This window comes from Schistocerca cancellata, chromosome 2 (assembly GCF_023864275.1).
Source record: "Schistocerca cancellata isolate TAMUIC-IGC-003103 chromosome 2, iqSchCanc2.1, whole genome shotgun sequence".
Lineage (NCBI taxonomy): Eukaryota > Metazoa > Arthropoda > Insecta > Orthoptera > Acrididae > Schistocerca > Schistocerca cancellata.
The window spans coordinates 492,665,595-492,737,683 of record NC_064627.1 but is presented as its reverse complement, the minus strand read 5'-3'; the positions used below and the strand labels follow the sequence as shown (position 1 = coordinate 492,737,683).

Here is a 72,089-nt window from a genome sequence, read left to right as displayed (position 1 = left end):
ATTTTGGTCTTATGTCAAAGCGGTAGGTGGATCAAAACAAAATGTCCAGACACTCTGTGACCAAAATGGTACTGAAACAGAGGATGACAGACTAAAGGCCGAAATACTAAATGTCTTTTTCCAAAGCTGTTTCACAGAGGAAGACTGCACTGTAGTTCCTTCTCTAGATTGTCGCACAGATGACAAAATGGTAGATATCAAAATAGACGACAGAGGGATAGAGAAACAATTAAAATCGCTCAAAAGAGGATAGGCCGCTGGACCTGATGGGATACCAGTTCGATTTTACACAGAGTACGCGAAGGAACTAGCCCCCCTTCTTGCAGCGGTGTACCGTAGGTCTCTAGAAGAGCGTAGCGTTCCAAAGGATTGGAAAAGGGCACAGGTCATCCCCGTTTTCAAGAAGGGACGTCGAACAGATGTGCAGAACTATAGACCTATATCTCTAAAGTCGATCAGTTGTAGAATTTTGGAACACGTATTATGTTCGAGTATAATGACTTTTCTGGAGACTAGAAATCTACTCTGTGGGAATCAGCATGGGTTTCGAAAAAGACGGTCGTGCGAAACCCAGCTCACGCTATTCGTCCACGAGACTCAGAGGGCCATAGACACTGGTTCACAGGTAGATGCCGTGTTTCTTGACTTTCGAAAGGCATTCGATACAGTTCCCCACAGTCGTTTAATGGACAAAGTAAGAGCATATGAACTATCAGACCAATTGTGTGATTGGATTGAAGAGTTCCTAGATAACAGAACGCAGCATGTCATTCTCAATGGAGAGAAGTCTTCCGAAGTAAGAGTGATTTCAGGGGAGTGTCGTAGGACCGTTGCTATTCGCAATATACATAAATGACCTGGTGGATGACATCGGAAGTTCACTGAGGTTTTTTGCGGATGATGCTGTGGTATAACGAGAGGTTGTAACAATGGAAAATTGTACTGAAATGCAGGAGGATCTGCAGCGAATTGACGCATGGTGCAGGGAATGGCAATTTAATCTCAATGTAGACAAGTGTAATGTGCTGCGAATACATAGAAAGAAAGATCCCTTATCATTTAGCTACAATATAGCAGGTCAGCAACTGGAAGCAGTTAATGCCATAAATTATCTAGGAGTACGCATTAGGAGTGATTTAAAATGGAATGATCATATAAAGTTGATCGTCGGTAAAGCAGATGCTAGACTGAGATTCATTAGAAGAATCCTAAGGAAATGCAATCCGAAAACAAAGGAAGTAGGTTACAGTAGGCTTGTTCGCCCACTGCTTGAATACTGCTCAGCAGTGTGGGATCCGTACCAGATAAGGTTGATAGAAGAGATAGAGAAGATCCAACGGAGAGCAGTGCGCTTCGTTACAGGATCATTTAGTAATCGCGAAAGCGTTACGGAGATGATAGATAAACTCCAGTGGAAGACTCTGCAGGAGAGGCGCTCAGTAGCTCGGTACGGGCTTTTGTTGAAGTTTCGAGAACATACCTTCACCGGAGAGTCAAGCTATATATTGCTGCCTCCTACGTATATCTCGCGAAGAGACCATGAGGATAAAATCAGAGAGATTAGAGCCCACACAGAGGCATACCGACAATCCTTCTTTCCACGAACAATACGAGACTGGAATAGAAGGGAGGACCGCTAGGGGTACTCAAGGTACCCTCCGCCACACACCGTAGATGTAGATGTAGAAAGGCGAGAGAAACCATACTCTTGCGCCTTATTCGGTGCCTATTATCGAACACAATTTCGAGCGTAATCTGTGGCAACACGAAGGAGCGCCTGTTCAACTCGCAAGTCTGTGGGGGAGTTACCTTGTAGATGCAGTGTGTCGGAAACAGTCGTCTGCGCAAAGTCTTGACTTGCACTCCGTATATATGTCATATCTTCAAACCTGACCCCCAAGATCCACATCGTAATCGTCTCTCCACAAAAAAGAGGTAAGATCGAGAGACGTTGAGCAATGGTCAGCACACTGGACCCGCTTTCGGGAGGACCTGGTTAAGCCCTTTCGTCGTTCCCTTAACTAACTTACGGCAGCTGTCGGCATGATACCGCTGAGAAGTCCATCACCGAATTCCTTACCCACACACCTCGTAGTCGACTTGGCCTTCAACTATAATCTTTCCTACGTCTTTCCATAGTGGATAAGACGCTTGACTCGTACCAAGGAGATGAGTTTGAATCTCTCTCCAACTGCCTTCACGTACGAAATCCTTGCAGGTGCTGTATCACGTAAGCTGAATGTCGGGATACACTGCCTGACTGAAAAAGTGAAGCACCCAAAAGGGAAAGACCAAACGAAATGAAATTTCACCTGTACAGAGGATACGTTTCAGTGATTACGACATTGAGTCAAACTTAGAAAGAACTTGACCATATGGGCTTCTCATCAGTATGACGTTGCTTTATAAAGTTGTTGTATCCTCTCCTGAGACAAGATGCCACACAACTGGATACAATGGATACTGGCACCGGGATGGAGGCGACATTCCAAGTGGTTCTACACGTAATCAATACAGTTGGTTCTACACGTAATCAATAGAGACAGATTTGGAGATTTTGCTGGCTACGGCAGTATCTCAACATCACGCAGACAGTTCTAAAGATACGTGCCATGTGTAAGCGAGCATTATCCTGTTGAAAAATGGCACTATGATACGGTTCCCTGAGAGGTAACATATGAGGACGTAGGATGTCCTGACATCCCGTTGTGCCGTCAGAGTTGTTTCAATCACTACCAGTCGTGACCTGAAGTCATACCGTTTGCCTCTCTACATGATGACGTCGGAAATAACACCGCTGTGGTTCTCCGAAACATTGGAAGAATGGGACCTCTCCCCAGGTCGCTGCCATTCTTGCCGAGGATGGTCATCCGGGGTAGCGAGAACGCGATGTATTGCTGAACAAAATGCGACGCCATTCGTCGGCAGTCCATGCTTCCCAGTCACGGGCCCATTCCAAACGTACCCGCCTGTGATCTGGCGTCAACGGCAGCATACACACGGGAGGGTATTTCCATAGTCTGGGTATTGCTAGGGGGAAAAAAATAAAAAAAAAGGTCCCGACCAATAGTCCAGGACCACACGAACGTTGCATTACTTATTCTCAGATGGAGATGTGAACGGGTTGCGACGTGTTTGGTGCACAATACGGTGATCCTCCTTTGTGGTGGTCAGACGTGGTCAACTGGAACTTTGACGACGAGTAAGCCTCTCCTCACAATCCCAAGCAGTCCAACGTTGAGTCACTGTCACATCTGATTGACCTACAGCTCTTAATATTGCAATATTCGACTACCAGGACAAACGGAGACCCAAAGTGATGCCCCTTTCAAAGTCGGTCACGCGCTGGTAACACTGACTCTCACGAATATGCAGCATCGCCCTGTCCTTCGTAGTGATCGCTCACCTGACGCTGTTCACGCCCTTGTATACTCTAGTAGGCTTTGTAACAATACTAGGAAACACAAACACGCTTTGTTGGCCGTTGTACTTGCCTCAGAGATTTGCTTCTCTAATCGTTTAATACCCGCAGGTGGCGTGTACTAAGCTGCAGTGACATCCGACGACTTTTCTTTGTCGTGTCGTAATTCTTTCAACACGGCGAGAGGGTAAATCCTGCCCCTTCATCGTCCAACTATACGAGTGCGCCGTCACTAATGACGACACATCGACGATTCGTTAAGCTCTACCCTTCCGTCTTTCCTTCATCCTTTCATACCTTAATTTTAAGCTGTTAGTTCTTAGCGCCCGTGGTCTAGGGGCAGTATCGTTAATTAGTAATCAAAACGTCCTCAGCCCCAGATTCGAACCCTGCCACTGCTTAAATTTTGAATAGGCCTAATTGTCATCAGCAATGGCGGCCGAAGACTTCAGGCATAATAAGTCAGCAGGTACTACTGCCAATGGCCGTGTCAAAGAAGGCGGAGGAGCGGACGAAGGCTCAGAGCACTTTCTTGTGCTTGGGGCGGGGCACAAACTTCCCTTGGGCGAAAGAATCAGCAATTATCAACGGCATGAGGATGCAGAAGGCAATGGAAACCACTGCATTAAAGACACAAAATGTGTACCCACAGGACATGGGGGAAAGTGTCGTGATGATCTCTCCATTGGCAAGTCTGAAGTTCAAGAGACAAGTCAGGAAGAATCAATGGGCAAGAAAGTGGGATACGGAATTACTAAGGAATGGAGTTCTCTGAGACTGTAGTCATTGCTGTAAGGAATAGCTCAGTGGGTGTTCAGTTGAAGAGGAATAGACAACTCTAAAAAGCGATCGAGCGAGGTAGCGCGATGATTAGCACACAGGACTCGGATTCTGAGGACGAGGGTTCAAACCCGTAATTTTCCCATATCGTTTAAGACAAATGCCGGGATGATTCCTTTCAAAAGGTACGGCCGCTTTCCTTCTCCATCCTTCCCTAATCCGAGCTTGTGCTCCATCTCTAATGACCTCGTTGTCGACGGAACGTTAAACAATAATCTCTTCCTCCTTTACTAAAAAAGGCAATCTCAGAAGTTGGAAAGAAAAGCGTATGTACAAAGAAGGTAACTGCGAAGAAACCATCAGAAACAGAAGAAATACTTCAGATGATTGCCGAAAGAAGGAAGTACAAAGATGTTCAAGCAAATTCAGGAATACAGAAATACAAGTCACTTAAGAATGAAATAAATACGATGTGCAGGGAAGTTAAGGCGAAATGACTGCAAGAAAAATGAGAAGAAATCGGAAAATAAATGATTGCCGGAAGGGCTGACTCAGCTTATAGAAAAATCAAAACAACCTTCAGTGAAATAAAAAGCAGGGGCGGAAACATTAAGAGTGCAATGAGAATTCCACTGTTAAATGCGCAGGAGAGAGCGAATAGGTCGAAAGAGTGCATTGAAGGCCTCTATAAGGTGAAAGACTTTTCTGGTGATGTGATGGAAGAAGAAACAGGAGTCGATTTAGAAGAGATAGCGGATACAGTATTAGAATCGGAATTTACGAACTTTGGATGACTTAATATGGAATAAGGCAGAAGGGATAGATAACATTCCATCACAATTTCTAAAATCATCGGGAGAAGTGGCAACAAGACGACTATTCACGTTGGTGTGTAGACTGTATGAGTGTGGTGATGTACCACGTGACTTTGGGATAAACATCATCCACCACACAATCACGAAGAGTGCAAGAGCCGACTACTGCGTGAATTATCGCACAACCAGCTTAACAACTCATGCATCCAAGTTGCTTATAAGAATAATATACAGAAGAATGAAAAAGAAAATTGATGATCCGTTAGATGACCATCAGTTTGGCTTTAGGAAAGGTAAAGGCACCAAGAGGCAGTTCTGACGTTGCAGTTGATAATGGAAACAAAATTGAAGAAAAATTAAGACACGTTCATAGGATCTGTTGACCTGGAAAAAGAGTTCGACAATGTAAAATGGTGCAAGATGTTTCAAATTCTGTGAAAAGTGGGGGTAAACTGTAGGGAAAGCCGGGTAATATACAATATGTACAAGAACCAAGAGCGAACAACACGAGTGGGAGACCAAGAACAAAGTGCTCGGATTAAAAAGGGTGTAAGACAGGGATATAGTCTTTCGCCCCTACTATTCAATCTGTACGTCGAAGAAGCAATGTAGGAAATCATAGAAAGATTCAAGCGCAGGATTAAAATTAAGGGTGAAAGGATATCAATGACATTGCTACCCTCCCTGAAAGTGGAAAAGAATTGCAGGATCTATTGAATGGAATGAACAGTCTAATCAGTACAACATATGGATTGAGACTAAATCAAAGAAAGACGAAAGTAACGAGAGGGAGAATAGCGAGAAACTTAATACCAAGAATAGTGATTATGAAGTAGATGACTTTAAGGGATTGTGCTACCTAGGTGCCAGAATAACCCACGAGGGAGACGGAGCAAGGAGGACATAAAAAGCAGACTAGCACTGGCAAAAAGGGCATTCCTGGCCAAGAGAAATCTACTAGTGTCAAACATAAGCCTTAATTCAGGGAGAAATTTCCGAGAATGAACATTTGGAGCACAGCATTGTATGGTAGTAAAACATGGACAGTGGGAAAGCGGGAAAAGAAGAGAATCGAAGCATTTGACATCTGGTACTACAGAAGGAAGTTGAAAATTAGATGGACAAGGTAAGGAATGTGGAAGTTCTTCGGAGAATCTCCGAGGAAAGGAATAATGGTTCAAATGGCTCTGAGCACTATGGGACTTAACATCTATGGTCATCAGTCCCCTAGAACTCAGAACTACTTAAACCTAACTAACCTAAGGACATCACACAACACCCAGTCATCACGAGGCAGAGAAAATCCCTGACCCCGCCGAGAATCGAACGCGGGAACCCGGGCGCGGGAAGCGAGAACGCTACCGCACGACCACGAGCTGCGGACAGGAAAGGAATACATGGAATACACTAACATGAATGAGGGACAGGATATGGCATGATGGAATAACTTGCATGGTACAGGAGAGAACCGTAGAAGATAAAAACTGTATTGGAATACAGAGATTGGAATACGTCCAGCAAACAATTGAGGATGTAGATTGCGAGCGCTGCTCTGAGATGAGGAGGCTGGCACAGGAGAGGAATTTGTGGCGATTCGCATAAAAAAAGAACCGTCTATTCCTTCTGGCATTAAAAAAACAAAAGAAAAAATACAACCATGAGATAGACGTTCTAAGACGAGGAGGACCGATCGTCAAGCTTAAATTAGTATTCTCTGTGTGAGTCTTGGTACTTTTATACGAATGTTATTGTAGCTCAATGCAAATGACAACAGCCGGAAGTAGAGGCTGTAGTCCATATTCGACAAGTTCTTTTTTTTTTTTGCGGTAAGGACTATGGGACCAAACTGCTGAGGTCATCGGTCCCTAGGCTTCCACACTACTTAATCTAACTTAAGCTAACGACAATACAACATACACATACACACACACACACACACACACACACACACACACACACACACACACACCCATGCCCGAGGGAAGACTCGAACCTCCGACGGGGAGGAGTCCTAGACCGCGCGGCTAAGTTCTTTCGCATGACAGACACGTAGGATTCTCTCAGGGTTTCTTGAAGCAGTCGAGTTGAAGCAATAGACCTAGTGAGCAAGTATGAACTTCAAGTGACGAATGGGTGTCCATTTGAAAGACTTCAACCAGATTTGCTTACGCAAACTTTAGGCATGTACAGGGTTTACAACAAAGGAGTCCCTGAGTTTGAAATTGAATAACATGATAATAAAGATGAATGGAAGAATGCAACAGACGGTATATTCATTGTGGAAGCTATAAACATTTTGTACATAAGTTTCGAAATAGTAGTTACAAAAGCGACTAACAAATGCCGCTGTACGCTGTACATATCGAATCAGTATTGAGCTTCTCAAAATGTCTACCACTCGCAGTACAAATGTTGCGCAAATGAAAAACGAAATTTGTCACCACATCTTGTGCTTCAGTGGAAATGGGCGCAGTTGCCAAACAGATCGACGATTCGAGTTCATTCACCGCAGTGAGATAGTTACAGTAGATAGAGGGGTTTTTTTTGCGACGAGTGATGCAGTTAGTCTCATCTTTCATTTTTCGAATCAGCAACTGTAGAAAGCAAACAGAACACGAGCAAGCACTCAAGAGCATTTAACTCTGATGGTCATGTTGTATAAATTATTGCAAAGATTGGGAAGACATCGTTTTTGTAGTACTCAGTACCCGCACAGACTAAAGCATGTTGCCGGCCGCGGTGGTCTAGCGGTTCTAGGCGCTCAGTCCGGAGCCGCGCGACTGCTACGGTCGCAGGTTCGAATCCCGCCTCGGGCATGGATGTGTGTGATGTTATTAGGTTAGTTAGGTTTAAGTAGTTCTAAGTTCTAGGGGACTGATGACCATAGATGTTAAGTCCCATAGTGCTCAGAGCCATTTTTGAACTAAAGCATGTTCGAAACTGTAGTTGCAAACAAACACATTTTAAATGTGTCAGGTTGACTGAGTAAGGTGGTCATGCCATTTTGGTTTTTGTATGTTATCGATGTTCACGTCAGAGACAGAGAAAGTTACTTTACTGTTAAACAATCTTTGGTCTTATCGTGGCACTGTCTTTACCACTGCGCAGTCGGATGCATTCCTAGCTGAAGTGTGGTAGGTGACGGACGTATTCAGTAATGCTATGTTGACTTGTGATTTTATCTGTTAGATGAAGGATACTGTACAGGACACCTACAATGAGTAAGATGAATACATTAGAAAACGAAGAGAATATAAATTTTGAATAATGTTATTATTTTTGAAGAGAAGAAGTTTGAGGTAAGACTGCAGCACTGCACAGCTAGGAATGATTATTGTCATCTACTTAACTTACTCAGAGCTGAGAGAAAGACCACCCCACTTCACTGACTCATGCATTAACATATTAATTGATTAAGCTATTTTAAAAAAATTCTCTGTTAACATTGTACCCTCTTTAAATGATTGTTAACTTTGTTAAACATAGTATTGTTCACACCAATGTTATATGTGAAGATCACACGAAGTTTTACTCTGTCTTTTTTGAACACATACGTCATTCTAAAATCGTTGTCTTGGAATATCACTTCATAGGAACAGTTACTCTCCCCACCCGTCTGTTTATCATCACGCATCGCACATGCAATAGTTTGAATATGCATTTAGAAAAAGAAATCTGCTTAGCCGCTGCCTGCTTGCTGTTTGCTGTTGTGCTTTCGAGAAATTTTCAACAATGTTGTCAAGACGCGAGGTAAGTGGAAATTTTGATTAGGACCAGATGATAATTTTACTTCAGTTGTGCATTTAATATAAATTCAAGTTGCATTCAGACCAGTTACAGTTCAGTTCAGATTAGGTTCTGTTTAGTCAAAGGTTAGTATACGAGCTTTGAGGTGCATAACAGTTTATGGGCACATAAACATACATAGTTTACAAAATACGTAGACTTTATAGAGTGGGAGGTAAAGTTGCTCTAAACTTCAGACTGACTGCAGACATGGTCAGTAACATGAGCCGTCAGACACAGATTTGCAGCGCTGTTTCACACGCAACGTGCCGGGAAGAGATTTGAGACTAAGAATACTGCAAAGTATCCGAAGTTTTTGAGAAAGTAAGGCAAATTGCTACTTTTCGAATCTGTACCTTAAGCAAATCTTATGAAATCATCCTTAAAACATTTATTGACTGGCAAATTTTCCTGACATTTTACTGAATACGTCATGAGAGAGATGTTTAGCATTTTGTCTCCGAATCAAGTAGGCATAGGCATGTTTCGTCGTCAGTTAACCCGATGAATATCGACTTTGTTCTAACCGAATTAAACAGTCAATCATTTCTTCCAGGAACTCAAACTTAATCTTTGTGTTTCAGGATTGAACGTTGTGGTAATTAGCAACTACAAAAATGTTGCTAATAGATCTTAGAAACGAAGTCATCTCAGTAGCGACTGTTGCTGAGTAGATGGACTATCATCTACAACTAATTTGCCCTTTAAATTCGTTTAACCAACAAAATAGCGTCGTTGTGGAAGACGAATCGCAAACGGCATGAGTAATCGCTCAGGGCACTGTTTTTCACTCAAAGCCACTCTAAACTCGCAAAAAATAATCGCAATGAAAGGATCTTCCCGGGTAAAATTCAAAAAGAAAATTAACTTTTATCATATCACCTGTCGAGTTTACAAAATGTTTCGACTTTTCTGATTCCCTCGCTTCTCAAAACATTTCAATTGATTTCCATCGAGTTGATGAATTTCGACGTAGCATATTACAAAGTTTGAAAACATAATATATTTAGTGATACAAAAAGATCATCGTAGTATACGTACAATAAAGATACACATTTTTCAAAGAAGTGTTGTAAATCTCAAAGAAATAAACGAAGAAATATTATGCTTTATCATCCTGTTGACGATGATGTCGTTAGAAACGACTGGGGAAGGAAATTGATCGTCTCTTTTTCAGAAGAAACCTCCCAAAAATTAACCTGAATGTTTTAGAGACACTACGGAAAACCTAAATCTTGAAGGCCGGGTGAGCATTTGAATCACCGTCTCCAGAATATGACGTCAGCGTTTTATCCTGTCAAAGAAGAAACGATCACTGATTTCGGTCAGTGAAACAGATGAGTTAGCAACAAGGCTGTGAGGGTAGTGGTTGGTGCAGAACATTCTCTTCGCTACTTCCATACTACGGAAATCTCTTGACAAGTATGTCAAGACGATGTGCCGTGGCAAGCTGTCCAAATGGGTGTTTCCGCTCCACGACAACTCCCCATCCCATTCTGCACAGGAAACACACAAATGCTGGTTCTTTAGGCTACCAAATTTTGCCTCCCTCCCGCGCTCCCCACCCTTATTTCTCCGCACCCAGTTACTTCTTCTTCTTTCTTCGGATGAGGAAACCATTGGGTGGTAGACGTATCCAGAATGACGACAAGGTGATTTTCAAGGTGGATTGTCTCCTGAGCAGCAAAAGTGTGGAGTTCTACAACCAAGGCCTCTGCCAATTGGGAAAATGAGTTGCACTGAAGGGTGAATATTGATTGGGGATTTGCAATTCACGACACAATCGTTTCCCGTCCCTGTCTAATGGTGGCTCCAGTGCGTCTCTTCAATCTCTGTTATCAGTGGGGATGCATATAAAACAAATGCAAGTAAAATAAATAATTACACTAACAATGAATATTAGGATATTTTAATTAGGTATGTTGAAAATTCTCTTATAGCACAGTATGTTCCGCTTAGTTTCCAATAATGGTACTTCAGAAACCATATTTATTACACATGAATGTATGTAGCTTGAAAACTTCTTTAATTTATGTTGTAACAAAAATTTTGATTTTTCAAAATTAATTAATGGTGGTGGGGTACTTTGTGAAATTTCAAATATTACAGATTTCGACTATGCAATTTTCAAGAAAGTTAATTACTCAATTCTTGTATGAGAAACATTTTTTGTATATCATCGTTTCGTAGATATTCCCTTCAAACATAATACACCAAGTTACGTTTCGGGGCGTGTTTTACTTCTTGAAAGTGAAATTTGGGCACAAGCCTAAAAATACGTACTGCATTATTTTGCTTCCTCTACACACCCGACAAATTTAAACAAGATCGTTTATTGACACCTGGGAATCTTCCTTTGTGAATGCCCCTTTAGCAAAGTAAGTGTTGTGAAGTATTTGTATTGCATATTTAAAGATTTTCTGATTGTATCTTCATTTGTACCCCTTTAAGGTTATTATTATTATTGGGAGGAGGGAAGAGTTCGCTGGCTCTGAGCACTATGGGACTTAACATCTGAGGTCATCAGTCCCCTAGAACTTAGAACTACTTAAACCTAAGTAACGTAAGGACATCACACACATCCATGCTCGAGGCAGGATTCGAACCTGCGACCGTAGCGGTCGCTCGGTTCCAGACTGAAGCGCCTAGAAGCGCTCGGTCACCCCGGCCGGCCGAGAAAAGAGTTGATTTTGCTTTTTATGTTATTATGTAAGGTGTCGTTAGGAAAACTGAACGCGAAGTGCCGGTTTCTTTTGTCTTACACATGACCGAGGGAGGTGACGCAGTGGTTAGCACACAGGACTCGCATTCGGGAGGACGACGGTTCAAACCCCCGTCCGGCCATCCAGATTTAGGTTTTCCGTGATTTTACTAAGTCGCTTCAGGTAAATTCCGGGATGGTTCCTCTGAAAGGGCTCGGCCGATTTTCTTCGCCATCCTTCCATAGTAGGTGCTGGTGCTCCGTCTCTGATGACCTCGTTGTCAATGGGACGTTAAACGCTAATCTCCTCCTCCTACACATGCTGTCTGGTAATTGTATTACATTCTTATTATTAATGAAATGAAATTCCAGTTTCTTAAGTGTCCACGCTTGCACAACACCAGCCGAAATCCACATTCGCGGAAAATCTGTACCATAGTGCGTCGAGACTAACGAAGCAAGTTCCATGTCACAGCTCGATCTTTTGGAGGAGGTAATTAAAACTTCGTGACTACCCTCAGAGTTCAAATGGTTCAAATGGCTCTGAGCACTATGGGACTTAACTTCTAAGGTCATCAGTCCCCTAGAACTGAGAACTACTTAAACCTAACCAAGCTAAGGACATCACATACATCCATGCCCGAGGCAGGATTCGAACCTGCGACCGTAGCGGCCGCGCGGTTCCAGACTGTAGCGCCTTTAACCGCTTGGCCACCACGGCCGGCTACCCTCAGAGTCTGGGATCTTCGGCACGCCACTTTGGAGCGTTTCCCGCTACAGGAGGCGTCTCGCACGGTCGCGGAGCCGCCGCAGCCGCAGGTGGGGAGACAGGCGCTGCCGGCGCCGGTGACCTGCCTGTCCGGCGTGGCGGTGGCGGTGCCGGCGGGCCGCCTGGGCAACCTGGCCGTGGAGTACGCCACCGCGTGGGCCGTCGCCAGGCAGCACGGCCTGCGGCTCGCCGTCGCCGAGGAGATGCGCCGCGGCCTGTCCGCCGCCTTCGACGGCCTCACCGCCGCGCCCCTGTCCGCGCTGCTGCGGCAGCCGCCCTGCCAGAGGTACAACCTCAGCGAGGAGCAGGTGCTCGGCAACGAGTGGTACCAGCTGCCGTCCCCGGCGCCGCCAGCCCAGATGGTGCAGTGGGCGCGCAGGCACCACCTGCCCGTCGTTCTCAGGTACCGCTGCCAGCATGCGAGCAAACACCCTTGCTAATTGCTGTTTTGTTTGTTTCGTTCACCAGTTTTTCTGGTAATTTTCTAGAATAATTGCCTATCGAAGTCGCGGTGTCAAAATGATACATATCGAACGTGCGATAGTAAATCGATCGTGCGAGTCTCGTGGCTGGCGTTATGTTTCAAGTGGTCACTACAGCAACGACAAAAGAAAAGCGTTACAAAAATACTTGTAATTTCAAAGGAGACGATTTGCTTTACCCGACGTCGTGACGTGGAAACACGTGGGCTCACGTCATAACGCGCGTGATATAAAAATCCAACACAGGGTTTTCTGCGCTTATGTTTATATTGAGCTGACGTGACGTGGGAATGCGTTGGATGATGCAATCTGACGCTACACGCCTTATGACGCGTGGGAAGAATATCTGAAGTTCTAGATTTTCGTCAGTCGTGGGAAGCCGTCAGAAGTGTGAAGTGGTTTCTCCTCTACCGTTTGCAGTTATTATTTGAAATGGAGGAGATGTTGATTGAATACGTTCGGTCAAATCCGGTGCTGTATGGCCCTACAAACCGGGAATATAGTAACCAGCCACAAAATCAGGTCAGGCAGCAAAGAGTTTGAGCAAATGGAAATTTGAAGATGAAATGGCTTTTTTGAATCCAGCTCTCGTAACAAGGAAATCTAGAGGAAATGCGGAAGACAGCCCCAATAATGAAGATTATGATGGAACACGAGAAGAAACTGGCTTATGTCCGATTGATGAAACCGACTCACAAGTGACCTCGTCAGAAAGTTCCCAATCCAATCCACCAAGAAAAGATCTACTGAAAAGTGCAGTCCCTACAATGGCGGAGGCCATCGACAATCCCACTGTTAATGTATCAGATTCTCCAACAACTTTTGCTCAACCTTCAGCGAAGCCCGCAAGGCTTTATGTTGAAAAAAAAAGTTTGTCGTCATCCGCCCAAGAAATGATTAAAATAATGAAAGACAACCAACGCTTGCGCTCCAAAGTACTTCTTCAAAGTGCACACGCTACATCAAGTGACAACGTGGACGATAAATGCGAACTTTTTTTCCTCAGCATAGTGAAAAATGTGAAAAAATTGCGTCCTGATGAGCAAATTAGAGTGAAGATGGAAGTGAGCAACATTGTTTTGGGGGCAGCGTTGCAAGCAGCACGTGGGAGCTCATTTCAGGTGAACCCTGGTTACCACAATACTCTTAATACAAACCCATCATCATTCTATCAGTCCTCCTCAACACCATCTCCTCAACGATCTGAACACAGCTTGGACTGCTCAACGGACTCAACGTTGTCCTACACTTGGCAAGAGAAACAGCAAGAAAGCTTTTCTAATTTGTAATTACCTTTCTGATGTATAATAAAACGCACTTTGTGAAAATAAAATCAATAAAAATTCCAAAATGTCTCTGTGATAATTTTTCTCCCTCCCAGATATATAATACAATAAAGTATTAGCACTTACCTCAAGCAAACTGCAAGTCGTATCTCCGCCGGAATGCTTTCCCTGAGTGGAGCGTTTTTCTATTATCGGACCAACCAAGCTCAGGAGGTGGTAGAATTCAGTTTTTGTCATTCTGCAATACCACTTAAGCCGCTCTTCATCTTCTATTAGTTGAGGCATTAAATTTTGGAACTCCCCGAATTTGTCTCGCCGCATTCTCTAGACGAGCAAATAGATGCAATACACAGAGCAGCCATTTCTTCTTCTTCTTCCAGCATGTCAACAACACGCAGTATATTCATGGTTGCAGGTTCAAAACAAACTGTCAGAAAATACAATGCAGACGAAGCAGTTGTTTCATGCTGCTATACGTCAGGCCAATGTGAACACAGCTTCATGTCTGACGTGGTCCCACGCTGCCTGACGTGACGTGGGAACACGTCACGTCAGAGTAGTCTGTGTTCACCTTTATCGTCATGTGACAGTCCATCTGATGTATATGCTACAGGGACAATTCCCTTTTTCCCATAGCCAGGGTAAACTCTACCAATATCACGCAAGAATATCGACAGAGTGTCGCATGCGTTGACTTTCCCCTGCAAACGCAAGTTGTGGAAGTATAGGTACTGGAACAAGTACAGTTCGTCCCTTTGTCCGGGACGCCTTTCTCTTTCTATGGAAGACTTAACAGATTTCCACAGGCGCTCAATATTCTGGGTGTGGACACTGGGGTCATCCGAAGAAACGAACTCCACAGAATGGAGTGGTCGATTTCACTTTTTGAAGGTCGTCCTTTCTGGTTCTTTCGTCTAGCTATATCGTCTAGCTATACGAGATTCGTCTACTTCCACAACTTTATTCGCCCCACCAATTGGCACACTATCATTTGTCACTACCACGTAACAGACTTCTCGGCAAAACCCGAAGTTGCCACACACGGTATTTGCAGATAATCCAGTTTCTGATGCTTGCAACGTGTACTCTTGAATCCAGCACGATGCAAGAATTACACTCGTCTGAATCGATAATTTCGAAGAGTCGAACCAGGTGCTTTTCCTGATACTAGTTCGTTTTCCGCAATTAAATTGCAGCGGTATTTCAGTATTGACAAAAAAATGGGTCAAATGGCTCTGAGCACTATGGGACTTAACTGCTGAGGTTATCAGTCCCCTCGAACTTAGAACTACTTAAACCTAACTAACCTAAGGACATCACACACAACCATGCCCGAGGCAGGATTCGAACCTGCGACCGTAGCGGTCGCGCGGTTCCAGACTGAAGCGCCTAGAACCGCTCGGTCACCTCGGCCGGCTCAGCATCGGCACTCCTCTTACGAAGTGTTACAGACTTTGCAGCACCACAGTCAACACAGTCCCTCCTTCCCTCGTCCGGCAGGAGTCCATATTTGCGGCAAAAAGTTAAACAACTCTCAATGCTGGATATATATGGAATTAGAGTTTTCCATGTCAGAGAATCCTCGGAAGAAACGTCAGGAATACAAGATATTACACTCGTAGCTGTCGACGGAAACCGTCTGGGGCTCCCAATCAAGTCACAAATAATTAGGGCGGGAATGCAATGTACACGAACTAAAGGAACGACGGAAAACAAATAAAAATGACGATAATAAATAATTGATCATAACGCCCGCCATGAGACTCGCACGATCGATTTACTATCGCACGTTCGATATGTATCGTTTGGACCCCGCGACTTCGACACACAATCATTCTTGGAAATTACCGTTTTTCTTACTGGTCGGAAGCGGCCCTCCACGAGCTCTCCTCCTACTCTTACCTCTTGACATAACAAGGACTGACACACTTCCATTTTAATTACACTTATAGAATTTGAAGGTCGGTGTCCTGACATACCCTGTGGTGACAACGTCTATGGGATATCTTGTAATATCGTGTTGGGGCTTCTTTCACCTAACGTAGTGTGGCAACTCGACGAGGTATGCACCCAACAAATCGTAGGAAGACCCCTGCAGGAATATTGAATCGTGCTGTCTCTTTAGCCGTCCGTGATAGCGAAACTGTCGCCGGTGCAGGATTTTGTGCATGAACTAACCTCTCGATTATAAAACGATGGGATTCATGTCGGGCGATCTAGGTGGTCAAATCATTTGCTCGAACTGCCCCGAACCGGTTGCGAACAACTATGGCCTGATTACGTGGCGCATTGTCGTCCATAAAAAATCCACCGTTGTTTGGTAAGGTGAAGCCCATGAATGGTACCAAATGCTCTCCAATTAGCCAAACATAACCATTTACAGTCAATGGTCGGTTCAGTTGAACCAGAGGACTCAGTCCATTATGGAGCCACCTCCAGCTTGCACATTACCTTGTTGAGAACTAGGGTCCATGGTTGAGTTCTGCGCCACATTCGAACCCTACCATCAGCTCTTAACAGCTGAAACTGATACTCATCTGACCAGTCCACGGTTTTCCTGTCGTCTAGGGTCCAACCGATATGGTCATGAGGTCAGGAGAGACGCTACAGGCAATAACGTGTTATTGGCAAAGGCACTCGCGTCGGTCGTCTGCTGCCATAGATCATTAACGCCAGACGTCGGCGCCCCATCCTCACTCATTGATTTCTGTAGTTTCTTCTGACAGTGATGCTTCTCTGTTAGCACCGACAACTCTACACAAATGCCACTGCTCTCAGTCGTTAAGTGAAGGCCGTCGGCCACTGCGTTGTCTGTGACAGTGCTTGAAATTTGGTATTCTCGGCACACTCTTGACACTGTGGATCTCTGAATATGAATTTCCTAACGATTTCCGAAATGATACGTCCCATGCACCTAGCTCCAACTACCATTCCGCGTTCAAAGTCTGTTAATTCTGCCGCGCGGGGTAGCCGTGTGATCTAAGGCGCCTGGCTGTGGTTCGCGCAGCTCCCCCCGTCAGAGGTTCGAGTCCTCCCTCGGACACGGGTGTATGTGTGTTGTTCCTAACGTAAGTTAGTTTAAGTAGTGTGTAAGCCTAGGGACCGATGACCTCAACAGTTTGGTCCCATAGAACTTAACACAAATTTCCAAAATTTTCTGTTAATTCCAATTGTTCGGCCAAAATCACGTCGGAAACCATTTCACATGAATCATCTGAGTACAAATGATAGCTTCACCAATGCGCTGTCATTTCATACCCTTTTACGCGAGACCGCCGCCATCTGTATATGAGCATATCGCTGTCCCATGACATATGCACTTTAGTGTAAATATCTGAACTAGAATTCTTCTATAAAAGATTTGAAGATTTCCTATAGCTTTAAAGTGTAACCCATTTAGAACTATCAGAGCCGCCCTTATTTCGGTGAATTGTGTAATAAGTGTTGTAATTGTGAAGTCAAAGGTTCGTTTCTTCCTAAATGCCACCCTACGCTCTGTAAAGAAGCATGGGACTTCATTTCCATTTTTCAATTTCATATTTGTTATGAAATGGATCATACCAATATTGACCTGTAGTATTGAAACATGTACTCTCACAAAAGAGAATCATCAAGGCTGTAAGCATCAGAGATGAAATTTCTTAGATCCACCATCGAGAAGACCAAGATGGACAAGTTAAGGAATGGGTAGGCGAGGAATGAAGCCGGAATAAGGACATCCCTATCAGATCGAATTGGCGCATCTAGACTTCGCTGGTACTGGCATGTGTTGAGACTGGAGCCAACTAGAACAGCCAAAATAAATTTGGAAAGACAGGTAGATGGGAAAAGACCTCAAGGAAGACCTCTAACCCGATGGATGGACTTGATTAAGGCTGATCTAGTGACCAGAGGATGGACAGTGGATGATGTTCTCCGTGAACAGGTGTATTTAGACAGGATTAAGTGGAAGAGTCTCATTACCAGTACCCGGGAAACTGGAACTGTTAAATGATGATGATTATGATTTATTGTGAAATGGAAACATTAATTAGCAAATAGCGAAACACGATGTCTGTCTAAAAATAACGTATTTTTGTTTTCTGCTACTAATTGCATTAAAACAAGTGTTCACAATAAATTAATATTTGGTAAAAAAATGCAAAACACATAATAGAAAATAAAATACTTTTTATTTATTTCTAGAAATCGAACAGTTATATACAGGGTATTAGGGCTATAAGTGCAGATATTGTGATCGTTGGTACCTTAATATACAGTATACCCATTTCAGCGTGTTAGTGATTCTTTCTCAGTGTCTAACAGTCTGCCTGCAAACAGGTTACATAATTTTCTATCGGATGTTTTATATGCGGTCCTAACTGCACCACTAAGTGGACGACGCCAGTCAATATACATTAACCATTTTGTGTCCACATGCCCACACTTCAACACCTGACCTGTGTTGTCCAGGAGAAAATAAGCTTTGATGGCTTGCTCTTGCCACGTGTACTTCGAGGTACTAACTAAGCTAAAAAGTAGTACTACCAACAACTATAATTTATTATTTGTCTGGAAATGAACTGAATACTGATGAAATGTAGTTCGCTACTCAGTCACCAATAAAAATGTCTGTACCTTACCCTTAATACCCTGCATATAAACGGCGTCCCAGGTGGAACAGTCAATTTCAGGGATATGACAGGAACGGTTATTCAAAGCAAAAAAGTCTAGTAAACGTGGGCTTTAAAATGAGTCCCTTAAGAACTGTCAGCACTATCATATCTTTGGTACTGCGCAACGAATCTATTCTACTGCAAGCTCTTTGCTTTCCATATTTTGGAAGGAGGTAGTCGGCAGCAAACCAACAAAAAAGCACTTGTTCAGTAGAAGAAATATGTTTCACAGTCTTCGAGATGAACTGCTTGTAGCGCTTAAGATATGGCCGGCCGCTGTGACCGAGCGGTTCTAGGCGCTTCAGTCCGGAACCACGCGGCTGCTACGGTCGCAGGTTCGAATCCTGCCTCAGGCATGGATGTGTGTGATGTCCTTAGGTTAGTTAGGTTTGAGTAGTTCTAAGTCTAGGGGACTGATGACTTCAGATGTTACGTCCCATAGTGCTTAGAGCCATTTTCCTTAGGATATGCATTTAAGGATGAAAGTATTTTTGGCATAATGTGTCACTGCCAAGTAACATAGCTCGATGAAACTTGGACCATACAGCAAAGAGCTGCTAGAGCATAACTGAACATAAAAACTGCATTGAGTCGAACAGAAATGACAGTTTTATTTAAACACAGGTAAGGTGGCAGCTTGAATGAATGTAATTTCGCACCTTACATGAGATTTTATATATCGTAACAAATAGATGGATATGTCACCTGACATACTTTGAGTGACCAGATTTGCCTATCAAAATGTACAGTATGTAATGCAGAAAGGTATGACACTAGACTCGACAGTATTAACGCAGCGAACCTAAATCCTACGTGTCAACGAGCAAAAGGTGAAAAAGTTGCTGGAAGGAATGCTTTAGTTTGGGACAGACTCAAGTTGCACAGCCACGACCCACATACTACAAAAGGCTTCTGGCATGGGAGACAACGAACGCACCAGATGATACATCGAAGGGAGCAGGTAACGGCCCAGCGCTGCCTGCGTCGGAGAAATTCTTTAGAAACTTGCGTTGAGAAATTTCCAGATGTATACAAAAAGACCGGAGACGCAGTTAAAAGAGAGTCGCATTTACTGATCACATGAAAGGTCCATGCTGCTCTCGTGATGTACACGTGTAACTTCTAGGCACCAGGAGCAGGCACAAAATGTCCGACTGGCTGAAATAAACTCGGAATGAGGAGAAGTGGCGAGAGCAAGGCGCATTTTAAAGGTACGCCCTTTACGATTGGTGTGGGTAGTTTCCACAAGATGAAAGGAACTCTCCCATGCTATGATGCGAAGCATGGAAGGACACAGGTGGGAGGGACAGTTTTTGCTAAGAAAGACAGAATAGCCCGCATCTCGTGGTCGTGCGGTAGCGTTCTCGCGTCCCACGCACGGGTTCCCGGGTTCGATTCCCGGCGGGGTCAGGGATTTTCTCTGCCTCGTGATGGCTGGGTGTTGTGTGCTGTCCTTAGGTTTGTTAGGTTTAAGTAGTTCTAAGTTCTAGGGGACTGATGACCATAGATGTTAACTCCCATAGTGCTCAGAGCCAAAGACAGAATACTGAAAACTTCAGGGACTCTCCTCTCAACCAGCGTCAAGTGTAGAACAGGGCGCATCACGATGTGTATGACGCCAAAAGAGGAATATTGTATGAACAGTGCGTTCACATTGTCTGAAATTCAGCTAGGAATTAGCTGAAGAGTCGTTGTGCGCCGATAGTGGAGAAACGAAACAGCCACGTAGTTAATTGTTCTTGCGAGAACTGAGAGGCTCCATCTATGCTCGTGTATATCGCCATATTTTGCAGACTATGGATGAGTGCATGTTTTCTCACCTAACGAGAAACATAGGGCAGTTTCAGCTGATAAAATCAGTAAAGATTTTGATTAGCTTTTTAAAGGATTTTCAGCCGACAACACGTAGCAGCCACAGGTAAATGCCGCTGGCAGAAGCGTAAAATTATTGGATCACCAGCTTGCGTCCACTGTGAACATGAGCAACCTTGTATAATCTTTTGCATATCTTGTCACAAAAACATAACCATTCTCTGTAGACTTGATTGTAATCCTAAATAGTATGAACATAGAACCGGAATCGGATGATTTGACGTAATATTGGCCAACTATTGTTGTGTTAAGTGTTATTTCTGCTAGTCAGGACGTAATATGTTACCTTGACAATTGTCCTGAAATTGTCATGTCACAATCTGAGTAAACCAGTGTGCTTCATTGACAACGATACAGAAATTAAACAAATTTTGTACAGATAAACACCGATGTGCTCTGTCGTAGAATAAGGGTTCACTCCTCACCCCAGTAATTTATTCTAGTGAGGCTAACGCACTCACAGGGTGTTTTTGCTGATGCCTGACGAATGTGATAAGGCGTGTCAGGTACAATAATTACACTGAAGTCACCGCTATTTATGGTGGTCCCCTGGTGAGCTTACTTAATAGGTGAACGCTGCACATACCCTCAAATGGCGAGAAGTGGCGATACGTAAGGTAACCAGTAACATTCTCAAACGTGTTCGTTTTCGTGGTCCAGCCTTATGGTGTGTGGGAAGGCAAAATGCTGCATGGGCATACTGGCATCCAGTTCTTTGAACACTGTACAATCACCAGTCAACGTTACTGTGAAACTCTACTCCTTCCCCATGTGAGTCTTTTCAGGGGTGCTTACGCCCCCTGACTTTATTACTATCGATGACAATTCGTGACCGCATCGAACAGTGCTTGTGGAGAAGCTCTTGGAACGTGAAGAATCCTACCAACGGACTGGTCTGCCTGTACCACCACCGACTTAAACCACTCAGTAAGCACGAAGCGTCACGTAGATGCTCAGCCAGCTCCAGTGGCAGACGCTGCAACAGAGGCGTTCTGCATCACGAGGTGGTCTACCGTTACAGTTCTGAGAGCATTCCTTGAAGAGTCAACCACTGTATTGCTTCCTCCTAAATATATCTCTCGCAAAGACCACGAAGATAAAATTAGACAGATTCGTGCTCATACGGAGGCTTACCAGCAATCGTTCTTGCCGCGAACCGTACACGACTGGAACAGGAGGTGGGGGGGGGGGGGGGGATTTGACACTAGCAAACAAAGTGTACTTCGCCGCACACCGAAAGGTGGCTTGCGGAGTACAGATGTAGCTGTAGGTAACTAGAGGTCTGGAATGCGTCTTTGTGGAGCTAAGGACGTAAAACGACAGCCAGTGAGCGACTTGCTTCCGAAAGTTTGTCCAGTAAATGAGCATGTTAGGATGTGTCTACCAGTGGTGTATTATCCGAATAAGCTGCTGCTTACTGTCTTTACGAATTAAAGGCATCATTGCACTTTTAGTGTCGTTAATTTAATAGCGCAACTGTACGTAGTACACATCACAGAAAACTGTCTTTTAATTTTACCAGGAATGGGCACGAATTTGAAGTTTGTCTAGCCTTGAGTATTCAGCTGCAACCGATATCGTCACCTGTTTTAATTTAAAAAAAAAAAGTCGTGTGACTAGGTCCTCCCGTCGGGTAGACCGTTCGCCTGGTGCAAGTCTTTCGATTTGACGCCACTTCGGCGACTTGCGCGTCGATGGTGATGAAATGATGATGATTAAGGCAACACAACACCCAGTCCCTGAGCGGAGAAAATCTCCGGCCCAGCCGGGAATCGAACCCGGGCCCTTATTTTTGTTTGTTTTTAAATCTCATTTTGTTCGTTTTCGTTCGTTCCATCTGCTCGGGGCGGATGTCGCCAGACACCCGTTTCAGCTCGTCGTTGATCCCTCAACTCAGTTTTTTTTTATTACAGAGGGCAGCTAACCCTCTGACCGAACACGCTCAGTTACCGTGCCGGCACCAATCAGCTACCGGGAGCGAATATCTGTTTTAACTACTAACTTCTCTCTTTAGCATAACAGGTGTTGGCTGGGGCAAGTTAGCTTGTTGGACACACACCTAGTCGCGGATGATGTTAATTCCACAACGATGCATTTCAGACCCATGGACATTTGAAAAAGTTTGCTCGTTTCGACGTTCCCTACTATGCTCCGACCTTATTATCAGCTTGTTTTTCTGCACCCTGTATGTCTGAGGTTTGATGCTATGAGTTTGGTGCAACAGATGTGCGAGAGAATGTGATGGACTGAGTGACTTTTCTTAATAGGCCGATAAAAGTCGGGTTCTGCCTTCGAAGAATTGTAGAATGCAGTGTTTGAGTGGGCAAGGGCTCGGCATATCGAAGTCAGCGAGATCGGTTTGTGACAACAAGTGCGATGGTTCCTCAAATGTCTGTACAGTCAGCGATACATTTTTTTTTCTTTTCCTTCCAATCCCTGAAAAGCAAATTTGACGCTCTGCTACTTTGGTGCTATAAAATTTTGCTTGGAATGTGTTCGTTTCTTTGATATTGAACGTATTTCGGAGAGAAAACGTGGTTTTCAATAGAAGTTGGGAAGACTACTTTGATGCTGTTTTTCTGCACTTCTATATCGAGTTGAATCGCATTATTATTTAATCGACTCATAATTTAATGCTCTATATTTTATGTACGTGTGCACTTTTAAATTGATAGTTCAGTTTCTGACAAATCGGGGATAATTGAAATGATGCAAAAATTTCGAGATTTCTTCAAAATGGAAGACCTACTCTGAAATCGGAGCAAACTCGATTAATCATAACGGCAGCATGCTTGAGTGATAAGAAACAGTTTCGTGAGCTACACCAAATTGTTCGAAGGCATACACTTTTTTGAATCTAATTTTCCTGCCTTACACTGAACTGTCTGGTGATAGTAATCTACTGATTGTTCTGATATTGAGCAAGCAGCAGGGATGCAATTCGCAAACGACGGTGCATGTGTAGATTAGTGAGAGATATCACTGCGTTAGCGTCAGCCCGAAATAGTGCGTGCAGCGCAATGTACAGCACAACCAGGATACTGAAACTGTTTTTGTGTTGAGGGAGAGGCGTCACGCTCTTTATGTGCGTTGGCGTCACTTCCGCGGCTGCGGGTGCGTCCTGTGCTGGCCTTTAAGCCGTCGGCACACGGGAGGAGGCACCTAACGCTGACGTGCATGCAGGCGGAACAAATGGTTCAAATGGCTCTGAGCACTTCTGAGGTCATCAGTCCCCTAGAACTTAGAACTACTTAAACCTAACTAACCTAAGGACACCACACACATCCATGCCCGAGGCAGGATTCGAACCTGCGACCGTAGCGGTCGCGTGGTTCCAGATTGTAGCGCCTAGAACCGCTCGGCCACCCCGGCCGGCCAGACGGGACATCCAACGCCACGAGACACAGCATTATCGGCACATGCGACTATCTGGGTAATGTGATTACGGGCTGTTAGCGTTCTCCAGCGGCCGATGTCAACATTTCTGGCTCGCAAACCATACGATTTGTTCATGAAAACGGACGCGCGTAGAATTCCTAAGTTCCCAGAATGAGATTTTCACTCTGCAGCGGAGTGTGCGCTGATATGAAACTTCCTGGCAGATTAAAACTGTGTGCCCGACCGAGACTCGAACTCGGGACCTTTGCCTTTCGCGGGCAAGTGCTCTACCATCTGAGCTACCGAAGCACGACTCACGCCCGGTACTCACAGCTTTACTTCTGCCAGTACCTCGTCTCCTACCTTCCAAACTTTACAGAAGCTCGCAGGAGAGCTTCTGTAAAGTTTGGAAGGTAGGAGACGAGGTACTGGCAGAAGTAAAGCTGTGAGTACCGGGCGTGAGTCGTGCTTCGGTAGCTCAGATGGTAGAGCACTTGCCCGCGAAAGGCAAAGGTCCCGAGTTCGAGTCTCGGTCGGGCACACAGTTTTAATCTGCCAGGAACTTTCAGTTCCTATGTTAGCCCTGTTAAAACGCACACTTTCTCTCTTGACCATATGCTAATCAATCATGATATGTATTCGCAACTGCAAATATGGGGAACCATCAGCTGTATAATGGAATGACGACAGTGAATATTTGTGTCGGACCGGGACTCGAACTGGATCCCCCCCCCCCTTATCGCGAGCAGTCGCCTTACCATTTGGCTATCTGAGCACGACTGACTGCCAGACCACAAACTTCCACATGTCGTCAACCAAGTGTTCAAATGGTTCAAATGGCTCCGAGCACTATGCGACTTAACTTCTGAAGTCATCAGTCGCCTAGAACTTATAACTACTTAAACCTAACTAACCGAAGGACACCACACACATCCATGCCCGAGACAGGATTCGAACCTGCGACCGTAGCGGTGGCTCGGCTCCAGACTGTAGCGCTTAGAACCGCATGGCCACTCCGGCCGGCCAACCAAGTGTCCGCAACCTGTATTCGACCATCAATTGTGTATATTTCCGTATAGGCGAGACATTTTAATTGAAAGTTACTTGCCCTGCTGTAGTCGCCGCAGTGCCTGTTTCTTTGGACATGCGTACATGTCCAAAGGAACATTGCATCGTAATTCAGAACAACATAGGAACTGCACTGTAGTAATGCTAGTCATGTTGTTCTGCCTGTGGGTACATAAACAATAGCTTCCATATCCGTGAAGTAATAAGAAAAAAATGAAAGACGCATGTCCACTCAGTAAGGACGCCAGATCATAAAAGCTCACCAGATGGAACACACACTCTTGACAGAGAATGCACTTATATTTACATAACATCAGATATTACAGATATTATTTATTTTAATTTCATAAGAAAGAGCCACAATCTTTTAGAAAAAGCAAAAGTGAAAAAAAAGCAGGACACGAACGCTTCTCCGGTTGGACCTCGGTTCCGTAACGTAACGCCACAAGCAACTGCGTTATGCTGCAGCTGTCTTACTTATAACAAATCATAACAAGAACGACACGTTTTCATGAATCTTCAATGCGTCGTTGCCTTCCTTAAAACAACTTATTCACATAACACGCGAGCTACAGCGCGAAAACAACTTTATTTCGCTTACGCCTAAGTCCTGCAGCGATAACAGGGTCGTCGTGGTTACAACGGATTTGGCAATGTTAGTTTTATGGGTTGCCGGATGCCCTTCCTGCCGCCACCCCGTACCTCCTCCCCCCCCCCCCCCCTTCCCGGGGACGGAATCAGTGTACCCCAACTGTCGGCGTCTAGTGTAAATTGTGAAATAGTGTGAAAGTGTTTCAAATGTCTGCGACTCGCGTAACTGAGGCGGAACTTGGGGATCAGCCCGGTATTCACCTAGAGGGATGTGGAAAACCGCCTAAAAACCACATCGAGACTAGTCGGCACACCGGCCCTTGTCATAAATCCGCCGGACGTATTCGATCCGGGGCCGGTACAGCGCGAAAACAACTAAATACGAAAATTCTTTTACCACCAATATGACGTCCAATATGACGTTTCCCGTCATTTTATTACAAAAAGTTATACCAATAACGATTCGTTCTCGAGACATTCGAATTGCTGATGATTAGAAACAGCATATATTCATAAGCGTTAAGTATATCATTAAACCCGCCGACAGATACAGTACATCGTCTTGCTTTCTGCTTGTGACGCGTGGGCCGTTCTGGGGGGCGTTCTTGGTTCTATTACGTGGCACGTTGCCGAAATATCTCAGAAGTTCTACGACTACATCTACATCTGTATTCTGCAAAGCTTCCTTCCCATTACATTCACTAATGGAGTGCAGGAAGAATGATTAAATGACTTTGTGCGTGCTGTAATTATTCTAATTTTATCTTCACGATCTCTATGTGAGCAATACATAGGTGTCATTCCATGTCAAGTGTCCCAGTTTAGAAGATGATCCCAGCTTGACCATCTCCAATTTTGCTGAAATTTGTACAGGATGTACCTGAGGGCCCTACATGAACTTATGCAAACTTTCAGGCTCACCTGTAACTTGGTTGAGGTGCTAGAGCCATTTTCGTGAAGACTACTTGTATAGAGACCGAAAAATCGTGAAGAAATCGTCAAGTTTGGCATTCGATTGTTCCTAATATAAAAGACCTAGGCTCTTGCTTCTGGGTATAGTGGTACAACTTTGTGTGCTCTACACACAAATGTTGCAAGTAGAGTTCAGAAAGCAATGCATTTGGCATAATCTCAGTTCAAAGTGGGCAACAAATCATATTGCGAAAAATTTGCCCCATAGTTTAATGAGTGGGGAAGTAGTGGGGAAAGTGCGCTATAGACCTAGTCTTTTGACAAACTATTGTCTGTCTGGGTGTTTAGTATATCACAATTTTTGGCCAGGCTTGTGTATTTCATTACTGCACAACCATCCTGTAAATTTACTAAAAAACATGAATGTATCAAAATATACCCGTGTTCAAAGTCATGTATCTCAAAATGGACGCCTACATTACATTCATTAACACCATTCAACAGAGCACATTTCATTCTATTAGAAAAACTTATTTTCATTTTGTTGTCTCTTTGGGTAAGGTGCAAAAAATTCGCCTAAACTATTGACTTTTTTGGTAATTCGGAAAATCCTTGCGTTGGTCCATGGTGATTATGCCACTACCAATCTCAAGACTGGTAACCCCATCGCCAAGGGGCCACGCCCTATAGCCATGCAAGGTCAGCCACGGGTGGGTTTCTTTACTACAGGTTCCCAAGCCTGAAAGTGGGTGTCTAGCAGGTTCCCAAGCCGAAATGCGAATATCTAGCTGGTTCACAAGTCTGAATGTGGGTATCTAGCAGGTTCTCAAGCCTTTTTTTGGGTCTCTCCGTGGTTCCCAATCCGTAATACAGAATTCTTCATTTGTTAAATGTTTTAAATTTTTTGCTGATGTCCAAAACTATTGCTTCCGGCAGACTGTATTGCCGCCCCATCGTTGAAGCAGCTGGGACTGGTATGACTGCAATTATCTGTTGTTCTGGGACCCAGCACATGCCTCTGCTAGTAGCCCAATGAAATGATTGAGCAGCTCCACGAGGATGCATGAAATTAATCAAGGCATCTTTCTCTCCACATGAAACTTCACAGATTTTTCGTATACACCATTTTCCATCATAAACGCAAGCAACATACTGGCCAGGCTGTAGTTCCTTAATGGAAACATGTTTAGTAGCAACTTTAGCATGTCGGTTAACATTTTATAACATTTTCTTTCTTTTGCTTGTGCCGTTTTTCCCGCGGATACGCAGGGTCTTCATGGTTAACCGCATGTGGCAATGTTAGTTGAAGGGGTGGCCAGATGCCCTTCCTGCCGCCACCCCGTATCCCCCGGGAAGGAATTAGTGTACCTCAACTGGCTGCGACTAGTGTAATCCATGGAATAGTGCGAAAGGGTTCAGATGTGTGCGAGCCGTGTAACTGAGGCGGGACGTGGGGATCAGTCCGGTATTCACCTAGGGGGATGTGGAAAACCGCCTAAAGACCTTACCAGGCTGGCCGGCACACTGGCCCTCGTCGTTAATCCGCCGGGCGGATTCGATCCGGGGCTGGCGCGCCTACCCGAGTCCAGGAAGCAGCGCGTTAGCGCGCTCGGCTAACCTGGCGGGTCAGACAACTGCATCATATGGAAAATTAATATTGTCTACAATGTCATTAATCCTACCCCCATCAACCATGGACCTTGCCGTTGGTGGCGAGGCTAGCGTGCCTCAACGATACAGATGGCCGTACCGTAGGTGCAACCACAACGGAGGGGTATCTGTTGAGAGGCCAGACAAACGTGTGGTTCATGAAAAGGGGCAGCAGCCTTTTCAGTAGTTGCAGGGGCAACAGTCTGGATGATTGACTGATCTGGCCTTGCAACACTTTGCCGGCCATGGTGGCCGAGCGGTTCTAGGCACGTCAGTCCGACTGCTACGGTCGCAGGTTCGAATCCTGCCTCGGGCATGGATGTGTGTGATGTCCTTAGGTTAGTTAGGTTTAAGTAGTTCTAAGTTCTAGGGGACTGATGACCTCAGATGTTAAGTCCTATAGTGCTCAGAGCCATTTGAACCATTTTTTTGCAACACTTGGACAAGAAGAGAATAGAAGCTTTCGAAATGTGGTGCTACAGAAGAATGGTGAAGGTTAGATGGGTAGATCACATATCTAATGAGGAAGTATTGAATAGGATTGGGGAGAAGAGAAGTTTGTGGCACAACTTGACTAGAAGAAGGGATCGGTTGGTAGGACCTGTGTTGAGGCATCAAGGGATCACCAATTTAGTATTGGAGGGCAGCGTGGAGGATAAAAATCGTAGAGGGAGACCAAGAGATGAATACACTAAGCAGATTCAGAAGGATGTAGGTTGCAGTAGGTACTGGGAGATGAAGAAGCTTGCACAGGATAGAGTAGCATGGAGAGCTGCATCAAACCAGTCTCAGGACTGAAGACAACAACAACATGTCATTAATATACAACATGAACAGTAAGGGTCCCAAAACACCTCCTTGCGGCACACCCGAAGTTACTTCTGCATCTGACGATGACTCTTCACAAAAGATAACATGCTACGTTCTTCCTCCCCAAAGGTCCTCTATCCAGTCACAAATTACACTTGAATCCACATATGATGATACTTTTGACAATAAGCGTAGGTGTGGCATTGAGTCAAATGCTTTTCGGAAATCAAGAAATACTGCAGGTACCTTCCTGCCTTGATACAAAGCCTTAAGTACGTCATGGAAGGCAAGTGCGAGTTGGGTTTCATATGATCGATGTTTTCGGGTATGTTGGTTGGCGTGGAGGAAGTCATTCTATTAGAGACAACTCATTATTAATTAGTGTTTCACGTGACGAAATGGCTCCTCGAAGCGGAATAGCAGGAAGTGACGTCACAAAACTGGTAGAGCGCCACGTCAGCGTCAGCTAACTCGTCCCCTGCTGCGCTCGCCTGGCCTCGCCTGTGGCAGCCGGAGCGCGCGGCGCGTCGGCGAGCGCAGCCGGCTAACTCGTGCCTTCTCAGATATCAAGGCACGAATGCCGGATATGCCGCTCGCTGGTTTATACAGGGATTTTCATAATTAATAGCGAACTGGAAGCATACGGTAACATAAGCAAATACATTACAAAATTCAGTCCACAAATGCAGCCGGATGACGTCTGACGTAAACCGCCAATTTCTCTACAGGTGCACACCGACCGACCGACAATTTCGTGGCAGCCTACACACCTCCCGACCGACTGTGATTTGTTTATCTTAAGTTCACTATGCTCTACGAGATCCCGCTTGGTTTCACACAGGAACAAAGAGGACGATTTGCCGTGGCTGTTTTATAGAGGTAACAAGGCAAACAAAAGCCAAGAGAAAGCCGTGGGGAAAGAAGTGACTAATGCAAGGAAAGAAATTCGCCCATATTCTGCTTCTTAAGCAGCAGGGATCCGATGATTTTTCGTAATTATCTCAGAGTAGAATGAATCATGCGTTGCGGAGCTGCTGAATATCATGAAACCATTCTTGCTGAAAAAGAATACAGTAATGAGAGAGGCTGTAAGCTGAGGAGAGATGCTGCTTGCTACATTCATTCCTAGCGACTGGCAGAAGTTAATACGACCTCAGATTCAATGCTGATGTAATCCCCCTACCGATTTATTTTCTAAAATAATTCCTGAAACCTGCAACGCGGTTTGTATTGACTTAAGAAATACTTCATGGTAATATAAAATAAAGAAATTCATCTAAAATTATTTATTTATTTATGTCGGATAAAAGATGATCTGAAAGTTTAAGAAACTCATTTTAAACTCGAAGAAGAAAGACTACACATGGTGGTGGCGCACTTCATATAACAAATACAACAGAAGATATGTAAAAAACGAAGCACTTAGCAACTGTTGGGTCTGTAAAAAAATAATCCACATTTTTCTCTCCACAGCAGAGGGCTTGGATATAGGCTGGACGGACTTCTTACCATTTATAACTATGAAAGAAGTATATTTTATGAATTAACGATCTTTGAATGTCGATATTGCGGTTTTTAGATTTTATTTCCTTTAAGTATCGGAAATAAAACATAAAAACACAACTACAGAAGGTGGACTGACTTTTATTCTCTCTATGTGGCATACGAAACCATGACAGACTCGTTAAAAATGAAAAAAAATCCTTCATTTCTTCCATGTATGTTGCTATGCTCCTCGCACGACGTGTCCCACAATCATCGGCAGTCTCTAAATGTCTCCAGAAACTCTCTCCTTAAAGTTATGTCAGCTTCCCACCCTGTCATGTATATTACAACAGCATTTAATCCCATGCGCAGTGACAAAAGACGAAGTTTTGGCTAGGCAAGGTGGGGGGGGGGGGGGGAGCGGAGGGTCAGCTGTCGGGTACTTCTACCCTCCCGACATCCCGATGACAAATGTTCGTCGCTCGGTCGGGCAAAACGTCTACACACGTCCAATTTGTGGGTCGGTTGGTGTGTATGTAGGGCATATGCAGAAAGACAACACACATATACAAGCAGCGTAACCATACAAGCGAAGATGCGCAACATCAGAAGTCGTCGATAGTGAATATTAATTATCATAAAGTAAGCAAACAGCATCAAGCCTGTCTCTCTGTTGTTTGGCGAAGGAGGGAACGAGATTTAAGCATGAACCTTTACTTCTGCTAATAAGATCACTCGCTGATTTAATCTTAACTGCCCCCTTATTAACACTAATACAACAGCTGGAAGCGCGAGCTAGGATGTCCAAGTTGTTACATTTCATAGGATAGTCGGCACCAAGGCAGTGTTATCTTGTAGAATATTTGCTCGGCTGTTGTAAGCATGTATGACGCTTACGTTCGATACACCGGTCTCCATGGTCCTGATGGTCCGACCCAGGCCTGGAAAAGCGTGGCTCGCAATCATTCCTGTCCAGCGAAAGCTTCTCCCTTAAACAACAGCGGAGCGGCGCCGTCACGATCCTGAATCATCCATAGCCATGCCAGCCATTTGCGGGTCATTGTGGATCGTGTGAGCCCTACCTAGTCCTGCTGGGGGACGTATATTCCGTTCTGGAATGGTTCCTATTGGTCAACTGCCCTTTGGCTAACACCATGTATATCAGCACCATCACCGAAATCTTTAAATTAAGTCTCGTGGCACATTTATAGCTGCCGAAACTGCAGTTAAGCCTGTTTTTTTCCTGAATTACGACTGATCAAACAGACGTAGAAATTTCTTCCAGAAGCTTTCTTCTTCCAACCTTCACCGATGAGCCAAAATATTATGATCACCTCTTTACTAGCGTGTTGCTCCCCGCTTCCCCTTTTGAAAGTCAATACGGCATAGATTATGGGTGGCATGGATTCGACAAGTCCTTGGTACATTTTCGGAGTATTGTCCATCGGGTTTAGATCAGGCGAGTCTATGCGCGGGTCACACAACTCTTGTAAATTACGGTGTTTTACCGTGCACGTTAACATCCTAGAGGTACTCCATCGTGTTCAGATCAGGAGAGTTTGGTAGCTACTACATCAACGTGAGTTAACTATCTTACCCTTCAGGCCACTGTAGCATGAGTCTGGTCTTGTGACACGGACTGTTATACATCGCCGTCGGGGAACACATGAAGCATGGGAATCTGCAGGTGGTCCGCAAAAATGTTTGCGTAATCCACGGCTGTTATGGTGTCTTCGATTATTTCAACAGGTCTAATGGAAGTTCCAGAGATTATCATACCCCCTCATGTAGCGTAATACTATCCCGACTGACCTGCCTGTATCTACGATGCGGTGCATGTCTCGTTCAGTTGGATGACAATGTATTGAACAAAACCCTCAACTTGGTGTGATTCATCTGACCGGGCGACATGTTTCCATCGATCAATGGTCAGATCTTGATGGTCCGCCCCAACATTAGTTTCTTCGACGCATACATCTCGACAAGTATTCTTCTTACAACCTATCCTTGAATATAATGGGAAAAACGAACTTCTTCATCTGATTAGGTGCAACTACGTTTTAAGTGAACCATACCTTCAGTGACCTCAGATGTTAGCTCACAGCTCGATTAATGAAAGGATAATTAACATTCACTATATATAAAGTGTTCGGAAATTCCCATTACAAACTTCTACGACTTCTAGAGGGTAGTGAGTACATAATATTTTTAATAGGAACCCATGTCCGGAACCGTCAATCAACGATGCTTCAAAGCGCCTGTGAATGTATTTATATACAGAGTGATTCCGTAATGATGTTACTAGCTTTCTAGGATGATGGAGACGGATAAATGTACACTACTGGCCATTAAAATTGCTACACCAAGAAGAAATGCAGATGAGAAACGGGTATTCATTGGACAAATATATTATACTAGAACTGACATGTGATTACATTTTCACGCAATTTGGGTGCATAGATCCTGAGAAATCAGTACCCAGAACAACCACCTCTGGCTGTAATAACGGCCTTGATACGCCTGGGCATTGAGTCAAACAGAGCTTGGATGGCGTATACAGGTACAGCTGCCCATGCAGCTTCAACACGATACCACAGTTCATCAAGAGTAGTGACTGGCGTATTGTGACGAGCCAGTTGCTCAGCCACCATTCACCAGACGTTTTCAATTGGTGAGAGATCTGGAGAATGTACTGTCCAGGGCAGCAGTCGAACCTTTTCTGTATCCAGAAAGGCCCGTACAGGACCTGCAACATGCGGTCGTGCATTATCCTGCTGAAATGTAGGGTTTCGCAGGGATCGAATGAAGGGTAGAGCCACGGGTCGTAATACATCTGAAATCTAACGTCCACTGTTCAAAGTGCCGTCAGTGCGAACGAGAGGTGACCGAGAAGTGTAACCAATGGCACACCATACCATCACGTCTGGTGATACGCCAGTGTGGCGATGACGAATACACGCTTCCAATGTGCGTTCACCGCGATGTCGCCAAACACGAATGCGACCATCATTATGCTGTAAACAGAACCCGGATTCATCCGAAAAAAATGACTTTTTGCCATTCGTGCACCCAGGTTCGTCGTTGAATACACCATCGCAGGCGCTCCTGTCTGTGATGCAGCGTCAAGGGTAGCCGCAGCCATGGTCTCCGAGCTGATAGTCCATACTGCTGCAAACGTCGTCGAACTGTTCGCGCAGATGGTTGTTGTCTTGCAAACGTCCGCATCTGTTGACTCAGGGATCGAGACGTGGCTGCACGATCCGTTACAGCCATGCGGATAAATGCCTGTAATCTCGACTGCTAGTGATACGAGGCCGTTGGGATCCAGCACGGCGTTCCGTATTACCCTCTTGAACCCACCGATTCCATATTCTGCTAACAGTCATTGGATCTCGACTAACGCGAGCAGCAATGTCGCGATACGATAAACCGCAATCGCGATAGGCTACAATCTGACCTTTATCAAAGTCGGAAACGTGATGGTAGCACGTCATCTTCGTGGTGTAGCAATTTTAATGGCCAGTAGAGTATCAATTTGAGGTAAGGGTCCCTGGTTCGAAACGAACGAATCGAAAGTTACAAGCGAAAATCGTTCTGATACCTCTGACAGTGGAATAAATGTACCGCTACTGTTGTCGCTAAGAATATGGGGTATGTAACAATCAGAGATGGTAGTATGGACAAAAGCAAGAAACAATGTCTAGTAAACATGGGCTCTAAAATGCATACTTAAAGAGCTGTGAGCACTTGTTCAATAAGGGAGATGTGTTTCACTCTAGCAAAGATGAGCTAATTATCATAGCTCTCGTTCATTTCCAAACCAGGGACCCTAACTTCAGATTGATAGTTTTATCCGGGTCCATCATCGTAGAAAATTTGTAACCTGGTAAGCTTTCTATAAAAATTGTCTGTGGGTGAGAAAACTGAGTATACCGATGTCAAAAACTTTCTCCTCACGTAACGTGTACTTAGGTATCGTATTCTATTGCTGAGCAAAACTGACTGTTGGTTGGCCCTGTGTTGCGCATGTCAACAGTGACGTGAAACAAAACTTTAAACTTCATGAAATGCAAAATTTGAATTGCAGAAAGGTGAAATCTGCTTGAAATAAAAGTGACTTACCTCTTCCTCAGCATGCCGTTTTTTTGTGTCTGGAATACTGACGTTCTCGAAAGAAAATTCAAATCATTAGATGGAGCAGCTGAAGATAAATAATCTACTCTAAATTTCTTTGTTAGAAACAATCTGTGACTTCGTGTGATGTAAGGTGCAATACACACACGACAAAATCTTCACAACTTTACTATGAATCACAGAGGTGAGTTTTACTCTAAAGAAAATCCTTCTTGAGAAAGACTGTTTATTGAGAAAAAGACAGCAGGACATAAGAAGACTCCAACAATTATAAAATTCTCTCGTTACAAAAATGGCAAACATACCTCTAAAATTCCTCCAAAATTTTCTCCATCAATATAAAGAACAAGGAAGTATTATAATAATGAGTTTTCGTCTCAACAATAAAGTATTCCAGATAGCTTCTCCCAGATTTACAAATAACAGATTTTTCTCTGAAAAAGTCAACTGCTCGCAACTGTGTCTCAAATAAGAATGGCCCAGCGCTGCACAAGTGACGAACTAGCAAGTCAACCACAGATAAAACTAAACACAGAGCAAGGATCTTGAATAGCCACTAATACAGTGCGCTCACTCTTGTGTGTCCCAGTACAGTAAAGTTGAATTATATCACGAAATCACCCTGCATATACACACGTTTACAGGTATCGATGCCTGTAATTTCGACGCGCTGTAGTTATGGGCTCCTACTCGCTCTCCTCTAGAAGTACTAGAAGTTTGGCTCGAGAATTTCGGACACCCAGTGTAAATGAATTCTGAAATTCGCACTTGGACTCACAATCAGTACTCCTTTTGATGTAACTGTTTGACTGTAACAGTACAGAAAAGAAAAGGAATTATCCAGACGAGTACTGGACTTCTCTGACAATCACGTCAAAGGCGCATGTTTTGTTGGTGTCAAACCTTGCGGGCTGTTTACGTAAGCACGACGTGTAATGCAGATGGCCGCACCCGGTAGAAGGGACAGTAGAGCGGTGCCTGAGACCGAAACGGACAGCAGTAGTGAAAGGAACAACGATGAATGATGTTGATGAAATAAACGTTTGGGATAAAACATTGAGGGTGCAAGAAAGACACGAGTATTGCAAGTAAAATAATGGAACATATCTTGTTTGACAAATTGTTGACTACGACTAATAAGTGTTGTGCAATCCGCATAAGTTTTGTATATTAACAGTTGGTGCCAACAAAAAAGTACAAATAACAATCAACAACTTTAAACAAATGATTGTGTGTTTCTTTTCACATTGCATCATTTTTCCACAAATCACCAACAAGAAAGAAGCGTCAACCCTGGCTCACTAACTTGCTGCAAGTAAAACAGAATGCATCATTTGCTTGGCCTGGAGGACACTTCTTCAAGTGTGGAAGACAAATTATGACACTCTAGGAATAAAAAGAAACTATGGGATACAGTGTTCAAGAATAATCATTGCACGTCGGACAATTGTTCACTACATTTCCTTTTGAAGTCAGGTTACATCATAAAACAAATTAGAACCGTTGCGCAAATAAACAGTAAAATTAATATTTAACAGACATAAATATTAATAGTGCAGTTGCATTACACACGTTTCGGTTACAGGCAGTGTGCGTCGTTACCTCGTTATGAAATCATCCAAAGTTAGCAAAAGTCTTCACAGATAGGCCTTGCTGATGACGTCATTACATTTGTTGTTTGTATCAAGGGGAAAGATATGACAATGCCGACGGTTCAGGAACCATCAGTAAAAATGTGTTAACGAATAATCCAGGATATTTCGAGAAGGAAGGGAAACTTTCGACGATCCTCCACAGTCAGATCATAACTACTGACGGCAGACAAAATCGAGCAAGTGAGACAAAATCGATTACTGTTAGCGTGGACAATGTTAATGTCAAAAACCATAAAGATGCAACTAAACGGATCATCCATTGCTTTTCACAATAGCCGTGTTGTTTGCAATGGTACTAACTCGATTTAGAGTCGGACATATAATAATCACTTTTGTAGTACACAATCGTCCGGCTCATATTTCTTTGGACATGAATGCTTCGATCAATTCCAAAAGAAACCTTCGCTAAAATCAGTTTTATAAACTTATCCAAAGTGAATTGTTAGCACTGGAGATTACCTTGAGGGCGAATAACGTTACACGTGTCTTCTGTGTACTTTATTTGATGATACGATACATCGAATATTTTACGCGTCCGTAGTATTATATTCCTAACGCCACTGCGCTGTCGCAGCGGGGTCCCTATTCTGCCGAGCGAGGCGGCGCAGTGGTGAGTCACTGTACTCGTTCGTAGGAGGGAGGACGCCAGATCCGACCATCCAGAATTAGAATTAGAATTAGAATTTAAAGCAAATTCCAATACGATTCTTTTGCAAGGACATAGCCGATTTTCATCCCTATCCCTCCAAAATTCGAGATTGTGCGTCGTCGCCAATTACCTTGTTGTCAAAGGGACAATGAAATTTCGTTTTCTTTCTTTACTGTTCTTCTATAGAGTCTAGATGATACATTCTGCTCCATACGAAATGACTCTGTATACTATATATCATCTATGGAAGCTTATCAAGAATTTTTAAAGTTATTTTATGAACAAATGAACTATATTAGAGTGTTTAACTACGCGCACCTGTGTAGTGAAATATTTCTTTCTTTTCTCTTGCAGGAAACATCTGTTTGTGCCTGAGTTAGCAGCGGCGTGGCTGGATGAACTTCGCAAAGAGTTTCATTTCCGGCCAGAGATCCAGATGGTGGCAGACGAGAAACTGAACGACGCCAGAACCCAAGTAGCCGAGATGGCAGGCTGCAATCGTAGTCAGGTAATCGCTTCGTTACATGCAGACAAGTACAACTGGGATGTGGAGAGCGCCCACAGGTTGCCCTCTAAAGATATTTTTGCCAACTGCCCCATCTGCTTCAGATCACGTTGAGCTGTACTTTTTTTCTCATGAAGCCTTGTATTATTCTTACGACTCTGAAGTCTGCACTTCCCCGACATGTGTAACGTTCCACCATCACGCCTGCTGAAGCATATCGAGAGTGTACATTGTGAGAAGGTTAGCAGCGTTGATCAGCTCCATGGGAGCACAAGTCCCGTGCCCAACCATCATTGGGCGAGTCTTTTCCTCCCCCATCCGCTTTTCTCTTCCTCTCTGATATACAGGTCAAGTATTAATAAAACCGACAAACTGCAGGAGTTGATTCCTAACTGGAAATGGAGGAAAAAAGGTTCTATGAACGTGTGTTCGAAAATGTATCGTCGCCTCGGTAAATGGCACTGACGAATGATAGTTCCTCTGACATGTGCCGTGTGTTACTGTATATTGCGTGTTGTGCTATTGACGAAGCGTACTGTAAGCAGCAGAATGGTCCGGTATTCGTGTCGGAAACAAGCCGAGATCGTGTCTGTGTACAGCCAAGCAGATGGAAATGGTCGAGAAGCAGCACGGCTATACCAAAACAAGTGCCCTCACAGACACCAACCACATCACACAACATTTGAAGTTCTTTTTGGACGTTTGTGTGATCATGGGTCCTTTCAGACAGACGCACGTGCAGGTAGGTGGCGTACTGTGCGTACGTTGTATTTGGAGGACCGGGTTCTACAGGATATTGAGACGAACCCCAGTACAAGCTCCAGGCAAGTGGCCGGCCGACGTGTTGTAAGCCAAAGTACGGCTATGTGTATCCTGCATGACAACCGCTACTATCCCTATCACCTGCAGCAAGTGCAGGGATTATCAGCAGCGGATTTCCCTCTGCTGGAAGGATTTTGTTGATGGTGTTTGCATCAGACCATTACACTTATGGGGTTTCTGTCATCAATCCTTTCTACCGAAGAAGCAACCATTGCTAGAACTGGCATCATCAGTCTGCATAATTGTCATCTTTGGGCTACAGACACAGCATGTAGTCAGAGGAACATTCATTCGTCAGCGCCATCTACTGCGGCAACAAAAATGTTCAAATGTGTGTGAAGTCCTATGGGACCAAACTGCTGAGGTCATCGGTTCCTAAGCTAACACACTACTTAATTTAACTTACACTAACTTACGCTAAGTACAACACACACACACACACACACACACACACACCCATGTCTGAGTGAGGACTCGAACCTCCGACGGGGGTAGCCTCGCGGACCTGTGGCAACGATGCATTTTCGGACACATGTTCACGGGGCCTTTTTTCCTCCATTTCCAGTTAGGAATCCGTCCCTGCAGTTTGTCGGTTTTATTAATCTTCATTCACTTTGTTCAGGGTGATTTTACCAACTGGGGACAAATGCCTGAGAGAATAAGGAGCAAAAATGTTCATATGGACATAGCGCCGGAAAAACGTTCCAAGGGAGGTACACCCACTTGAAGGTGGAGATAAAAGGTGTTGAACACAATACGAATGCAAAATGGTCCCGTCGTCAGCACAAGGCAGGTGGCCCGCCTGTATGGGGTAAGCTAGACGACCGTGTGAAACATCCTCCACGACAACTGCCGCTATCCGTATCACTTACGTGTGCACGCCTTGTGACCTACCGACTAGCCATTGCAGCTAATGTTCAAAATGGCTTCAAATTCTTTTATACCAACAAGCCAAGTTGTTCGAGTATTTCAGGCATACAAAAACATTAAAATGAAAATACTGAAAGCTAACCTAAGCATAAAGTTTAACAAAGTCTGTTTGAAAGACCACAGCATTTACGAAAAGGCTATGTAACATCAGTATGATCTTATTGTAAAGTTGTTTTTGTACTGCCATTTAGCCTGAAGATTAGGTATAACCATCGAAACATGTCACTAAACAAATAAGTAATACAGTAGTTGACAAAGTTTGTGACTGGTAGCGGTAATTAAAAAAAACCTTTACATATTTCTTGAGACAGTCACGGTCGAAAAATATTCAAAACGGCTTCAAATCGGTTGTAGTGGCCGAGCGGTTCTAGGCGCTACAGTCTGGAACCGCGCGACCGCTACGGTCGCAGGTTCGAATCCTGCCTCGGGCATGGGTGTGTGTGATGTCCTTAGGTTAGTTAGGTTTAAGTAGTTCTAAGTTATAGGGGACTGATGACCACAGCAGTTGAGTCCCATAGTGCTCAGAGCAATTTTTGAACGGCTTCAAATAATGTTTTGTCACTGGTTCGTCGCACAGGCCACCAAAGAGCTGCGATTTCTGTTGTCCATCCTATACAAACCTGAGGCTAATTTTACAATAGGCGGTATTGTCAACCTTCATAACATACAACTGTGGGCTACAGACAATCCGCACGCAATGACAGAAGCAAACCATCGGCACCAGTTCAGTCTCCATGTGTGGCCAGGGATTATTGACGACTGTCTGTTGAGTGTGAAGTTAAAACACTAGAACTTTCAGAACATTCCCTCTCACCTGGTGTCTTCTCATGTGTGCTGTCATTCGCTGAAGCCTACACTGTTAAAGATCTTTCATTTCCACCTTCAAGTGGAACGCATTTCTAGTCATATGTCCATAAGACCATTTTTACTCCATTGCCTGCAGTCTCTCCCCATTTATCAACATCATTGAATTTTTTGTTTATTTATTTCGTTAACAATTCCAAATGTCTAAACAATGTTTTCGGCAAATAGTGGAACGCTAAGGGGCATGCAGTTTGATGTGTAATAAAGAGCCTTAACTTTCGTATCGATCGAGATATTGAGGCAAGTATGATTTTTTAATAGAATGATATAATTTTTAACGGCATCCGGAAGCACTTCAAAAGACGAGTACAGTGTTATAATTTTTTTAATGATTGTAAAACAATCCGAGACATATTCTAAAACTGAAAGGCAAGTTTGCCGCAATCGGCTATTGCGTTTTGAACACGCTCGTGGTAGGCTGCGTCGTTATATCGAGCCCACCTACTGTTTACTTGTCTGCACGTCACGTCTGCTTCAAGATTCCTTGGATCAGACATATACATCACTGAGGAGAAGACAGACATGCTGCTTTTAAATGTCGAATGGTGGCATGAGACGTATTGCCAAGGAATGTGGCATCAGAGAAGTGTCATTTGTGTCACTACATCAGCCTTTCGGAGGACGTGATTTCGAAAGTCATATAGAATTTTGATGGTTTGCTCTCCGTCGCTTGGGAGATGACACTACGTTTCGCCAGCATTTGCTCTATACGGACAAAGTAATATTTACGAACCACGGTAAACCACGGTAATGTAAATTTACGTAACATGCACTACTGGGAAGCTGAAAATGCTCGCTGGTTTTGTCAGGTGTACACCTACCGTTAAGGGTAAGCATATGTTGCGGCATCATAGGAAATTCCTTTGTGGGCCTACATCATCCCAGGGACGTTAGGTGGAAATACGTATGCACACTTTCTTAAGAGCATTCTATCTGTTCTTCTGGAAGAGGTGCCACTAGATAAGCGATAGTGCATTTACGTTCCAACACGACGACTGCCCAGCCCACTCTTCCCGTGTTGAAACGCAAATACTGAATGAAAAGTTTCCTGACCATTCTATGTACCGGAATGGTGCATTACAATGGCTAGCCAGATCTCTTGATTTGACCCCTCTTGATTTATTTCTATGGGGAGCACTGAAAGATGGTGTCTATCATGAACCCCAACTACGACAGACGACATGCGCCATCGAATCGCCACAGCATGCAACGGCATATGATCCAACGTACTTTCATCTGTTCATCTTTCTCTCTCGAAAGTCAACTGCAAATGTGCCTTGCAGTCGATGATAAACAATTTTATCACGTACTTAAATAAAGTGTAAAACTATGTTTTGTTAAGAAAAGTATTTATGTTGTGAGTCACTTTGACTAATTGTTTAGTTTATTAACAGTGAATTCCGTCTAATTACATTTTCGAGTAATATTTATAGACACATATGTCCAAACAGCTGGTGGTTTACTTTAAGAAGCATTCAGGCGTCTCCAGGCAAAGCCAGTTTATCTATTTGTTTTTAAATGTGGATAAGTTAATACAATAGCTTTCTTTTTTTCCTTGAATATGCATTATGAAGTATGAATGGCCGACACTTCTGTTTCGGCTTTGACAAGTAAGCAGCAACAGGGCAGGTTTAAATAGAAAACTGCCAGAAGAAACTGAAGTTTACGAACTTCCAGCGTGCTGGAGTAGTTCGGGTGGGCAACTTCTGTTAATTAATAGAACGAAAAACGACTCAAGTTGCAAATATTTTACTTTTTATTCATTCGATGATTAGTTTCGGCCCGAGACCCGTTTTGAAATCAACCTGAAGGACAGAAAACCGAATTTACACTCATGCGTAACACAGTTATTACCAAATTCTTAGGCATATGCCAAAGATACAGAACATATCATTTTAAACTTACGTAACAAAGTCGAAAATGGCTTTTCCGAAGATGTCAAAAATGTGCGATGTACATTTAGCGTGCATACAGGTAACAGGCAGGATACTCCTTCCAATGTCCTTAGGGAACCTCGGGAAGGGGCGCCCTATCAAGATATAGGAGACCTTTTTACTTAGTAAATGTTCTCCAACTATCAGGAATACAACAATTCATACAATAACCGTACAAGCCTGCAATACAATCAATAATTTTTAAAGTCTTTACCAGAAAGAGTCAAAGACTAAAAATCACTGACCATTAATACACAGCAGCGCCACATACGACACGTACTACAAAATGTATGTCATTTGGGCACGTAAAAATCATTAAAAGTGAAACCGTATAGTCAACAACAAAATTATTACGTTTTTAAATCCTCTACCAAAAATAGTCAACTATTTAAAACTACTGAACAGTAAAACACAGCAGCACCACATACGGCGCGTATTACATAGCTGTATGCCACGTAGGCAAGTAAAAATCGTTAAATGTGAACAACAACAACAGTATTAACAAATAAAATAATGGAACTTTTTAAATCCTTACCAAAAAGATTCAAGTACTTAAAATCACTAACCAGTAATACATAGCAGCGCCACACATGACTCTTATTACAAAGTTGTACGCCATACCAGCGCGTAAAAATCATTACATCCGTTACCAAAAACTGTCAGCTATTTAAAACCACTGAACAGTAAAACAAAACAGCACCACCTACGGCACGTATTACATATCTTTATGCCATGTAGGCACGTAAAAATCTCTAAGAATGAATAGCAACATTAGTATTAATAGAAAACAATAGGAGACCAAAGATCTTCGTCACTTCCGACCATTTACAAGCATAAAAATTTTATCACACCAAACTTTACAAATTCCGTGGAGATAAAACAACTTTTTCATAATATGTCTCACCTCAACGTTTTCATCTGTCCCAGCCCTTTACTCCCCCCCCCCCTCCCGACCCCCCCCCCTCCCCACCACCTACAACTATCCTTCTACCCTGCACGCCAGTGGGAATGGTTATGCTATGTTTTCCTTTGGATGGCAAGTACATTTTTGGCTCTTTGAAAAAAAGAAAACTTGTGGTTTAATGTTTGTTTTTACGTGGAACATATTATGAAAACGTTGTTTTATCTGCATGGAATTGATAAAGTTTGGTGCGATAAAATGTTTATGCCTGTAAATGGTCGGAAGTGATGAAGATTTATAATCTATTGTTTTCTATTAATACTAACGTTGCTGTTCATTTTTAGAGGTTTTTACGTGCCTAAATGGTATACAACTGTGCAATACGCACTATGTGTGGCGCTGCTGTGTACTACTGGTTAGTGATTTTAAGTATTGGACTGTTTCTGGTAAAGATTTAAAAAGTTCTCCTATTATGGGGTTGTAGAAAAATATCCGCTACCAGTCACAATAAAAGGTTGTTTATTCGTCACACGACCGGTTTCGGGCTTGCGCCCATTTTCAGTTGTTTATACATTCGTTTACATGTTTGTACTGTTGGAGATCAAAGAAGATGAAGCACCATTATTACAGTTATGCTGTGATGATAGTTTTGCCACTTAGTTATACACTTATGGTCATTTTCACGTCCATATATCAGGTATAGCTCCATATTACACTATTATGATGTGCACTACACTATGTTTACATACAAACGAAAAACGACTCAAGTTGCAAATATGTTTGTATGTAAACATAATGTAGTGCACATCATAATAGTGTAATATGGAGCTATACCTGATATATGGACGTGAAAATGACCATAAGTGTATAACTAAGTGGCAAAACTATCATCACAGCATAACTGTAATAATGGTGCTTCATCTTTTTTGATCTCCAACAGTACAAACATGTAAACGAATGTATAAACACCTGAAGATGGGTGCAAGCCCGAAACCGGTCGTGTGACGAATAAACAACCTTTTATTGTGACTGGTAGAGGATATTTTTCTACAGCCCCATAAAGGAACAGTCACGGAGTTCGACAGCATCCACTATGGATAAAATTCATAGTTCTCCTATTGTTTTGTTTTATAATATTGTTGTTGCTGTTCACATTTAATGATTTTTACGTGCCTACATGGCATACAACTTCGTAATACACGCCATATGTGGTGCTGTTGTGTTTTACTATTCAGTGTTTTAAATAGTTCACTATTTTTGGTAGAGATTTAAAAAGGTAATAATTTTATTGTTGAATTGTACGGTTTCAAATTTAATGATTTTTACGTGCCGACATGGCATACCACTTTTTAATACGCGTCGTATGCGGCGCTGCTGTGTTCTACTGTGCAGTGAATTTAAGTATTTGACTCTTTTTGGTAAAGAATTTAAAAAGTATTAATTTTGTTGTTGGCTTGTACGATTATCGTATGAATTGATGTACTCTCGATGGTTGGAGAACCTTTGCTCCATCTGATGCGCCAGAAGCTAGCAGATGCCGCACTTCCATATTAAAAAGTCGTAGCTCACTCTGTACGTCAGTTGTATAGAAAATAAGGTTTTTGTCTTAGTAACGTAGGTGCGTCTTGCTGCATATGACTATAGAGTCTCGGAAGAGAGTTCTCCTTGGCGGTGTTTAAACCGCTGTAGCTCTGACTCTGGCCACATTGTTTTCCTCTTTTATTACATTTCTCGGATTCTCTTGTAAAGAGTTTCAGCCACAACATCAACAAGAATTATATTACTGCAGCCGTGCTTTCAAGCGATTTCGGATGCTGTTAAAAAAGTGTGTAATTCCATTTAGAAATCATACTTGTTTCAATACCTCAGTCGATACTAGAGCTAAAGCACTTCATCACATACCAAAACCTCATGCTCTTTAGCGTACTGTCATTTGTCGAAAACCTCATTTCGGTACCTAGAACCGTTCAAGAAATAAGAGGGGTGTTACATCTGAAATGACTATATATACAGGGCGATTATAATTATAGTTAAACTTACAAACCGCTGTAGAAATTACACCACTGGTTAGAATGACATCAAATTGCAACGGAATATTATCGGAGAAGGGGGAAAACGTACGGCAGAAGAAAAATAAATAGTTGCAAAATGTAGCAATACATGGAGCTGTAAGCATCATAATTTAATAGTGGTCGACTACAAATGACAATTGAATCATACAACAAGGCCTAAGGTGTACGTCTGACGTTAAACAAACTGTTCTAATCAGAGTGCACGGGTGTACAGGTGTGATACTGTTAGTTATGTAAGGTCATCCACCATGGCAAAGTCATATCACATCGGATGGGAAACATCGGATTTTAATTGTCCTGCGGCCGAAAACCTCATAAAAAGCATCACTCACATCGGTTTTTAATTGTCCTGAGGCCAAAAGCCGCATAAAAAGCATCAGTCACATCGGTTTTTAACTGTCCTGAGGCCAAAAACCGCATGAAAAGCATAAATCAAAATAAAATCGGATTATTATTTCCGTGTGACTGCCACATAACATGTTCAATATGCTGTCCACCGTTTTCTTCTAGTTGAAGTCGGGAAGCAGCATGTTTCACAACTGATCGAAGTGTTTCCGGGGTCACGTTCACAATGTGTTGCGCAATGTGTGCCTTCAATGCAGCAAGGTTTGCGGTCAGAACACTGACCGCAACATCTTTCAGATAGCCCTACAGCCAGAAGTCACACGGATTAAGATCAGGTGATCGGGACGGCCAGGCTGTAGGGAAATGGCGGCTGATAATTCTAGCATTTCCGAAATGACGCTTCAGCAGCTGCTTAACTGGATTTGCAATGTGCGGAGGTGCGCCACCTTCCATAAAAATGATACCGTCCAGACACATCCACGCTGTCTGAAGGACGTGGCTGCGCAAAAGACACTCATAGCGCTTACCAATGACGGTACAGGTAACAGGAATGGAAGCACCTGTCTCTTCGAAAAAATATGGCCTATGATAAATGATGTCGTAAACCCGCACCACACAGTGACCTAACCAGGATGAAGTGGTACTGGCTGATTTGCATGTGGATTTTTCCGTTGCCCATATTCGACAATTCTGTGTGCTGACATATCATTTCAGATGGAAGTGGGCTACGTCTGTCCACAAAATCTTCCACGGCCAGTCATTGTCCATTTCCATGCGAGCAAGAAATTCTAAGGCAAAGGTCTCTCTTGCTGGCAGGTCAAGAGGAAGCGATTCGTACACATGGGTAATTTTGAATGCATAGCAAAGAAGGAAGTTTCGTAGGATTTTAAGCACCGTACTCACGAGTATGTCCAGTGTTCGGGCAGTTCTCTGTGGACTACACGTTTGCACATCACCACTCGTCTCCTGCATTGCTGTGGTCACTGCTTCCACTGACGTCGAATCAATTCGCTTCTTCCCTCTACCAGGCTGCACACCAAAAGAACCCGTCTTTTCGAATTTCCGAATCATTTTCTCCAGACCCACCGCATTCATCGGACCAACGCCTTTTTTCAGACCCTTCAGTGTCAGGAACTTCTGCAGAGCGACGTGTGCACAGTCATCATTCTTGTAATACAGCTTTACAAGCAGAGCGTGGTGCTGGATTGAGACAGTCATGGCGAACGTCGCAGACGGAAAAGGAGGAAAAGCCATGTACCCGGCGTGTTTATACCAACTTCAATGGGTCTTGCACATGGCAGGTGTTTTCATTTACGTATTCTGACACATACAGCACCATCTATTAATCAATTTTCACACTATTTTTTTCTTCTTCCATACGTCCCCTCCCCCCCCCCCCTCCTCCTTTCCGATAATATCCCGTTGCAATTTGACGTAATTCTGACCAGTGGTGTTACTTCTACAGCGTTTTGAAAGTTTAACTTAGTCACCCTGTACCTATGGCGATATGGTTTATTTTGAATTTAAGTTGGGGGACAACAACTCCCGGATAAAAATATGATAAACTAGTCTTAGCTTATATGTAAGTGTATTTGTTTGTGGGTATAGTGGCTAAAGTCTGTGGCTTGCTGGAGATGTGCAGACGACCTACATCGCTGCCTGTCGTACGCATTACGACCTACGCCAAGTTACCGGTCTCTCTGTACTCAGCGTTAGCAACGATCCGGATCACACGTGTAATGTACAGCTATGGCGAGCATTACGCACCTTGTACAGACATGTACTAATGCTGTTGTATAAATTATGGCAGATAACGTCAGACTGTGATTTCTACATATTATGCAAAATCATAAAACTGTAGTTCTCAGAAAAACATAGTTGATTGGATTGTTTCTACAGTAGTGCTCTACAAAGCTACCTCACGCAACTTAGTGGCACTGCAGTTCGTTTGCATCACTCGTGCAGAGCAAACAACTGTTTGAAAGCAAGCGCTATGAGAGAGAGAGAGAGAGAGAGAGAGAGAAAGCAAGTGCGATAACCTATTTAGTTGCATATTGACGAAACATGGTTTACCAGACCAGCTAACTGTATCTGCCAGTAACCTTGAAATCCATCACTGTAGTAATATATTTTTTTCACCAATGTTCAGCAAAAATTCTTCCTTGTGACTATTTCACTCTGACTGGTCGACATGAAGCTTTTGGTCCGCCATTAAAGAAATTTCTTACAAAGTCTTATTGCGTACGAGGATGTACGCAGCTCTTCACGTGCATGGTTCCTCAGTGGTACACTTACGTTCTGAGTGAATAATGCGAGACAACTGGCTGCCTTTCCCTTACTTCCACTCAAATGGTAGAAAAGAAGACAAGGTGTCTGAGGAATAAACCAGCTTTTTTAGATCAAATAGCAAGACAAATAACGCGTTCTGCTCGCTGTAGAGATTGCTGGGCTGAGACAAGCATTTTCTCAGTGTGATGTCTCCAAGCTACCATAAACCTGACAGTTGACAAAGCAGCGGATGCTGCAGCTAGGCACACAGTTACAAATTTCAGACAGGGAGCAGGTTATACTGGATATGACTGATTGAAAATTCATGTAATACAATAGGTGTTTAAACACAGGTTTTAAAACTATTAAAATATAAAACTGAACGAAAAGTCCAATAGTACGCTGTATCTGTATTTATTTAAGTAGATTAGAGACCCACACAAACGATTTCGCGACACCAGAAGAGTTGATAGACCGGCTGTACGGAAGTCTCTAATTGACTTCAATAAATACAGCTACAACGGACTATTGGACTTTTCGTTCAGTTTTATGTTTTAATAGTTTTAAAACCTGTGTTTGAACACCTATTGTACTGCATGAGTTGTCAATCAATCATGTGTAACTATTTTAGCTGTGGCTGCCCTAGTTTTAAAATTATCTGTTATACTGGACAGTTTGTTCTGCCAAATACTGTAATAGATACCACTAGAAGTAGCAGAAGTAAATATGAGAACCTAACAGCGGACGTCCATTCCATTCGACCCTGGCAATACAGATTTATCACACTTCCTAATTTTTTCTTTGTGTGATATTCCACTGAAGTCAACGTATTGGTTCTTAGTATCACAGCTTATTCCCATGTTTTGGACGCTAGCCTTCAGACTCATTGCGTTATACAACGATTGTTTTATGCAGATATCAGCTGTATCTGCCTACTCAGTCCGTTCCTGATTCGCCACAGTAAATTACCCATCTCTTGCGTTTTCATTTAGTATCGACACCCTCGTGGCTCTTTGTTTTCCATCTCAGTGCTGAAGTATTCTGTGAATCATCTAACATATTTGTGAAGCGAAATATATTTCTAGTTAGCTAGATGAGATATCATTGGAATAAAGTAATAGTCAATTTTATGTATGAATATTGGTCTCACCGCTTTTAACTGAAAAACGTTATATGTTTAAGTGCTACAAGTATCCTACCTAATGATCAGTAATTTACAAAAGACAGATAGAAAATATTCACAAAGGAAAATTGTATTCATATATGAATAATCTTAAGTTGATAACTAAAATTCAAAGTGTCTTATGGAGAAACATCAGAACAACTGAAATACTCCAGATGGACAAAAGTACAGTACTATTCGAAATGGAGAATCAGGAAGTGAATTTTTAAAAAGAATGGATTTTGATGTCGTATAAAGAACGTTTAAAAATATTTTTACAACTTTTTTGATTTTTTGTTTTGTTTAATCCTCTAACATTTTTCACCACAGTTATAGCATCTTAAGTGTTTTTTTTTTCCTTTTATTGTTTCTGAAATACATAGACACAAATTTTATGTACGTAAGGAATAGGTTGACATTAGATTGTTTGTGTTGTTGCTTAGATTACATATATAAGATACCTTTCTTTTACAATATGTGTCTTCTGTGGCTGCCAACAGAAATCAGTCAGAAGTCTTTATTAACACAGCACGTCACCTGAAACACAGGAATGTCAGAGCGACGTCTGTATTGAATTTTTGTTTAGAATATAACATCTAAATTATGTATTCCGCTTAAATAGTGACACGTGTCTCTTATTGACGCTTATCATTGCTGTTCTTGTTCTGTCCTCTGCTGTGCTTGGTTATTATTTGCCTGTTAAATGAGCTGTTGTCGTTTTTGTGCTTAAAGTTACCTGCGGACCAGTTAATCTTTTTCTGTGTTAATATACTAATTACTTGCACAAGCCAGTTTTTAACCGGAATCGTATTAGCTACATGAAGTATCTTATGTGGTGTTTAAATGCAAAGAGAATGTATTATATTAATGTTTCCGATGAAAGACACATATTTCAAACAATTTAGTAATGGTAACAGTTCCCATGATGTAATTCAGTCTTCTGGTAAATAAAATAATGAGTCACTAACAAATTCAAACTTTTACATTCTGGTAGCGGGGGAGGTAACTGTGGTCTGGTGCTAGCGTCTTTGACTAGTAATCAAAATGTCATCGGTCCCAGGCTTGAACACCGCCACCTCTTAAATTTTGAATAACAATAATCAGCAATGGCGGTCGAAGATTTCCAGCATAAGAAGACACCCTCGATCTGCCGACGGCCTTGTCAAACAGAGCGGAGGAGCGGACAGAGGTTCAGGGCACTCTTTTGCCCTTGGGTGGGAAACTGCCCCTAAAAGGCGGAAGAATCAGTAGTTATCAACGGCGTGAAGACAAAGGACACTACTGTTTTAAAGCCACTTAATGTGAAGCCACAGGACATGTGGCCTGTAACTGCCAATGGATTCCGGACTACTCCCCCATTCGGATCTCTGAGAGGGTACTGCCAAGGGAACGGTGACCATGAGAAAAAGATTGAATATCCAATGAAAGGGTAACCAACGTCGCAACCAGAGGATGATGAAGTAGAGAATGTATGTGACGATATTGAATGGGTAAAGGGAGCATGGGGAACTGGAATGCGGTTGTAGGGGAGGGAGTAGAGGAAAGTGTTACAAGAGACTATAGACTTAGTAGCAGGAACCAGACAGGTGAAAGACTAATTGACTTCTGTAATAAATATCAGTTGGTAATAGCGAATTCTATGTTCAAGAATCACAAGAGAAGGAAGTATACTTGGAAAAGGCAGGGAGATACGGGAAGATTCCAGTGACATTAGATCATGGTCAGGCAGAGGTTCCGAAGTGAGATACTGGATTGTAAGGCGTACCCAGGAGCAGACATCACTCTGATCACAATGATTAAAAGTAGGGTGACTTTTAAGAGACTAGTCAGGAAGAATCAAACAGCGAAGAAGTGGGACATGGAAATACTAAGGAATGAAGAGATACGCCTAAAGTTCTCTGAGGTTCTAGATACTGTGATAATGAATAGCTCCGTACGCAGTTCAGTTGAAAATCAATGGACATCTCTAAAAAGGGCAATCACAGAAGTTGAAAAGAAAAACATAGGTACAAAGAAGGTAACTGTGAAGAAACCTTGGGTAACAGAAGAAAAACTTCAGCTGATTGACGAAAGAAGGAAGTTCAAAAACGTTCAGGGGAATTCAGGAATACAGAAATACAAGTCACTTGGGAATGAAATAAGACCTCACTGAGGGGGAGGACTTGTTTGATACCGTGACAGAAGAAGAAATAGGACTCGACATGGAAGAGTTAGGGGATCCAGCATTAGAGTCTGAGTTTAAAAGAGCTTTGGGTGGCTTAAGATCAAATAAGGCAGAAGGGATTGATAACATTGGATCGGAATTTCTAAAATCTGTAGGGGAAGTGTCAACGACACGACTATTTACGTTGGTGTGTAGTAAGTATGAGACTGGCGATATTCGGAAAAACATCATCCACACAATTCCGAAGACAGCAAGAGCCGACAAGTGCGAGAATTACCACACAATCAGCTTAACAGCTCATGGATCCAAGTTGCTGACAAGAATAATAGACAGGAGAATGGAAAAGAAAACTGAGAGTCTGTTAGATGACAATCAGTGTGAGTTTAGGAAAGGTAAAGCACCAGAGAGGCAATTCCGAAGTTGCCGCCGTTGATAATGAAAGCAAGACTGAAGAAAAATCAAGACACTTTCGTAGGATCTGTCGACCTGGAATAGCCGTTCGACAATGTCAAATGGTGCAAAATGTTCGACATTCTGAGAACAATAGGTTTAAACTGTAGGGAAAGGCGTGAAATAATATGCACAAAAATCAAGGAGGAAGAATACGAGTGGAAGACTAAGAACGAAGTGCTCGGATTAAAAAGGGTGTAAGGCAGGGATGTAGTTTTTGTCCGTACTATTCAAACTGTACACTGAAGAAAACAATGACGGAAATAAAAAAAAAAGAAGGTTCAAGAGTGGGATTAAAATTCAGGGTGAAAGGAAGATTCGCTGATGACATTGCTATCCTGAGTGAAAGTGAAGAAGTATGTGATCTGCTGAATGAAATGAACAGTCTAATGAGTATAGACAATGGATTGAGAGTAAATCGGAGAAAGACGAATGTAATGAGAAGTAGCAGAAATGAGAACAGCGAGAAGCTTAAAATAACAAGTGGGGATCACGAAAGCACATGAAGTTAAGGAATTCTGCTTCTTAGCCAGCAAAGTAACCCAAGAAGGACGGGGCAAGGAGGACATAAAAAGAAGACTATCATTGAAAACAAAGGTATTCCTGGCTAAGATAAGTCTGCTAGTATCAAATATATGCCTTAATTTGGGAGAGAAATTTCTGAGAAAGTACGAGTACGTTTGCAACACAGTACTGTAACTAGTGAAACATGGACTAAGGGAAAACAGGAACAGACGAGAATCGAAGCATTCGAGATGTGAAGGTTAAAAACAAGAAATAAGGAGACTCACTGCAGAATCAGCGAGTAAAGGAATATGTGGAAAACACTGACAAAAATAATGGACATTATGAGAGGACGTGTATGAAGACGTCAGGGATTAACTTCTGCAGTACTAGAGGGATCTGTAGAGGGCAAATATTGTAGAGGAAGACAGAGATTGGAATAAATCCAACAAATAATTGAAGACATATGTTGCAGTTGCTATTGTGAGATGAAAAGGTTGCCACAGGAACGGAGTTTGTGGGCCGCATCAAATAAGTCATAAGATTGATGACTTAAAAAAAAATCTTTGTGTCATGTTTTTCTGGTCTAGATTGAAATAGCATTGTATCACTGTTGTTCGTTCTCGATATTATTAGCACTGAATGAAAAAATGGTGATTGCTCAAAAGTGTATGCAGCTCATCGGTAAAAGGTACAAGCTACTAAGAGGTGTCATTGAACTGAGTAGGACATCTGGTTTAATAATAGCGTTGCACTTCTAAACTTATGCATTTATTGCAGATCGACGAACGAATATTTCATGTCTCTGAAAATTTCTTTTTTAGTGTCAGTAACGCAATACCACCATTTGTTATCCTTAATTTTCATATATCATGCATTTACATGTATACATGCTTGTAATATTCTTTACTTACAGTAAAGTATAATAATTTTAATTTCAGGACAGTTATAAGAATTAACCATCTCTTATTTGGACTGGCGGCTGGTCATTTACATAGAGAGTGGGTAAAAATACACACATCAATAAGGTTTTGCATCACCCCAGTTCCCAAAACTCCTGAAGATAGATGTTGACTGTGGATATTGTATCACAGACACGGTCCCTTTGACTGTTCAGAGATGTCACTAAACCTGCCCAAAAGATGTAAACAACCATGTATGAGCAGCGCCTATTCGACGGAGGGTGTCCGACAGCCGATTAGTTCCAGTCATTCCACCAGTAAGGAGGTTCACAGCTCGTGTTTTCTGTAGTTCAACCACGCCTAGACGGTCAATACCAAGGTTCGATCGCGTCCGCATTGTTGCGTTGTGCCAGGAACGTCTCTCAACAAGGGAAGTGTCCAGGCGTCTCGGAGTGAACCAAAGCGATGTTGTTCGGACATATAGGAGATAGAGACAAGAACTGTTGATGACATGCCTCGCTCAGGACGCCCAAGGGATACTACTGCAGTGGATGACCGCTACCTACGCATTATACAGGCCTGCAAAATAATTTTTTTTTGTCAGCTGCATGAGATATTTTTACTGAATTGTTTGTTTTAGAATGCGCTGATTTCAGAAGTGATGTCAATTTTTTTTCTATCTCATAAGGTTTTTTTGCAAATTCAAACTTAAAAATTGGTAAAAGCACTCGTTTATTCAAAATTATCAAACATAATATTTCTTTTACAACCAATGAAACATTATTTTGAGACATATAGTAACAATGTTAAACTTATTCATGTGTTCTATGAAACCTTTTCTTCTTTTCCTTGAGACTTCGCCGAGTTCTTTTCCGATTTCCATTTTTAGTTTCCCGCTTAAGCATCCAACAGTAGTCAGCAAGCATAGTGACATCCCATCTTCCTTGGTACCGCCTCTCGATATCACGGACATCCTGGTGAAACCGCTCCCCTTGTTCTTCACTGTAAGCTCCCAGGTTTTCAGGAAAACTGTCTATGTGGGAGTGTAAAAAATGGACCTTCAAGCTCATCTCGCAGCCTTGAGCTTCGTATGCTGCTAGCATCCGTTGAACAATGGTTTTGTCGTCAGGATCCTTAGTATTTCCAAAAAACTTTCGCACTACATTCTTGAACGATACCCAAACTTCTTTTTCCTCCTCATTCATACTTTCCACAAAGACGGTGTCGGTTAAAAGTTTTCTTATGTCGCGGCCAGTGAAAACTCCCTCTTGCAACTTTGCTTCTGACAGCTTGGAGAATTTTGTACGTAGATATTTAAAACAGTCCCCATCCTTTTGCAGCGATTTCACAAATTGTTTCATCAACCCCAATTTAATATGGAGAGGGGGCAATAAAACCATTTCTGGTGGTACCAAAGTAGTATTGATAACATTTTTCTCTCCAGGTTTTAAAGTTTCTCGGGATGGCCAATCACTTTTAGTCCAGTGTTGTTCTCTGGCTCTACTATCCCACAAGCATAAGAAGCATGGGTATTTAGTATCGCCTGCCTGCTGACCCAAAAGCATCGTGAGTATTTTGAAGTCCCTACAAACCATCCATTGATGGTTCTGATGTTTGATTTTTTCCAGGATAATGGCCAAATCGTTATAGTTTTCGTCCATATGCACAGAATGTCCCATCGGAAGCGAGGAAAATTTATTTCCATTGTGCAATAATACTACTTTAAGACTAGTTTTGGATGAATCAATGAATAGGCGCCATTCAGATGAGTCATACAGCATATCAAAGCAATGCATGAGTCCTTCCACATCATTGCAAAAAACTATATTTCCTTATTTTGAGAAAAACTGGGTAAATTCTTTTTCTCGGTGTCTGTACCATGAGGTGCCAGATGATAAAAGGTTTTATTTTTTAATCTGGAACCTAACAGTTCGGCTGCATCTTTTGAAAGACCTAAATCTGTTACTAGATCATTGAGCTCACTTTGAGAAAATAGTTGAGGCCTTTCAACTTCGTCTGAAGAAAAAACTGAGCTTGATTCACCCTGAGGAGGTAATGTAACTTCGTCCTCCAACTAACTCGGGTATTCATCCGAACTGGAAGGTAGCTGGGGGATAGGTATTTCAGAGCTGTGGGACACTGGACGTATAGCTGAGTCAAGGTTAGGATAACTTATGCTTCTTTTGTTTTTTGAATTGAGTCCCTTTACGTCAACTGAACGGAAGTAGCAATCAGTGGTATTCATAGGAATTCCAAATCGGAATGCATTTTTCTTACTCTTAAACCACAAACGAAGATCTTCTTCAAATCTTCTACACACCTTATGCGGGGCCCATGGTTTATGTTGATCACCAAGTTTTAATTTAAAGTCCGCCGCTCGTGGTCTCGCGGTAGCGTTCTCGCTTCCCGAGCACGGGGTCCCGGGTTCGATTCCCGGCGGGGTCAGGGATTTTCACCTGCCTCGAGATGACTGGGTGTTTGTGTTGTCCTCATCATTTCATCATCATCCAGGAAAGTGGCGAAATTGGACTGAGCAAAGATTGGATAATTGTACGGGCGCTGATAACCACGCAGTTGAGCGCCCCACAAACCAAACATCATCATCATCATCATCATCACATTTAATTTAAAGTAAGCAAAAGAAACTTTCCGCACAAAATCACTTATGTTTCTCTGTTGCCTTTTAATAGTGTATTCACCACAGCTGTTAGGAGAACTAACACAGCCTCTTGTAGCCTAGACAGAAACAACAGCACTGTTCACTTGAATAGCAATATGTCTACTGAGAGTTTCTCTTCATTTAATTCGAGATACAAATCGTCATTTGACTTGTCGCAACACGATAAAACTGAACAATAAGATTGATTGCAATTGCTTCTGGCGCCCAGGAGTTCACGCCAAAACCTGCAAGTGGTAACAAAGAATAGTTAACATTGTAATTTTTTAAAATTTAAGTTTATTTTATCAATTATGATTCATAAAATTTTTAATAATTATTAAATTAAAAAAACCACAGAGATTTACTACTAATGAACATAAATACTACAATATACATAAAAACCTATATGATAGAATTTTTTGAATATATTTCCTGTTTTTGGGAGGTCAAAATCTATAAGAAAATGTTAAAAAATCCTACGCAGTTTTTTAGTCGCAGACCTGTGTTGTGACTCGGAGGAATCCTGACAGCAACGCCACCATGTTGAATAATGCTTTTCCTGTAGCCACAGAACGTCATGTTACTCAAACTGTGCGCAATAGGCTGCATTATGCGCAACTTCACTCCCGACGTCCATGGCGAGGTCCATCTTTGCAACCACGACACCATGCAGCGCGGTACAGATAGGCCCAGCAACATGCCGAATGGACTGCTCAGGATTGGCATCACGTTCTCTTCACCGATGAGTGTTGCATATGCCTTCAACCAGACGATCGTCGGAGCCGTGTTTGCAGGCAACCCGGTCAGGCTGAACGCCTTAGACACACAGTCCAGTGAGTACAGCGAGGTGGAGGTTCCCTCTTGTTTTGGAATGGAATTAAGTGGGGCCAACGTATGCCGCTGGTGGTCATGGAAGGCGCAGTAACGGCTGTACTATACGTGAATGCCTTCCTCCGACCGGTAGTGCAACCATATCGGCAGCATACTGGCGCAACATTCGTCTTCATGGACGACAATTCGCGCCCTCGTCGTGCTCATCTTGTGAATGACTTCCTTCAGGATAACGACATCGCTCGACTAGAGTGGCCAGCGTATTCCCCAGACATGAACTCCATCGAACATGCCTGGGATAGATTGAAAAGGACTGTTTGTGAACGACGTGACCCACCAACCACTCTGAGGGATCTACGCCGATTCGCCGTTGAGGAGTGGGACAAATCTGGACCAAAAGTGCCTTGACGAACTTGTGGATAGTGTGCCAGGACGAATACAGGCATGCGTCAATGCAAGAGGACGTGCTACTGGGCATTAGAGGTACCGTTGTGTATAGCAATCTGGACCACTACCTCTGAAGGTCTCGCTGTATGGTGGTACGACATGCAATGCGTGATTTTCGTGAGCAATGAAAAGGGCGGAAATGATGTTTATGGTGATCTCTATTCCAATTTCCTGTACAGGTTCCGGAACTCTCGGAACCGAGGTGATGCAAAACTTTTTTTTGATGTGTGTATATCTCCGATTTTGTGTGTTGCTTGAGTACTGCTCTCGATCTTTACTCTCGATCTTTATACTTGTCTGTGGCACTGATTCAGTCTTATCCTTAGGTAAAATCACGATTAAATATCAATATGGTCAGGTCAAACAGAAAGTGTAAGTAACATTACAGCTGGTACAGGCCACGATCGTAAAACATTAACTTTCCTACAATCATTATTCATGCGCCACTTACACACACGCCCGGTTGGTGTTTCTGGTAACTTACACTTTACAAGAATCGTAAGCAATCTTGCCTGTAAATAGCATAGGAATTCTGTAACAAATAAAATAGCATGCATTCCAAATATCAGGCGAGTACTGGTAATTCCCATTGGCTCCTTCCTTGTCGCTCATGCATCTTGCCGCACTCGAGTTTACAAAACTTAATTCGACGTGTGCTGTGGTGCCCGGTGTAGTCCGGCACCTTGAGGATTATGGGACGTAATCGACGTAATCGCACTGGCACAGTAGCGCAGACTTTATTGCACGACGTGTTCACAGGTGTGCACTGTCGGTGTCCACGTGCGGAGGACAGACTACGGGCCGTACATGCGCAAACTGTACCCCAGGTGGGAGGAGGCGGGCGTCGAGTACTACCGCGCTGCGGCGGCCGAGATGGTGAGGGCGCTGCCTGCCAGGTGCGCCGGCGTCGCCTTCCTGGTCGCCAGCGACGACCCCAGGTGGTGCCGGCGCCGTCTGCTGCCTGCGCTCAGGGCGGACGCCCAGGTGAGTGGTCGCGGCGCAGCTTTCCTAAAGCCGTCGGCACACGGACTGTGCTGTCGAACGTTAACGTTGAGCGTGCCAAGTTCAACGTTCTGCTGAACGCTCAGAAACGATGCGACTTGTGCATACGGTACGTGGGCCCCCAACAGGGTATACGCGATCGCAACGCACTCCAGCGGTAGTTGAGGGATGCTTCTAGTTCGTAATCACACTGTTTACTCAACGAGCGCGCTTAAAATTCCCACGCTAGCTCTATTAAAACGCACATTTCCTCCATCGTCCACGAAAAGGAAAGTAACATGTCCAATTAATAAGGACACAGGCTTATAAAAGTTCAATTACAAACAGTGCATTACAAATTTGGAATACTTCTCTGCATAAGATAAACATTATTTCATCATTTCCTCATTTTAGTAAAACCCCAAGGTCAGTCTTACTTGATCACTGTTCCTACGCAGCAGCAGAATCTTTGCAACATGTGAATTACGAGGCGTAAAAGAAAAAGGAGCAAATTATCTTTATACAATAGCGCAAGCTGTCCTGTAGCTTAAGCCAATCCAACAAAGTCATCCCTTAAAAAGACCGCCCCCGGTAGCTGAGTGGTCAGCGCGACAGACTGTCAATCAAAAGGGCCCGGGTTCGATTTCCGGCTGGGTCGGAGATTTTCTCCGCTCAGGGACTGGGTATTGTGTTGTCCTAATTGTCATCATTTCATCCCCATCGACGCGCAAGTCGCCGAAGTGGCGTCAAATCGAAAGACTTGCACCAGGCGAACGGTCTACTCGACGGGAGGCCCTCGTCACACGACATTATTATTATCCCTTAATAAAAAAGTGTGAACATCAGATATTATACTATGTGCTTATATTAAACTAATAATAAAGTATCAGAACGTAATAAAAACGCAAATGTTAGGAAAAAAATTTGGAAGGGTCAAGACACGAACCACTGCCCCACCATAAATTTCTTCACTGCTCAGTGACTCTACTCATTACGCCTTTTTTTATTATTTAAAACCGTTGTGTTCGTATTCGTTCGTTTCATCTGCTCGGAGCGGGCGTCGCAAGACACCTTTTTCAGTTCGTCGTTGATCCATCTAAACCAACATCACAACCTAACCATTTAATTATGTTATGATATGCCTTGCTGAAAACCGTAGATATGTTACTAATTGAAATTTAATTATAACAAATTGTACCAAGAACAATACGTTTTGGGTGGATCTTCAGTGTGTCACTGCCTTCAAATAGCCTACTTTCATAATACGCAAGTTAAAATAATTCTTTTGCCACGAATATGGTGTTTCTCATTATTTTATTGGAACGAGTCACACAGTTAACAACGCGTTTTCCAGTGATTCTCAATTTGCTGATGCTCAGAAACGGAATATATACATATAGGCTTGAAATGAATGCCAATATGGCGCCTCACAACTCCGTACTGGAGGGAGATGGTGTGCGTGTGACGTCGGTGGCGTTGTGCCATCTCATTGGTCAACTCTCAGACGCACGCTCAGAATATCTGACATGTCAGATATTGCTCTGCACGTTCGGAAAGACTCCAGAGCGTGCTATTCCACGCTATGACGTCAGAAACTCGGCACACACTACGCTCAACGTTCGGATGCACGGTCCGTGTGCCGACGGCTTAAGGCTGCGTTCACAGTGGCACCGACAACGGTCGTCATTCACCGCCGCCAGAGATCGCCCTATAACATCGGCCGACAGCGTGGTCATAGTGCGTCTGATCTCCACAGTCAGTTTTTGGGAGGGTCAAAGAGGTTAGGTTAGGTTAGGTTAGGTTAGAATCTAGTCTATATATGAAATAGGTTAGATTTTAACCTCTTAGGGTGGGGTGGATACCACGACGCCTCTGTGCTTGCATACGAGCGCTGCGTAGCGGCTTCTGCTATTAAAGAGACGTCGTATGCATATGAATGAACTTTCTTGTCTCGCAAAGAACGTGGCGAGTACTATATACTCTGTCCACAGTTATCGGAGTAACAAGACAAGTTTTACGAATATATGAGATGACGGGAGAAACGTTTTATTACATACTCGAGATAATTCGTGGTGACGTTGAAAGGCAAGTTTCGCTGTATTTGTTGAAAGTTGCGCAGATATAGTCACTTAACCTTCAATGACTGTCATTTGGCACACGAGTGAAGGTCAATGTAGCATAGGTACTCTAACAACCTGAAGCAATTAAAAGTGGAAATACATGCCGTAGATCACATTCGAAAACCACTTCATATTAACAGAATCACTACTCTCTTGGCATAAAACGCCAGTAAGCAGTAATAAAAATTTGTAGACAACAAATGACAACCTACCACAAAAAAAGATCGAGTACACTAGCTATAAGCATATGAGGTACGCCATCCTTTTCGCTTCAACAAATTAATTTTTGAGGTTATAATCTATGCCTAAAATTTCCAATAAAGATTTTGCCTATTTGAGGTTTCGAATAAACCTGCGACTTCAGTGCATAGGTTCCCAACCATATCCCGATTACTTCATTTTCAACCTTAGGACGCCAAAAATCACTCTTTCTTGGACTAAGCTTATCAGTTTCTCTCGCTCCATATTTCGAGAGCGAGAACGTCGGTCATTTTGACCGAAGAAAACAAACTGATTTGAATTTCACCGATTGTCGTCCGAAGTCTGTACGTCTGGGAGATAAGATAGGCTACAGTGTGACCGCGCACGTAGTGGCGTTCTATTTTGTAATGATCGGCTTACTCCGGCCGATGTCGGTCGTCGACGGAATCCAGCGATATCGGAGCCACTGTGACCGCAGCCTAATACGCTCATTTCTCCGACTTAGCCGCACGGATGGCCTCGCGCTCTGAGGCGCCATGTCACGCATTGCGCGGCCCCTCCCGCCGGAGGTTTGAGTCCACCCTCGGGCAAGGGTGTGTGTGTTGTTCTTAGAATAAGTTAGTTTAAGTAGTGTGTAAGTCTAGGAACCGCTGACCTCAGCAGTTTGGTCCCTTAGGAATTCACACACATTTGAACATTTTGTCCGACTTCCGCTTCCTTGCTGTGGTACACATACGAGTACAGATCACCCCATAGACACACAAGGTGTTACCAGTGAGTCGCAAGAAGTGTGGTACTGTCATTGGCGTACATATTCTGCAGACAATATGGCCAATAGTTTCAGTAGTTTCCTCATACAAATTGAGAATTTTTTCAAAGAGTCCAACCATGTACTAAATAGTGCATAAGTCAAGATTTTCATTTGCTACTACTGTTGTTGTTGTTGTGTGGTCTTCAGCCTGAAGCCTGTTCCGATGCAGGTCTCCAAGTTAATCTGTCCTGTGCAATCCATTTCTGCATAATTACTACAACCTAAGTGCACCTGAACTTGCTTGTTGTAATCAATATTCGTTCTCCCTCTACAATTTTCACCCTCCAGACCGGTCTCCACTATGAAGCTGACGATTCTTTTATTCTTCTGGACGTTTCCAGTCAACTGATTCCTTTCTTTAGTGAAGTTGTTCCCCAAATTTCCTTTCTCCTCATTTAGCATCTGTTTTTATTTTTAGTTTTGTTTCCAATTTTTTTGATCATCACGCTTCTGACTGGTTTGATGTGGTTCGCCAAGTACCTTGGAAGTTATTCCCCAATCTCTTGCCGGCCATTGTGGCCGAGCTGTTCTAGGTGCTTCAGTCTGGAACCGAGTTCGAATCCTGCCTTGGGCATGGATGTGCGTGATGTCCTTAGATTAGTTAGGTTTAAGTAGTTCTAAGTTCTAGGGGACTGATGACCATAGATGTTAAGTCTCATAGTGCTCAGAGTCATTTTGAACCCAATCTCTTAAGACAAGTCTTACCATCCTGTCTCATCTTCTTGTGGGTGTTTTCCACATAATCCTCTCCTTGCCGATTGTGCAGGAAACCTCCTCATTTTTTATCTTATCAACCAACGTAATTTTCAACATTTTTCTGTATAAACACATCACAAATGTTTTTACTCTGTTCTTTTCTGATTTTCCCACTTCCAAGATTCACTGCCACACAGTGATGTGCTCCAAACGTCCATTCTCAGACTCAGTACTTGTTCCTTAGTTTTACGAAAGACTGATCTAATTTCAAGAACTCTTCTGAAGCACCACATTTCGAAATCTTCTATTCTCTTTGTGAGTGAACTGTTTATCAGCCACGTTCCATTTCCGTACAAGGTTACACTGCAGAGAAGTACCTTCAGAAAAAATATTCTAACGCTTAAATTTATATAATATGTTAGCATATTTGTCGTTGCCTTATTTGCTATTGTCAGTCTATATTTTATATCCTCTCTACTTTCGCCAGTAGTTAGTTTGCTCCCCAAGGAGCAACACTCATTTATTACTTTTAGAATCTCATTCCCTAATCTAACTCTCTCACCGTTGCTACTGTTGTGGTGTTTTATCTTTACGGCTGGAGTTCCGCCAAGTTCTCATTCAGTTGATATCTTTGCTCCATGCTCGGCGCCAAAATCTTATGTCTTCCTTTCAGAAAAACATATTCCATTTCGATAAACTGTACACCGATGGCTAAATTAATAGGATAGTTAATATATATGTAATTATTTACACTTAAGACGGTCAGTTAATTAATTGACCTAGCTGTATACTAAGAGCCAATTAAAACGTGCTACAGTTTATACAGGATTATGAAATAGAGGTGATAGAAATGAATTACAGAAAAATGGCATATTAGGCTGTGGAATATTAAGGTTTCCAAGTACATGTACAGAGCCAATGGAACGCAGCATACACGCCACGACAAGACATTTACAATAGATGATTAAATAAGGAAGAAAAATATTAACCACAGCTCAGTGAGCAAGATTATTCCTACGGATTTTGTCTAGTTAACACCAGAGACACATGTTATAAAAGGTTACAAATTCTGGTCTATACCAGGACAAGGCTTGCGAAAATGCCGAAGATTACTGCAGAGAAAGGTGAAGACCTCGGGAAATCAATTCAGCTGCGGCACCCTGCCTCCCTCTGAGCGGTAACTTTTGGAACATCAGGATGTCGTCAACAGACAAGGTGGCAGAGGCTGACATTGTGAAAACTATCATATATGAGCAGCACCAGCTAGTGATACATTTTGATTCCTCTAGCAGTCTAGCAGAACAGCTCTCTATGCGCACAGCATTCTTCTCCTAGGCTCCAACCTAACAGATCTCAGAGTTAAAGTCGTCTCCTGTCGTTGATCTTCTTTCTCCGTGTCTAATACTCATTGGTACTTCGTTCTTCAGGCATTGAGGAGTTTCATTACAAAGTCATAAATTTCACAATGTCATTTTGGTGCAATTTTCTAATTCGACCAAACAAATTGCCCTACAAACAAGTTGCGATCGTAATTTTCGAGTTTGACCGCCATGTACTTCTGGACATGAGAAAGTTCATTCACCATTGGCCGGGTTCCCTTCGCCTTGCTGTTTTCTAGAGGCGTATTTGGGTGTACTTGTTCTGCACTACCTCAGTCCTTCTCCAGATATCAACATTTCCTCTGTCCAAGTGGACAGCCTAAAGCTCAGACAGGTATGCCATGTCATCTGCTGACAAACAGCTAACGAGAAGTTTCCAGAGACCTCTTTCTGTCGAAGCAATACACCTTCCTTTCCCACGAACTCCTGGTGCCTACAGCTGTGATTGGAATCATATCACAAGCAAACAGACCCACTACATGCACACATTTCTGTTGTGGGAGCACAGAATTACTACATATAGAATATGCTTCCATTCTTCTTTGTTCATCAACAGTCATTGACAAGTTTTCGGTAGATTTTAACTTCCACACAACCAACATTCGCGTTCGTTCCAAGGGGGTTCAGTAGGGTTAGTTTGTTCAGATGAATACAGCAGAGCCCCCACATTTTTTACTTCCTTTACATTATGATACAAAAAAAGGTCAGATTCCAAACTACCGCAGAGATGGAAGCTTCAGTAGGGTTTAGTTGGTTCGGACACGTCCAGAAGGGCAGATACTACATATATGTATATATCAATACAGTGCGATGGCCGAAGATCCTTTCTTTCAGTGCAGATGCACACCAAACCCGATCTCTTGCAGGAATCCGAGATGGCGAGTAAGGGGATCATTGGTAGGTGACGCTACGCTAGCAGTGTGTAACAGGCTGGGAATTTGGACCGGCTGGGAAGAGTGTTCGGGTGGCCGAAGCAGTTATGGCAAAACACTCGTGTTAAGCAAGAGATCTGGGTTCGAGTCCCGGTTTGACACAAATTTTCACCTGATACCATTGCTTTATTTCAATGCGCATATGCGGCTAATGTCATTAGAAACCTTTGAATAAGTATTTGTGTAGCCGCTGGATCACATTAGGTGTCTGTTCTTTCGGACATATCCGTAGTCAGGGGTTTGAGTTTTAGCCAAACAACAGACTGTAATAATACTTAGAAAATGTATTTTTTGTGCAAATATACACTTTTTTAAATGGAACAATGCCTATTGATATCAACAAACTAAAAGCAGGGTAAATTAGAAAGTCAGTGGTGTTCGTTGCAGAATTCTAGTGCGAGTCATTTACGAGATATCGTTCTTTGAAAAGTTCCCACATGATACTTGTACAATACCTGTAGTAGCACACACTAAAGAACAACACAAGTGCACAAACTAGTTATGTGGATTCTGACCAGTAACGAGACAACTAACCGGCACAGCTTGTGTTCAGAATGACCACCGACAACGGCAATGCACGCTTCCAGTTTGGTATGGATCGACTGCTGCACACATGCTAGCATTTCAGCGTAGATGTCCGAGTAGGCTGCAGTAGTAAGTACTTGCATATCATCGGGTGTAGTTGGTAAGCTGTTGTAGACAGCGTCTTTCAGCGTTCCTCACAGAAAAAAAGTCTACATGCGCCAAAACCAGGGAATGGGCCAGCCAAGGTATAGGTCCTCTGCATCCAGTCCAACGATTTGGAAACAATTCTTGAAGACATGCTGTAGTACTTCGTGCACTATGGGCTGGACAGTCGTCATGTTGATACATTAGGATCCTTCTAGTCTGCAGAGCAGCATTTTCTAGCAATCATGGAAGATGGTCTTTTAAAAAGCAGCAATACTTCCGGGCATTCGATGTTTCGACTATGAAAAACAGACTTATCAGCTGATGCTTCGCTGCCCCACCTCACACGTTTACTCTTAATGGTCCCCGGAATTCCACTTGACGAAGCCAACGGAGATTGTCAACAATTTAATAGTCATGTCTCGGCAGATTACCTGTCGGTGATTGGTAAATCTGACTTCATCACTAAACAAAATACGTGATACATCTGGAGAATCCTGCCTTAATGTCCATGTACAGGAGTTATCACGATTCTCATAATCATTTCCCTGTGGTACTTGATGGAGAGAGATGCGATAGGGATGGAACCTATGTCGATGACGAACGCATAGGACACTTGCCTTACTCATGCCACTTCCTCGTGCGATTGCGCTGGAGCTAACGTGCGGATCACCTGCAATAGCAGCAGGAACATTAACTTTCCTGTCTTCTGTCGTAACTTGTTTCCTTCTGTTACGTTCTCTACGTGTTACACTACCACTCCACGTAACTGGTTGAAGAGATTCATAAATAATTGTCGAGATGGTTGGTATATATTGGGATGTCTTGCCACATAACAGCACAGGAATGAACTGCGTTCTTCCTCTGTCCTCCCTTCACCCTGAGCATGTTGGATTTTTCCGCATTGAAAATCCCATCGTCCACTCACAACCTACTGCTTGGACTGACACACATTAACTTACTAGCAAGTTGCAATGCATGCAAGGAACACACAAGCACACTGTAAGCAAACATAACAACTTCGTACCTAGCAGCTATGCAAGTTGAATGGCACAAACTAGTGTCGATATGGAAACAGTTCAAAATACGAATTCTCGTAAACGGCTTGCACTGGAATCCTGCAGTTAACACCTCTGACATTCTAATTTACCCTACTTTAGTTTATTTATGTCAATAGGTATTTTCCCTTTAAAATGTGCATATCTGTACAAAAAATAGACTTCCTAAGTATATATTATTACAGTCCGTTTATTGGCTATCAGTATGAGCTCTGAAACTTCGTGGCAGATTAAAACTGTGTGCCGGACCGAGACTCGAACTCAGGACCTTTGTCTTTCGCGGGTAAGTGCTCTACCATCTGAGCTACCCAAGCACAATGTGATAGGGATAGTCGTGCTTGGGCAGCTCAGATGGTAGAGCACTTGCTCGCGAAAGACAAAGGTCCTGAGTTCGAGTCTCGGTCCGGCACACAGTTTTAATCTGTCAGGAAGTTTCATATCAGCGCACACTCCGATGCAGAGTGAAAATCTCATTCTGGAGTATGAGCCCTGACTACCAATACATTCTGTGAAAACTGCACGTCAATAGTACTTTCATTTTTGAAATATTTGCGATGGAAGTTTTAGGTGATTCGCCCTGCGTACTTTCCTCGACGCGTCACGAGCCTGCAATGCCACCATGCGGTATTCAGTGTCACGGTAAGCAGTGGACGTACTGAAACCCCTCGCAGATTAAAACTGTGTGCCGGACCGAGGCTCGAACTAGGTACCTTTGCATTCCTTTTTTCCAGGAGTGATATTTCTGCAATGTCTGCAGAAGAGCTTTTGTGAAGTTTGGAACGTAGGGGACTAGGTAATGGCGGAATTAAAGCTGTGAGTATGGGTCGTGAGTCGTGCGTGGGTAGCTCAGATGGTAGAGCACTTGCTCGCGAAAGGCAAAGGCCCCGAATTCGAGTGTCGGTCCGGCACACAGTTTTAAACTGCCAGGAAGTTTCATATCAGCATACACATCGCTCGAGAGTGAAAATTTAATTCCAGTGGACATAATGTTTTGCGTCATTGGTATAAAGGAAAATTGGATTGTAATATTAGATTACTACTACCACTTAATTGTAAAAATATAGTCTAAACTGTCCTAGTGCAAGAGGCAGTACAATTAACCACCCCATTAAATAATGCGCTTCAATGATAGTTTAGTTATCGGTAACCGTAGTTATTTACAATAGTCATGTCTTACTATGTTCCAGGACAGATCGCCCATGAGTGCTGTGTTCCTAAGATCGTCGAAAGATGCAGTGGATGATCTACGTCTGCTGGCGTCTTGTGAACATACCATCATTAACTACGGTACCTTTGGAACACTAGCCGCCATGTTGGCTGGTGGCAGGGTAATCCTGTATGACATGACTCAGCACGGCGTACGACACCGGAACCCTTCCTCTCGCATAGCAGACTACCTGCCACAGTGGAATGTTCTGTCCTGAGGCATGCTGCCCACTTAATCACTCCACATGGCAGTTGACAGCTGCGTAAATCTACTACGCCTGTCATCAGCTACCAGATGAGCTGTGTACGGTGATCATGACTCGTGAACAGGAGTATTCAGAAGATGTGCTACCAATAATAAGGCAGCAGTTCAGAGGTGACTCTCAAATACTACAGAGAGAAACTGTGCATCGTTCCATTCTCACAGTTCCTGGCAGTGTTTGGTAAGGCATTCGCTCTGTTCGTGATTAATGGAGCCACAGGACGGAACATCGTTGCATATTTCTTCTGGGTGTTGTGTAAAACGTGTACTAAAATACAAGGAAAGATAACATGTTTGGTGTCATTTATTTGAATTTTTCAAAAGGAATTTGTTGGAAATGTGGGAAATCATCATGAATCTCAACAAAGCGAAAATATTCTACTTTTAAAGTTATCGCAGCCTGACTTATGGAAGATATATTCTGGTGTCCACCTAGGAAGCTGATTGGATGACTGTATGTTATTGCACAATAAATCAACAACTGACAAAGTTGATTTCCAGATTCTGTGGTTTGCTACCTGTAGTGTCTTCCTTGTTGCAGTACATTCAGTGAACTTGTCTAAGGCCGTGGCTCATAGTATATGATAAAAATCCCTGCCTGGCTTAGAACTCATTAAGCCATCTGGATACCTAGAAATATGTCTTCAAGCTGCATTATATTCGGCAGATGACTGTGCTACTGCTCGAACTTGTTACCATGTTCATATTTCACTCATCTGTGCAGTACTGGTCAGTGAAATTAGTGTGATATAGTGTATAAGAATGTATTTTCTTATTGTTTTCCTTAGAGATTGTATAGTCAGTTCTTATTTTTACCTGTTGTGTCCATTACTGATCACTGCAGACCTTACTGCCATCAACTGATACAGTAACTACAACAGAGATGAATGAAAAACGAAAATAGCACTCAAAGTTCCTTACAAGAAAATAAATGGTACCGTTAAGTTCACCTACAATAAATGTAATAAAGACCAACATGTCTAGTCAAATAGAAATGAAAAGCAGGACGCTTATGAAAGTAATTCAACGTACATTTCTAGATTCCTGACTTCGATGTACTCTTGTTATTTTCAATTTTCGAGTAACTCTCTGCAATAGATCTGCACCTATCTGACCTTTCTTCTTTTAATTTTTCAAATTATTTTACTTTGGTGTCTTCCGTCTGCTGTTACCTACATTATGTTACTGCTATGTAAAACACTCTTCATAGTTAGAAGTGGATAGAAGAACCTTATAGTAGTTTCAGATATCATGTTTGTCCTGTTGAATATCCGGACCGATGCTGTTAATTCCGCTTGATGCTGTGACCATTAGTCAGCACAGCTGTGACTTAATTATGATCTGCTTTAATGGTAAAGCCAACGGCCTTACCGCAAAGGTAAACACCGAATCACCGAAGTTAAGCGCTGCCGGGCTGGGCTAGCACTTGGATGAGTGACCATCCGGTCTGGCGAGCGCTGTTGGCAAGCGGCGTGCACTCAGCCCTTGTGAGGCAAACTGAGGAGTTTCTTGATTGAGAAGTAGCGGCTCCGGTCTCGTAATCCGGCATACGGCCGGGAGAGCGGTGTGCTGACCACATGACCCTCATATCCGCATCCAGTGACGCCTGTGGGCTGAGGATAACACGGCGGCCGGGTCGGTACCGTTGGGCCTTCCAAGGCCTGTTCGGACGGAGTTTAGTTTGGCTTAGTTTAATGGTAAAGAAACACAGGTACCACTAGTGGATTCCTCAGTTTCAACAATTATACCACCAGCTGTAGACCAGAACGTTATGTACGAGGTAGGCGTATAGACATGTGTCGTATTAAGCAAGGATGGGAGGTATGTTCCTTACGAGGAATGTGGCTGAACCACAGAAATCACGACGTTATAGCTGAGTTGTCGTTCTAACCGATGTCGTTACAAGAAAGTTCAACTGTATTTGGTAATGTGACTATGTCTGTTCGCAAAAGGAAACATTTTTACATCAATATTCCCTATGATATTTCATTACAGTGGTAGGAGGCTGTTTTTAAACAAGGCGAAACATTGTGATATCAGGGTATTCATGTCCTAGTAATAGAATGTACGAAGTCCTTTTAATGAGCTTTTAGAAATAAATTCAGATGACAGTGTGACTCCAGTCAGGCTTGGGTATATAATTACCTACTTTTCTGAAGATAAATGATTGATCTGTCAAAAGCTTCAAATGGTTTGCAGTGAACTGTGATCTTGACTGATAACGAATAATTTCTGGCAGTTACCTGATGTCAATAACTACAAATATTTTAAATTAATTATATTTTAATGAATGATTTTGTGGCAATATGACCGCAAAAAATCTTCTTGGGCTTCCAGCTGTGCCACGTAGTATAGATCCACAAGTGCTCTGTTGATGATGTTAAGTGATTATGTGGTTTTTGTTATACCTTTCACTTTCTGCCTCTAGAGTTCTTGCCCACTGAATAGACAGACTCTCTTCAGTCACATACTAGGCGAGCAGGTAGTGGGGCAGAGCGAGTCCTAATCTGTAATTTCCAGTTCTGACACTTGTCTTACAATCAAAGGGAACCTTTTGAAAACCTTCGTCTGAGCAGTGGGATGAAGGAACTATTTTATATTTAATTTTGGGAAAATGTGTCCTAGACTAAATGTTAATACAAACTCTGCACAAAGAAAATGTTAATATCTCTTATTAAATAAATAAACAAATGTTGGTTACTGAAAGTTCCTATTCTCATTTTTAAAAAAAGTGTCATAGAAGAGTGTGTGAATTATAGCCTTATGGTGAGCTGACATTGTTAGAACAAATGAGTTGTGCATTTATACCGTTACTAATACCGTGTACGCCACTGTCCATCTCTGATACAGGACATAACATCGATCTCTGCTGGCTGATCCAATGTTGTTGCTGTTGTTGTTGTGTAGTTGAGTCAATTAACAGACTGAGCTATAATTCACATACCTCGTCATTAACTTGTTCAGAGAAGGACAGACAATTCCAGCACACTTTTGGAATATATAAGCACGTAGAGGAGTGGTAGTGCGTCTGATGAACAATCTGAAACTTGCACAGGGCTTTTTCAAACTACCACAACTGCTGCACTATAGTTTTTAAATGAAGTGAGTGAAAGTTCTAATATGCTGAATTGTTCATAGCATCAATTCAGCCATTTATTTAAGGCGTGTGGTCTACTTGCACCACACTAGATTTTTATTTACCAAGTGCTAACACTCTTCCATAGACGAAACATATATGTTCACGAATATGATTCTGAAAACATTAGTTAAATTTTAATTTTCTCTGTGGCCAAGAGTAGAACCACATCATGCTTTTACTAAGGTAATAATGTTATGACAAAGTATAGAATTTTCGATTAGCACAAGTTGGCTAGCTCCATCATTCATGAGTATTAAACACTAATTCAAGTGCACACAATTTCTGACATCCTGAGTTTCACCATCATCAATTTCCCGCCATTTAACTGAAAAAAGTGAGATACTTTCGTCATATTGAATTTTTAAGTGGAATAAGTGGGCTAGCTTCAGAATAATAGCAATCGTGAAATGCTAATTATTTTTTCTACCATTTACTACAGATTGAATTTTTTTACCAATAGTTTCCCGCCATTTTAGCTTAGTACATGAGAGCTACCTTTTCTTCATCTTGCATTTTTATGTAGCCCAACTGGGCTAGAAATACAGCAATGTTGCAGGGGAAGAGAAAATCTGGTAACAGTACAAAGTGTACCAGAATCGGCAGTCAACAGCAACTCATGTGGTAGGGAGACAAGACCTACCTTCTTCTCGCAGCTATTACAAATAAAATACTTGTTCCAGTCATAAAGTCTTGTAATAGCGGCAATAAACTAAGAATAACTTCAGTATTTTAAAATAATTATTTAAATTAAAACCTTTTTAATATAACATGTTTTCAAAATGGACTAAGGAGCATAAAATAATTTCTGCTAGTCCCATACAGATTCCTAATCCCATACATATAGTCCTGAAAATTTGTGCTTGTCAATTTTTAATAGCTGTGACAGTACCTGTAAAATTTAAAACGGAAAAGGTGGTGCGCGTGCAATAGATAATTAATGCATGAATAGTTAACGCTTGTCTACAATAATTTTATTACGCTACAAATGACTTAATCTCTTGTGTGATTTTTCTCAACAACAGCTACTCTCTACATTTCCTACTATTTTCTGTTGCGTGCACCCCACGATTTTCCATTTAAAGTCTGCAAGTACCGCCACAACTGTTAAAAATTCAGAAGCTCAAATTTTCAGGCTATCTACACGGTGTTTCAAAAATGACCGGTATATTTGAAACGGCAATAAAAACTAAACGAGCAGCGATAGAAATACACCGTTTGTTGCAATATGCTTGGGACAACAGTACATTTTCAGGCGGACAAACTTTCGAAATTACAGTAGTTACAATTTTCAACAACAGATGGCGCTGCAAGTGATGTGAAAGATATAGAAGACAACGCAGTCTGTGGGTGCGCCATTCTGTACGTCGTCTTTCTGCTGTAAGCGTGTGCTGTTCACAACGTGCAAGTGTGCTGTAGACAACATGGTTTATTCCTTAGACCAGAGGATTTTTCTGGTGTTGGAATTCCACCGCCTAGAACACAGTGTTGTTGCAACAAGACGAAGTTTTCAACGGAGGTTTAATGTAACCAAAGCACCGAAAAGCGATACAATAAAGGATCTGTTTGAAAAATTTCAACGGACTGGGAACGTGACGGATGAACGTGCTGGAAAGGTAGGGCGACCGCGTACGGCAACCACAGAGGGCAACGCGCAGCTAGTGCAGCAGGTGATCCAACAGCGGCCTCGGGTTTCCGTTCGCCGTGTTGCAGCTGCGGTCCAAATGACGCCAACGTCCACGTATCGTCTCATGCGCCAGAGTTTACACCTCTATCCATACAAAATTCAAACGCGACAACCCCTCAGCGCCGCTACCATTGCTGCACAAGAGACATTCGCTAACGATATAGTGCACAGGATTGATGACGGCATATGCATGTGGGCTGCATTTGGTTTACTGACGAAGCTTATTTTTACCTGGACGGCATATGGGGAACCGAAAAGCCCCATGTTGCAGTCCCATCGTCCCTGCATCCTC

General features: G+C 42.8%; 1 protein-coding gene across 1 annotated transcript; it reads left to right on the top strand.

The window, feature by feature from the left end:
* The first annotated feature begins 12,475 nt into the window (after positions 1-12,475).
* LOC126155610 (galactoside 2-alpha-L-fucosyltransferase SEC1-like) lies at positions 12,476-68,249 on the top strand. Its single transcript, XM_049916240.1, has 4 exons — positions 12,476-12,675; positions 37,254-37,407; positions 57,419-57,643; positions 66,694-68,249. Exons 1-4 carry the CDS (start codon positions 12,476-12,478, stop codon positions 66,928-66,930), a joined length of 816 nt encoding a protein of 271 aa, XP_049772197.1. The 3' UTR covers positions 66,931-68,249.
* The last annotated feature ends 3,840 nt before the right edge of the window (positions 68,250-72,089 follow it).

What these genes read in the sequence shown, in the direction of transcription:
- LOC126155610 (XM_049916240.1), top strand. Translation starts at nt 12,476, where the DNA reads ATGCGCCGCGGCCTGTCCGCCGCCTTCGACGGCCTCACCGCCGCGCCC. An exon ending in CACCTGCCCGTCGTTCTCAG is followed by an intron (nt 12,676 to 37,253) that starts GTACCGCTGCCA and finishes TTTCTCTTGCAG; the next exon opens with GAAACATCTGTTTGTGCCTG. An exon ending in CAGGCTGCAATCGTAGTCAG is followed by an intron (nt 37,408 to 57,418) that starts GTAATCGCTTCG and finishes ACGTGTTCACAG; the next exon opens with GTGTGCACTGTCGGTGTCCA.